Source organism: Lactuca sativa, chromosome 2, assembly GCF_002870075.4.
Source record: "Lactuca sativa cultivar Salinas chromosome 2, Lsat_Salinas_v11, whole genome shotgun sequence".
Classification (NCBI taxonomy): Eukaryota; Viridiplantae; Streptophyta; class Magnoliopsida; order Asterales; family Asteraceae; genus Lactuca; species Lactuca sativa.
Genome location: NC_056624.2, coordinates 183,732,789 through 183,804,877, shown reverse-complemented (window position 1 = coordinate 183,804,877; position 72,089 = coordinate 183,732,789). Strand labels below are relative to the sequence as shown.

General features: G+C 35.3%; 2 protein-coding genes and 1 long non-coding RNA gene across 26 annotated transcripts; all 3 read right to left on the bottom strand.

Annotated features, from left to right (window-relative positions):
* Positions 1-28,747: 28,747 nt before the first annotated feature.
* LOC111921579 (secreted RxLR effector protein 161-like) lies at positions 28,748-29,290 on the bottom strand. The gene has a single exon (XM_023917155.1). The coding sequence runs from the start codon at positions 29,288-29,290 to the stop codon at positions 28,748-28,750; it is 543 nt and encodes a 180-aa protein (XP_023772923.1).
* A 3,358-nt stretch (positions 29,291-32,648) lies between these two features.
* On the bottom strand, positions 32,649-48,051 carry LOC111921598 (uncharacterized). 24 transcript variants are annotated; one of them, XR_006188329.1, is made up of 14 exons: positions 47,646-48,051; positions 47,436-47,549; positions 43,094-43,364; positions 39,523-39,651; positions 38,036-38,135; positions 35,597-37,801; positions 35,406-35,505; positions 35,238-35,322; positions 34,824-35,012; positions 34,565-34,725; positions 34,251-34,458; positions 33,978-34,078; positions 33,637-33,692; positions 32,649-33,006 (listed from the first exon to the last, which is right to left on the bottom strand). It is a non-coding gene; the product is annotated as an uncharacterized LOC111921598 (long non-coding RNA). The 24 variants fall into 24 exon arrangements; XR_006188333.1 differs by lacking the exon at positions 43,094-43,364 and adding an exon at positions 41,177-41,246; XR_006188348.2 differs by lacking the exons at positions 39,523-39,651; positions 43,094-43,364 and having other exon boundaries at positions 35,597-35,677; positions 36,284-36,387; positions 37,766-37,801; positions 47,646-48,044.
* A 1,868-nt stretch (positions 48,052-49,919) lies between these two features.
* On the bottom strand, positions 49,920-50,773 carry LOC111921611 (transcription factor PRE6). Its single transcript, XM_023917194.3, has 2 exons — positions 50,515-50,773; positions 49,920-50,223 (listed from the first exon to the last, which is right to left on the bottom strand). Exons 1-2 carry the CDS (start codon positions 50,626-50,628, stop codon positions 50,071-50,073), a joined length of 267 nt encoding a protein of 88 aa, XP_023772962.1. The 5' UTR covers positions 50,629-50,773; the 3' UTR covers positions 49,920-50,070.
* Positions 50,774-72,089: the final 21,316 nt, after the last annotated feature.

Here is a 72,089-nt window from a genome sequence, read left to right as displayed (position 1 = left end):
TGTGGCCTGTGTTCCATGACGGGGCATTATACGAATAAGTGTCCCACACTTGGAAGTGAACCAAAAGATGTTAATGCGATGAGCGGATATCAAGGTCACCAAGACCTATGGGATTTCAAAATGCATACAACCCAAATTGGAGGAATAACCCAAACAACCAATTCCCACAAAGGAAAAACCCACCACATACTTTGATGAGACCTTAATATCCATAATATCCATCCCAAAAACGTCCCTTACCACAACATAACCAAACATAACATGCAACTCAACAAATATCTCATCCCTATTTAATTTGTCAACAACCTCAACAACAAGGTCGATCAAGTGGTAACCCTCAAATGAATCTTCAAGAACTCGTCACTTTTCTTGCTCAAAGTTAAACCCGATTTCAACAAGAGACAAAGAACAAATTCTCCAACATTCAAGCACAAATTAGAGACTTGGCCACCGATCTTAACAAAATGGAACAATGGGGTAAACTTCCATCTTAAACCGAGAGGAATCCCACTATGAGTGAAATAACCTTGAAAAGTGGGAAAACCTTGGAGAAAGCAACCTCAAAAGAGCTTCAAGAGAAGAAGAAGATGGGGTTATTGTTGTTGAACATTCAAAGGTGGTAGTTCTTCCAAAGGAACCAATTATACCAAACATTGACCAAACCATATCATCCAACAAGCATATCAATCCATTGGTCATACCACCACCTTTCCCCTCCCGGGTAGCCACCTAAAAGAAAAAGGAGGAAGAGAAAGAGTTTCTTGAAACTTTCTGCATGGTCCAAATCAACATTCCACTATTGGATGCTATTAAGAAAATTCCAAGCTATACAAAATTTCTCAAGGATTTGTGCACCAACAAGAGGAAATTCAAGGTGGACAAAAATATCTATGTCAATGCAAACATGTCCGTAGTTATCCAATAGAAGTTACCACCCAGATACAAAATCCAGGGATGTTTGCTATCCCTTGTACCATTGGTGATTTGCATGTTGAAAGTTCCACATTAGAAATTAGAGCCTCAAAGTCACATATTAGTGAAAAAAACAGCATCTCATTTAATCAAAGTATGATGGTTAATGCAATAATACTTAATCCATGACATATCATATGGTATGTTAATTTTATTTACTTATTTTCAGTTTATTTTAACATGTTTTATTTTATTTTTAGTTAATTATCATGCTTTTTTGTTTGTTTTTTTTTATCTATTTCGGAGAGGAGAGGATCAGGGATTGTAGGAATTAAGCAGACTTGAAGACTGAAGTATATTGGAATTGGTGACATTTGAAGATTTTGCAAAATGGGCTAGTTGATGAATGAAGATTTGAAGCAAACATAAATTATGGGCAAATTTATTTATGAATATATGAAGCAATCAGGTTATGTAAAGTTAGAGAGGCGCTTGGGTTAGGAGTTGTTTGGAAGCAGCTAGACAAGAAGACAAGGAACATTATGGTTTGACAAAACAATGTTAAGTTAACATCTACTTTGATTGACTCATGTGGTCTGCCTGAATGTGGCCTCCTGTCCGCGTGAACCCAACATGGGTGTTTTCGCCATTTTACACTTGGCTTCTATTTGGGGAAGTTTAGTGTGGGTTCTTTTGGGACTTTTTTTTGTAGAATAGCATATGGTGTTTTCTCTGGAGGTCTTGGAGAGCTTGGAGAACATCATTCTTCATCTCTTTCCATATTGTTAATGTTTGATATTCTAACTACATTTTCGTTCTTTATCTCTTTCCATATTGTTAACGTTTGATATTTCTAACTACATTTTCTTTTGCTTAAACTTAGCCTTGTTAGGCTAAGTTAATCTTTGGTAGATGTTAGTATAACCCAAGGATGATTAGTTATTTTGAAGATGTTTATGACAACTTGTGGTTGGAATCTATGGAAGTATTTTTCTAGTATACATCCTTTTATGTTCATTTGTCTTTAATCATCAGTTTAGATGACTGGATTTTTAATCAGTTGGTTAGTTTATTGATTAATTAATAGATCTTCAAATTAACAAGCAATAAAATGTTTATGTGTTTGTGTTCATTTCACTTAAATCATGAAAGCATTGAAGGGTTATGAGCATATCAACATTCCTATGTGATCATGCAACCCTGATTGCTTTGGATCTAAGTTTGTCACTAATTCTATTGAACATGCAAATTGAATACCAAAGCAATAACCCTAGAAACTAGCATACAAATCGAAATTCATGTATAAATTAGGGTTAGAAGATTATCTTACTTGTTATGTAGTAATAACAAGAATAATCTTGAAGATCCTTGACTCTTGAAAGCTTAGTGCCCCAAATGTTGCACCTCTAATGGTTCACAAACAACCAATGCAATAAGATGAGAGGAGAGAGGAGGCATTCTATGATTTTCATCTATGCTAAGGTTAGCTTCCAGTGGCCGAAAATTCAAGGAGTAACCCTCCTTAAATACTTGTGGTTGCAAGGGTTTTCAGGTGGAAACCCTAATTTCCTGCTTAGGGACTAAGCAACCCACAAACCCCTCCTTTAGAAGCCCTTGGACAAAAATCTATCGGGCCTCCCTATAGTTTTCGTCCATTCCTATGCAAGGGGTCCAAGAGCCCAATTTCATAACTATTAATGATTTGTAAAACAGCCCTTGCATTATTAATCAGTTTCGTTAATCACAAAATTAATCTCAAATTAATTTTTGATTAATCATTAAATAATAATATGATTTCTAATTAATATGTTATTTTCATAATACATTAATAAATCAATTATTCCAAATAATAAATTCAACATCTCTCTCCAAAATTCATCCTGTTAAGTTGCATGAGTGAAGGCAAACCAAAAGGACCATGCTACTATCAAATCAAGTACATACCAATTATAGTTATGGGCTTAGACACTAAATCCAATAAGTATCTCCTCCATAATGGTAGTGAAAGCATATTGATTTCCTTTTGGATTTGGTGGCTTTTAAATCTTGATGCTAGTTTGTTTTCATAAATTACATGCTTCAACGGTTTGTGTCATTAACTAGGAAAATATATTAACGCCTTGCTCCAGGTATTTTCCATTTATACCTTGAGTATGAAATTTAATTTCAAAATTGGTCCCATAGCTCATTAAGTGAAAAACACGTCGTCGGGTGAGTACGCTGGGCGTACGTGACAAATGTCCAAACCCTAATTTTTAGGGTTTGAGCCATATTTAAACATCATTAACTTCTCAATACCTTTTCCCTCACCAGCCTCCATCAACCAATTCGTCCCTAGCAAACCTAATCCATTGTGTGAGCATTTTGAGTTTGAGAGAGAGTGTGCTTTTGTGATCTTGAGGGAAGAAGAAAGAAGTGGACTCATCTTGGATGCTCAAGACATATTGGATCCAAAAGTATCTCACCTTCAAGCATCATTTAAAGGTATAAAGCTTGGATCTTGATGTGTTATTTTCTAAGATCTTGCTAGTCTAGAGTTTGTGTGCACTTTTGGTCCCATAGTTTGTTCAAGTGGAGTATGAGCTACTCCAGGTCCTTGAAATGTAGTTATCTGTAGTTTTGAGCTCATCAATTCATAAAAATGAGATATTTGGAATCCTCATTAAGCCATGCAAGAGTTTTGGGACTTTTGGACCAAGGGTTTGAATTTTTACCCTCTAGTATGCATGCAAATGGATAAAGTCGGAGACTTTGTCCTTTAAGATGTCCCTTTTTACCTGGATCTGAAGTTCGGTGCTTTGGTTTAATGAAATAAGAACTTAATGGAAAAGTGAGATTTAGCTCTAATATATAGGGCGTATCTGGAGGTATGCTGCACGTACCAGGTTTCCAACCCGTAGATTTGAGAGGCACCCTCTACGTTGGGCGTAGAGGGGAGTGCGTAAGCGATACTCAACTCAAATGAAATCTCTAACTTTTTGACCTTGACTTTGGCCAGGGGTTTGACCAAGTTTGACCTAGGGACATTTTTGGTATTTTGAGTTATAGATTGAGTTTAGGTCACTGTTTGTTGTATATGTGACCCGTAAAGTTAGCATTAGGAGCAGCCTGTGTTTACTGGATATGTGATAGATTGGTAGATCTGTATGATTACCTGCTTTGCTGGCTATTAAATGTTACTGTATATGTTGACATGTTCTCGTAATTATTGGGTTGAGGAGGTTGTGACATCCCATAATTAAGGGCATAGACCACGAGCGACTAAATTACAATAAATCTATTTGTAATTTAACACATTTAGTTATAGTGCATCTAATTTAAACTAAATGAGTCCAATTCAATTATTTTATGACGTCAGAAGGTACCTTACTTCCAAATGTGTAAATTGTCAACCGAATTGAACCGCTCAAACTACAACGCTAATTAATGCGTCTGAAAAACTAAAATTTTGCATTAAACAGTTTTGAGTAAAGCAAACATTAAAATATTATTGTACATGTTCCCTGTTTTAGAAAATATAAAGAACGTCCAAAACGGAGTTCGTACGCAAAAAATACGACAGTTTTAAGAAAACATACAACAAAACATTGTTTTTCTTTAATCGCAAAAACCGAATCGATCCGATGTGACACCTACACATTGCCGACAAGATTTTTGAGAACGTTTTTGGAATTAGACTATAGTCTATTATTTAATTTCATACTCGAAATACTTTTAGTGAAAATATTTACAAAAGTCGCGAAAAACGGACTTTACGGGTATTTAGACGCGAAACTTCGAGCACAATTTCCCAGAGTTCCGTAACTCCAAAATCTAATCCGTTTGATGTTCCAGAATCCTTGAATTAAACTCTATCTAACGATACTTTCAAAAAAAATTCTCCTTTGGATTACCATACATTTGATTTGGAGTGTTTTTGAGCACCTAATGAGGGTATAACCTCATATGGGGCCTACGTATAAGTCAAGACACTAAAGGATCAGATTTAGCCAAACTCTTTGTCCAATCCCACATGCCCTCTCTTCCCCTCAGTCTCTTGCTTTCATTCAACCTAGAAGTACAAGCTATGGGCTAGGAGTAAGACTTCAACAAGTATTAGTGTGTGTATGTTTTACTATAAATAGAGATGTATATTTTTCACAAAACCTCACTCTAAAACCCAACACTCCTATAACTCCCTCCTCTCTAATCTCTCTCGGTTCTCTCTAACCCAAAACATCATCAACATCACCACTAACCCACCACTTACACCACCTTATACCACACTCCATTGATCAAAACTCCTCTTAAACACCTCCATCACACCTCCTCTCTCTCCCCCTCATCGTTTCTTCCAAGAAAAAGGGAATAAAACCCAAAGACAGCCACCCTCCTGCCATCATCAAACCCTCACTGCCATCACCTAACCAATTACTGCCACCACCGGAAATGACCATCCCCAACCATTGGTTGCTGCTGTTTTCGATCCCCACAACCCTCTTCCTCCTCCCTTACGTCATCCCCATTGAAATAAGCAATAAAGGAGCAGCAGAAGGCAACCGGAGTAGCCTCCTGGCACCCATCGTCACCCCACCGTCGCCGCTTTAAACCACCGTCCGCCACCACCAACCGCCACCTCCAGCCACCCATTCCGGTTAAAGGTAACCTCCACCACCTTCATTTGCTTCCTGTTTGCTTCAATCGATTAATGGAAACACAAAATGAATTAGGCCCCGTTTGATGCACATCTTTCCAGGTCGAAACAGATCTTTCTGGCTGAATGGACCGGAAAGACTGTTTGATTTGCACAAAAGAAAGGGTCTTTCCTAGTAAGATATGTCTTTCCCAGAAAGCCCCAAAATCATATCTTTCTGGTTGAATGGGCTGGAAAGACAATTATACACCAAACCCCGCCTCTTTCTTTCTTTATTGGATTATTAAAATTTTTAAATAACTTTTTTAAAATTTATTTTTTATTGAATTAATACTTTTTTTCATTATTCAACACTGTCAATCAGATGTACAATCAAATAACATGGTTTCTTTCCCAGTCAGAAAACTTTCCCAGACAACACTTTACCGGGCAACACTTTCCTAGACAGAAGCTATCAAACGGGACCTTAGTTTTTTTTCTTTGCTCGTCGTGCAATGAAGTCGAACAGGAGGAAAGCCTCCTCCTGTTTATTCGTTTGAACCAAACTCCTATTTCAAAATAAATTAGTTTAACCCAATCTCAAAACTTATTACAAAACTGGTCCCTAATTCATTAAACTTCATTTAATTTATGCAAAACAAACCCCTCTACTAGATATGATTTTAAACTAGTCCTAAAAGCCTAAACTAATAATTAATTTATTTACATTTAACCCTATCTTATGATTTATTTGCAAAATAAACCCAATATTTTAATACAAACTTTAATAATTTTTTTATATATTGATTTAATTTAGATTAAATAAACCTTAAATTTAATAAATTTCTAAAAATTATTAAATAAAGTTTTAATTTAAATAAATTCTTAAATTAAAATTTTGGAAAATATTAAATCAATTTTTTGGATAAAATTTATTTAAATAATTATTTATTTAACTAAATTTTGAATTAACAAAACTTGGAAATTTATTGAATAAGTCCTTATACTTAGTCAAAATACCAAATCACTCCCAAATATTAATTTATATCAAAATTTTCTAGGAAATCGAATTAATCCCGAAGATCACGACTTCACGACAACACATCCCGATTTTCAAAACGACTTGATAACCGCTCGTTAAGGTGAGTGTTATGACCCCTCTTTTACATTTTTATATTTTATGGGAGAATAGTAAATAATATAAATCACTCAAAAATAGTCTTACGCTACCTTTTGATTGCTTACGGTACGGGAAATCTGGTTTGGAAGACCGCTTGGGTTGTTGGATTTCATAATTGCTTAATTGATAAAATGGTCCTACCCTCTGGTGTTTCATGTTTGGTCCTCGTCTTCTGACGTCTGTGCATAGTAGTTGTAAAACATTGTTTAAAAACTTATATAATATAATTAAAACAATATCACTTTTAAACTTTGAGTAAGTTATGTTATTGAAATAACATATGCCTTTTATTATGGAGTTTATACCAGAAATATACTTAGTTAAGTGCCTTATACTATACCTGCTTAACTTCTATACAAATTCATTATGCCTAATAGTTTTAGGCTGAGAGCTTTTTCAACCACCTTAGTTAAGGGCTTTTTAGTGAGACACTATTCGCTAGCTAAATTTAATCACTTGGTATACCCATACTACTATGAACGTTAATCTTTGGAGCGATATATATATATATATATATATATATATATATATATATATATATAGTACTATACGGGGTTGACATCCCCACCTACGGTTGCTAGCTACAGTCTCGACCGATCAGTTGAAGCAGGTGATAAGTGTCTACAATCGTTATTGCAATGTCTAATGAAGCGTTGTAGGAGGTACACTCAGTCGTATAGCTCGGTTATAGGACTCACTATAAACATTAACTAAAAACTCTCATTTTTCACAAACCATGGACTTGGTTATTTTCAAACTATTTTTAAGTGTGGTTATACTTAAAAAGGCAAATACTTTTTGAACTTTTTAAAGTATTTTACCATGGTTAGCAGAAAACTTGTAACTCTCACCAACCTTGTGCTGACTTTGAAACTACATGTAGTCTTAGGGAATTAGTGAATTTCAAGCGTGCTCAGACATTGGAAAACATGGATTGCAGGCACTTTAAATTGTTACTTTTTGTTTTGTTTAGTCTAAATATTATGGCAATTCATGTATTATTATTATTATTATTATTATTATTATTATTATTATTATTATTATTATTATTATTATTATTATTATTATTTGTAAGAACCCTGTATTCAAACATAAAGATGGAATAAAAATGTTGTTTTGTTTATTTTTGTACTTGTGTTATATATTCAGTTTATTTGTGATCCATGAACTTAGTCGCATAGCCCGACATGTTCCGCTGCCTCGGCCGGGGATGTTATAAAGGTCATGCTTTGTGTTAGAGGCCAAGATACCTGGTGTGATCTAGATAGGCTGAAGGCCTGAGAGGCTTTCCAGTTAGGTTGAAGGCCCGAAGAGCGGTCTAGATAGGTTGTAGACCCTACAAGGCGGTCCAATAAGGCGGAAGGCTCCTATTTACATGCTATTATCTATTTGGTTGTGTATCGTACTTTGGGGAACTCACTAAGCTTTGTTTTACAGTTTAAGTTTTATGTTTTAGGTACTTCGTATGATTAGGGTAAGGTGAAGGCTTGATCGTGCACATCCTTCATTTTTATGAGATTTGATTTTAGGATACTCTGACTTGTGATTTTGACTTTTGGAAACTAAGTTTTGTCAAAATTTATGGTTTGTGGTTTGGTTTTGAAAAGTGAAAATTTTACATTGATTTTTGGGATGTTACAATTTGGTATCAGAGACTTGGTTTACGAGAATTTGATGAACATTCATGTGAATCTAAACTCAAACTAAGGATCTGTAAAAGTTTTCAAAAGTAACTAAGGAATGATGAGATATGTATGATCAACCGAAGCAAGAAAGTATACCCCAAATTACCCACATTGTTATTTGTTTATGATATAACTACATGCTAGTGATGGGCTAGGGATCTTCAGGATTTTCATGATAGAATTGTCTGATGTATGATGCCTGATAGCCTAGGAAGCTTCTTGTATGTTAGATGAAATTGACATAATTATTATAGTTGCTTAGTGTGTACATCATAGTTTTACATAACTAAGATTTTATAGCCTAAGAATCAAGTATCTGAATGTCTATGGAATCTGGTATTATATATGTTTAGCAGGCACGAGCTACTATAGGGTTGGTGGAAGTTTCATGACTGAGTATAGGTGTAGCAGGCCAGTTGAGTAATGATTAGCCACACTCGAGAGATGAATATATATCCTAGTTGTGGGTTTGTTTTAGGTTAGTTTGTAATGAACCATTGAGATAAATATGTATAGGTGTGGAAGGTAGTATATGTGTAGCAAGGAAGTCACAAACCCCACGGGTTTAGCCTCTCTACGTTGGTTGTAATAGTATAATTATGGCATTTCTAAGATATTTTTGGTGCATTTTCAGTATGCTGTTCATATGAGGATTTGGTTCTGGAGCTGGTGGCCAGGATAGGCCAGGATGGAAAGATGATGACATCCATGAGTTGATTGCTACTGAGGTGGCTGTTGCTGTCCAGGGTGTCGTCCCTGAGGTTTTTGGGTCTATCAAGATTGTGATGATTGAGCTATTACTTTGGAGCAGTTCTCGGAGATTTTTCACACGAGATATCTTCCCCTAGTAGAGAGGGAGAGATTGGATATAGAATACCTGGACTTAATACCGATACGTAGATGGTGATGAAGATCATTAAGATTTTTACGGAGAGGGCTTTATTTTGTCCTGAGTTTGCTGCCTCGAAGCAGGCCCATATGACGCAATACTTGAGCATGATCAAGACTAATATTCAGAAGTTTGTGTCTACCCAGTGTTGCAGTACCCTCGACGAGCTTCAGGATGCCACGATGAGGAGAGAGATTAAGATAAAAACCCAGACGAAGGAGCAACGATAGGCTCTGGTTCAGTCCCAGCCTACAGCAAAGCGGTTCAAGCCTTCTAATTCACGATTTGGGGAACAGAGGGGCCGTACATGTGGCAAGTGTGACAAGGTTTATGAGGGTGTTTGTCGATATTCTTCGGGATGCCGCAAATGTGGAAAGGAGGGGTAATATGTGAGGGATTATCACCAGTATGCCCCAGTACCGAGCACTAGGATTTGTTATCATTGTGATTTGATGGGCCATATAAAGGACCAATGTCAATTTCTTGCAACTAAGCCAGTGCAGGCTCCAGGACCGACTACTTTGAGGATAACATATGGACGCCAGGGTAGGGCAGAGCCCCTAAGGGCTTGAGGTCGTGCTTTCCTGCTCACAACAGAGGAGGCCAGGGCGGCGCCGGACGTCATTACTGGTATGTTTTCATTTATTATTTTGTTAAAATTATTTTATGGTATGCTTATGTTTATGATTATGATAGGTACCTTCTTGGTGAATTCCATGCTTGCTCCTGTGCTTTTTGACTCGGGTGCGAGTCGGCTCTTTGTGTCTCGGCCCTCCAATAGGAGTTTTGGTATGACCCTTGGAGAAATAGAGTTTTTTTTTCGAGATTCTACCTTAGAGATTTTCGAAGTGTCTTACTCAATTGATCCGATCCCTATCTCTATGAGGGATATGTGCATGATAGTAGGGATGAACTGGTTGATTAGGTTTGATGCGAGGATTGTATGTGAGGGTTATCGGGTGGTAGTTCGAACCCTAAGTGGGGGAGAACTGATTATTTATGGAGAGAGTACCAGGGTTGGATCATCCTTTTGCTTTGTTGTCAGGGATCGATAGGATCTACAACATGGGTGTATAAGTTACCTCGCTTATATGGTTGGCACTCAGGTTGGGATGGAGGCTTTGGTTTCGGATGTGCCCGTAGTCAGAGAGTTCCCATATGTGTTTTCATAGGAATTACCCAGTGTGCCTCCTTAAAGGCAGGTTGAGTTCATGATTGATTTGGTCCCTGGTGCGACCTTGATTGCTAATGCGCCATACCGAATAGCCCCGCCTGAGATGCAAGAGTTGTCCTCTCAGCTTCAAGAGTTGTTGGGAAAGTATTTTATTAGACTGAGCAGTTTGCCTTGGCGAGCACCGATCTTGTTTGTGAAGAAGAAAGATGGGTGTCACTGCATATCGATTATCGGGATTTGAACAAGTTAACTGTAATGAAACGTTACCCAGTTCCATGGATTGATGACCTCTTCGATTAGTTGTAGGATGCATCTTGGTTCTCCAAGATTGATTTAGGGTCAGGGTATCATCAGATGAGGTTTAGAGAGGAGGATGTGGAGAAGAAAGTGTTTCATACTTGTTATGTTCATTACGAGTTCGTGGTGATGCCGTTTGGGATCACCAACACACCTATGAAACTTATGGATTTGATGAATCGAGTGTGCAGGCTAATTCTTGATCGATTAGTTATTGTTTTCATCGATGATATCATGGTTTATTCCAAGACCAGGGAGAGGCATGAGGAGCAGCTTCGAGAGCTTATGGGAGTTTTAAGGAAGGAGAGACTTTATTCGAAGTTATCAAAGTATGGGTTTTGGTTATAGGAGGTCCAGTTCTTGGATCTTCTTGTTAACCATAACGCGATTCTGGTCGACCCAGCCGAGATTGAGGTAGTTATGTAGTGTGAGGTTCCGAAGTCTTATTCAGAGATAAAGAGTTTCTTGGGTTTAGCAGGGTATTAATATAAATTTATTCAGAATTTCTCCAACGTTGTTATAACCCTCACTTGTCTAATGATGAAGGCATGGGTTTTTTTGGGGTCCTGAGCAGAGGCTGCATTCGAGACACTGAGACATAAATTATGTGAGGCCCTGGTGCTGACCCTCGCGGAGGGTGTAGAGGATTTTGTCGTTTATTGTGATGCTTCTATCACTCGATTGGAGTCAGTGCTCATGCAACGAGCAAGAGTTATTATGTATGCTTCCAGGCTACTGAAGCTGCAGAAGGCTTGATATCTGACACATGACCTAGAGTTTGGGGCGGTGGTGTTTGCCCTCAAGATTTGGCGACATTATCTATATGGGGTTCGGTGTACCATCTATAATGACCACAAGAGTTTGAGGTGTCTCATGGATCATCCTAATCTGAATATGAGACAACATAGATGGATTGACGTGGTCAATGATTATGACTACGAGATTCTTTATCACCCGGGGAAAACGAACAGGGTCGCTGATGCTTTGAGCCACAAGTCAGCTAGTTCTTCCGTTGGGAGAGTATGTATGAGGATTTCAATCGATTTGCCGCTGTTGGATATGATCAGAGTAGCTCGGGTCGAGGGAGTCAAGAAGGAAAATTAGAAGTAGGAGCAAATTAGCGGTGAGATTGATAGGTTCTCTACTGACACCCGTGGATTATTGACCCGATACGGTCGGGTTTAGGTACCTTATTATGGCGGATCAGGTAGACTGTGTTGGAGGAGGCACGTAAGTCCAGATTTTTGATACACCCTGGAGCCACCAAGATGTACCAGGATTTGAGACTTAGTTATTGGTGTCCGTGCATGAAGAGGGAGATAGCCTGGTATGTTGAGAGGTACTTAACTTGTCGAATGGTCAATGTCAAGCACTAGAGGCCGCATGGAAAGCTTCAGCCTTTGGAGGTTCCCATGTGGAAATCGGAAGATATCACCATGGACATCATCATCAAGTTACCTCGGCTGGATAAGGGATTTGATGTGATATGGGTTATAGTGGATAATCTAACCAAGATTGCCCACTTTCTAGCTATTTGGGAGAGCTCCTAGGCCGATAAATTGGCCGATGTTTATGTGTGCGATATTGTCGCTCGACATGGTGTTCCGGTTTCCGTTGTATCTGATCAAGATGTTCGGTTTGCTTCTCGATTTTGGAAAAGGTTCAATAAGTAACTAGGCATGAGGTTGCATTTTAGCACTTCTTATTATCTGCATACTGAAAGACATAGCGAGAGGACCATTCAAACGCTTGAGGATATGTTAAGAGCATGTGTTATAGATTTCGGTGGGAGTTTGGACTCCTACTGTAACATAGATATTTTGAAATCGTGTTTTAAGTAAATAATATTATGTGAATTTGAATGTTGAGTTCTAACAGATAGTTTTCACTAGAATTGAAGTAAAACTATGCTTAGAATCATTCAAAAAGTATTGGAAGTCTTATGAGATTCCAATCAAATGTCAAATAGTGAAATTTAACGAAAATATAAAATTTGGAATAAGTAAAATTTTATTATTGAAAGTTTTAGATAATCTCGTTAGAAACATTTAGGCGAAAACCTCATCGAAATCCGAGTTATAACGAAGAAGTTATGACCAATCGAAGATCCGCGAGAAAACCGGCACAACGCCGAATGACGTAAAAAGTGAGTTTTTGATAAACTAATTTTTAGCCTTATTAATCTAAATGAAAGTTGTAGTATTCGGTAAACCGAGAAGTTCGATAAAAAGAACGCAAAAATCTGACTTCGTATGAGGATGTTATGATTTTTCGAAATTTCAGCTTAGCAGTAGACAGCTAAAAACTCGAATTTTAGATCGAGTGTTTTTTAGCCAACACAACCTAAAGGAGAATTGAAGGTCTCGTCATTTGTAGTACAACGGTAAAAAGTCTGAAGAAAACGGATGTCGGATGAAGAAGTTATGAATTTTTAACGGATTTTCCTGTTCCGGTCTGTGAAAAATAATAATATTAAAAATAAATTCAAAATTAGCCGAAGAATTCTAAACGAAAGTTGTAGAATATATTCCTGCCTACGCATGCGTATAAAGAACGTCAAAAACGGAGTTCATATGCGAAAGTTATGAATTTCGGAAGATTTTGGCTCAAAATCCGAGAATTTCGGATAAACTCACATGGGTAGTCCAGAATTGGCCACGTCCCTCTAATGAACAATAGCCACCTCGCTTGATCCGACACGTGCAGCCTTCCGATTGGACCGAGCCTCGGACTAGTGACCATCCGACGTGTCTTTTGGCGTCCGAGGCGATGTTTGAGACGTCTCCTAAGACGCCTCACATACACGTGTGTCCTTCGCTGCTGCTGCCACCAAGATGTTCGCTGCTGACTCACCCTTCCCCCCTCGTGTGTCTCTCTCCCTCGCTGCCATCTGTCTCGCTGACTCCTCCTTCTCGGACCAACCCTCGCATTCTCGGCCTATAAAAGGGAGGCCCGCGAGCCTTCCCGGGTAGTTTTGAGATTTTGACATTTTTTCACCCTAAATTTATATTTTAGCTATTTTGACTTCCCCCGAAGCCCCGATATCAATTTTAGCACCCAAAACACGTCTCAAAGCTCCCGAGAATCCCGAAAAATTTATTTTTTTGGTTTTGAAGCCCTACCTACGCAGAGCCCAGTTTTCAATTAAGCTCCCGATTTTCAACATAGAAAGTCATATTTAAAGCCGAAGTGCTGCCCAAATTATTATTTTGACCCCCAGTTAATTCAAGGTGATTTTAATATATAGGAACAATTGTATGTTATGTTTTATATGTGCTATGTGCTTTTCAGTGTTATTATTCCAAGTTATTTTCCCGTGTTATTTTATTCGCTATTTTTATAGCAAAAGTAATACGTTTGACCATGTGATCAGTGAAAGGACTTAGATTCACATTGGTACTGGTACGTAGCCTCTGGCCATATAGAGCATGTCTCCATAAGAGAATGACTTCTATTCTATGGCATTGGCAAATGGTTAGAAAGGGCTATAAGCCTGAAATCTACCAAGATGTTAATCAGAAATCTTATGTCTTCTGTGCCATTTGGGCCGAAGATTTATTGATGTATATCAAGTATGAAAATTGTTATGTCTCATTGATTGTTTACCTATGAATCAAGTCGTTGATTGATATTGAAAGCTTAACACATGATTCACATATGCCTTTGTTTCTCCTTGTTTCTCTTTGCTTCTGCCATATTGAAGTATATATATGGAATAACGTTATATTGTATCTATTATTGAACTCACTAAGCGTCACCACTTACCCTATCAATGTTTAACAATTACAGGTGATAAGTAACCAGTATAATCATATACTGTTGAAAGATTTAGAATATTTTGTAATAACACTTTTATACTTCAGCCTATGTTTGTATAAATTACAATATCCTAGGTAGTTATGTAATATATAACACTTTGTAATAGTCGGTTTGTATCCAGTAGTTTGTAACCTCTTTATCAATGTAAAATATTGGTTTTATGAATATGCAAGTAGCATGTTTTGGAGTAATAATATTGTGAAGTATGAAAGTTTGGGTCTTTCAGAAATACGAAAGTTGGGGTCTTTCACCTACCTTCCTTTTGCCGAGTTTTCTTAAAACAATAGGTATCACTCTAGTATTGGTACACTACCATTTGAGTTGCTTTATGGGAGGAAGTGTCGCACCCCCGTCTGTTGGGGATAGTTGGTTCACAGGGTTATGGGAAGGACCAAGGTAGCTCTCCAGACGACAAAGTTTATCCAATAGATTCGGGAGAGGTTGTAGACAACTTAGAGTTGGAAGAAGAGTTATGCTAACAGACATAAATCTAAGCTGGAGTTGTAGGTCGGCGATATTGTGACAACCGTCAAATTCGGGTCAAAGTCGAAGTCAAATAAAGGCCAACGATTCGAAAAGAGAAAGTACGATATGTACTTGTTTAGTAGAATTTACTCCATATTCACTAATGTACAAACACCTTATATCAATTCAGAGTATCACTAGAAAATTTCACATATTCAGAAATTGTAAACCCTAGTAGGGTAAGTGATTGAAATGACTCAATAAAACACTATTACATACCCTTCGGGGGTGTGTAGCATTCATAACGAATCATAATGGGGAGTGCAAACCCCGCAATACAAGGATGACCACTATTAACGATCATAAACAAAGTCTCTTTAAATCTCCTAACTTTATAAACACTCGGGGCATCCCAACCCCTTAGCTTAGTCAAAAACCACTCGAAACGGGAAGACTTCTTGGGAATCAGCAAAATGGACCGAAACCACCCATGGACCGGACCTACTTTCGGTCCGAATTCACCTTCAGTCTGAATTTACTTTTGGTTCAGACCACTTTCGGTCCTGAATCTACTTTAAGTCTGAGGCCACATCCGGTTCATCCTACTACGGCACGGTCCGGACTACTCTCGGTTCCGACTGCCTTCGGGTCATCACTACCTACAGTTCAATCCACTTTCGGTCCTTAGTCTCATGGACTGAGACCCTGCACCAAAATTTCCTCAGCCTCACAAGCTCAAAACCAAGGTAGAAAACTCAAAAGGACCCTCTTGGTACGGATCCTCCTGAGTCTGAAATATAACCCTCTAAAATGAACCGGATAACTCCGCATACTACGGAACGGCCTTCTCTTTTGGAAACTCCTCATCCGGATTAACCCGCTTCGAAAGGATCCGCACCAGATGAGCTTTGTGGCCTCGGAAGACCATGGTCACTCCGGAAGTAAATAACCCCGCACCTCTACTCCGGAACCATGAATGACTCCGGACGGAATCCTGACTCCGGATGGACATTCCTAACTCTGGAGAGTTAGGACACATTCTTGATGTCTGTGTCTCATTATTTTTAATCACACTTTGGAGAAATTCCCGCTATAAACCATATCTTTTGTGCAAGATATTCTTTAAGGGTTGGTTGAATTTTCCAAAAAGTTATGACACAACCCATTTTCCATACCCACCCTATGACTACTTTATGGCACTATTCCCATAGTTCCTAGTCAAATCGATATATTTTCTCCAACACTCCATCAGCTTTCCCTACTCTAAATCCACTCATTGGATTCTGAACCTCCATCTATAAAACCCTAATTGCTTCCTTCCAAGACAAGCTTTACCTTTTCTTTCTCTAATCTTCACTCTGGAACTCAATGATTCCTAGAAAGCATTTTTCCCTTACTTCACTCTCGGTAAGTTCTTCATCTTAAATTGTGAATATTCTATTCAAATCTCGGATTTGTGATACAAATATCGTCATAATTGTTTATAGAATCTTCAAATCCTCAAGCTTTCTCCAAGTGTTCTTGACTTGGAAACCATTTCCCTTTCGCATCCATCTCAAGGTATCACTAAAGGTGAGTTCATGTCCCTATATTTTCACAATTTATTCAAGTTTTAAGGGGGAGAATAGAAGTTACTGATGGGTTTTAGCCATAAGAACTTTCCTATGTGCGCATGCAAAACCCTAATGCTTGGATCTAGGCTTTCTAATTAAACATGCTTTGAATCCAAACTTCTAATGGCTGATTAGGTTAAATAACAACATTGAAACAGATCTAGAACCATACCTTTGAATTCCTTGTTGATCTTTTAGTCTTGGAGCTTCTAGAGTCACAAATGTCACTCCTCTAATGGATTACAAACACCAATAGCAAGGAAGATGATTTAGGAGAGAGGAGAGGGGAGGAAATCGGCCAGGGTTCTCTTACTTTAGGTGAGGTGCCGATTTCCCTTAGCCATGGGGTCTATTTATACTTGTAGACTCCTTAAGGGTTACAACCTAAACCCTAATTGGATAATCTTCTCTTAAGGCTATCCAAATCCTTTCCTTAGATAAGTCATGGACGATTTTGAAGCTATCCTAGCTTCTAGAATCCGTCCACTATATATCTATAATGATTTATAGTCTAAAGCTTAACTATCAAACAATTGACAGTTTATACCCCTTTATTTAATTAACCTCTTTAAGTCACCAAATTAATTCTAATTAATTCTATGACTTATATTAATCAAATAACAATATATTATTCTTTATATTATTCTCATAATATATTAATAATATTTACTCTGTTTTAATAAATCATCCTATCAAGTTGCTATGGTGAAGGCAACCCAAAAGGACCATGCACAACCGGGTCAAATACTTGCCTAATATAGTTGCAGCCTTAGACACTATTCCAACAGTCTCCCACTTGGATAAGTCTAGTAACTATATGCACAAGTACAATTCGGTTTGCAATCGTAGCTCTCAAAGACGCTGTCAAACTCTGATCTAATCAATCTTGTCCTTTAGATAAGGGATCGTACAGTCCTCTGTTAGATATCATGCTGACAATCCTATGGAATGGTTAGTCAAGCATTTAGGTTTCTCGATTTCTGATTTATTCGACATAGAACTTAATCGAACACATCAATTCAGTTCTGACCGGGCCCGACACATAAGTCAAATCAAATCATCAAGGGGCCGAGATATCGCTTTTACCTTCTTAGATAAAAGTTACAGATAAACTTCGACTTATACGCATTTACTTATTCATTAACCAACTATACACAACAATGCGTTTTATAACACCGAGTTACTGATGCGTTTTCGCATTATCAATGTACAATCAATTAACAAATAACAAACCATATATCTAGGTCTTAAGACTATATGATATTATCGTCTTGCGATCACCCTTTTATATCATATTCCATAAGGTGATTCCAGCAAGCGCGGGTTTGTTCCAATGCTCAAAACCAGTTCATAAGCACTCATGAATGTTGCAGCAATCTTTTTCTATGTCTAATACCATTTAGACAATCTACACACCAATTCATGACAATCTTCATTCATATATACTTCCAACATATGAACGATTGTGGACAATTTGAACAATTCGATTATTCCTAATAAACTCAATTATTCTGGAAGTCAAAACATGCAAAGTGAAACAATAGTTAACCAATTAACATAAGACAGTAACATTACTCATAAATAAAACTCCTTTATTTAATCATCAAATGTTAATTACATTGATCTATTACACGTTTCTAATACTATCAAATCTATGCTAATATCATCCTTCAGCCTAATACTCCTAGCATGCTGCAAGTGCTTAACCCTACTCAGTCCCTTCGTAAGCGGATCTGCTGGGTTATCTTCTGATGATATCCTCTTCACTACGAGTTGACCTTCTTCTACACGATGTCTAATGAAGTGATATTTTCTGTCGATGTGTCTTGATCTACCATGATCCCTCGGCTCCTTGTTCAAGGCAACCGCTCCTTCATTATCACAGAAAATCTCCATGGGCTCCTTTATGGCAGGTACAACTCCAAGATCACCGATGAAGTTCTTTAGCCATATTGCCTCCTTCGACGCTTCGCTCTCTGCAATGTACTCTGATTCGCACGTTGAATCAGCTACGGTTTCCTGCTTGGAAATCTTCCATGTCACTGCTCCTCCATTTAGGGTAAAGACCCAGCCCGACTGCGAACGGTAGTTGTCCCTGTCGGTCTGAAAACTGGCGTCACTATACCCTTGCACCTTCAAGTCATCACTCCCTCCAAGGACTAAGAACCATTCCTTCGTCCTCCGAAGGTACTTAAGGATATTCTTCACCGCAATCCAATGTGCTCTACCAGGATTCCCTTGATATCTGCTAACCATGCTCAAAGCGAAGGCTACATCAGGGCGAGTACAAGTCATAGCGTACATGATTGAGCCAAATGCGGAAGCGTATGGTACTCGGCTCATTTCTGCTATCTCAGCTTCGGTACTCGGACTTTGAGTCTTACTCAACTTGACATTACTTTGTATTGGTAATTCTCCCTTGTTCGAGTTTTCCATACTAAAACGTTTTAGCACCTTCTCTAAGTAAGTATTCTGACTAAGTCCAATTAGTCTCTTACTTCTTTCTCTTACTATCCTTATTCCCAAAATATAAGAAGCCTCTCCGAGGTCCTTCATAGCGAAGCACTTCCCGAGCCAGGACTTGACCTCCTGCAAAGTCAGGATGTCGTTTCCTATGAGTAATAAGTCATCGACATATAGAACGAGAAAGCTTACTATACTCCCACTGGCTTTGACATATACACAAGATTCGTCTTCGCTTCATACAAATCCAAACTCTTTGACTTTCTCATCGAAGCAAAGATTCCATCTGCGAGACGCTTGCTTAAGTCCATAAATGGACTTGTCAAGCTTACACACTCTATTCGGATGCTTCGGATCCACAAACCCCTCTGGCTGAGCCATGTAAACATCCTCAGCCAACTTTCCGTTAAGGAAAGCGGTCTTGACATCCATTTGCCAAATCTTATAATCATGAAATGCGACAATAGCTAGCATCACTCTAATAGATTTAATCTTCGCAACTGGCGAGAAGGTCTCATCATAGTCAACTCCGGGAGTTTGAGTAAAGCCCTTCGCAACCAATCGCGCTTTATATGTGTGCACGTTTCCATCCACGTCGGTCTTCTTCTTGAAGATCCACTTGCACCCAACGGTCTTACGTCCGGGCACATAATCAACCAAATTCCAAACTTGGTTATCATACATGGATTGGATCTCGCTATCCATTGCCTCTTTCCACTTTGCAGACTCTGGGCCTGCCATGGCTTCCTTATAGCTATTAGGTTCATCAAGATTTACTAGTGTACCATCACTAATATACGTGTCCCCTTCGGTAGTAATATGAAAACCATAAAATTGGGGATGAACTCTAACTCTATCGGAACGTCTAAGAGGTAAGGACTCGTCAATCCGTTCAACCGGAGTTTCCTCCTCGGGTTGAGTGCCAGCAGTAGAGGTTCCTTCATCTATCGACTCTTGAATCTCTTCAAGTTCGATTTGCCTCCCACTGTCTCCTTGGCTTATGAGTTCTCGCTCTCGGAAAACTCCTCTCCTCGCAACGAAGACAACATTGTCCTTCGGTCTATAGAAGAGATATCCAAAGGATGTCTGCGGGTAGCCGATGAAAATACATCGCTCACTTCGAGGTTCGAGCTTGTCGTGAGTATCTCGTCTTACGAAAGCCTCGCAACCCCAAACCTTGATATGTGCCAACGAGGGAGCTTTCCCTGTCCACATCTCGTGAGGTGTTTTGGCAACCTTCTTAGTAGGGACTCGGTTAAGGATATGGGCGGCAGTCTCTAAGGCATACCCCCAAAAAGAGATAGGTAGTGAAGCACGACTCATCATAGAGCGAACCATATCCAATAAGGTTCGATTACGCCTTTCTGCCACACCATTCAACTGCGGTGTCCTAGGAGGCGTCAATTGTGAAACTATTCCACACTCCTTGAGATAATCGTGGAATTCAAGACTTAGGTACTCTCCTCCTCGATCGGATCGAAGCATCTTGATTTTCCTGCCCAATTGATTCTTCACTTCATTCTTGAACTCTTTGAACTTTTCAAAGGTTTCTGACTTTTGCTTGATTAAATAGATATACCCATATCTACTATAATCATCGGTAAAAGTCACGTAGAAGCGGTTCCCATCCTTCGTGGTTAATCTAAACGGTCCACATACATCGGTATGTATTAGGTCCAATAGACCCTCACCCCTTTCACACATACTTGTGAAGGGTGATTTAGTCATCTTTCCAAGTAAACAAGACTCGCATGTGTCATCTTCCCTAAGGTCGAATGACTCCAACACTCCATCCTTTTGGAGTTGGGCTATGCATTTCTTGTTGACATGTCCAAGACGACAATGCCACAAGGATGCTTTATCCATACTAGTGGAAGAATCTATATTCAAAACATCATTTCCTAAGTTATCAACAATCATAACAGTGTCATATATTCCATTACATGGTATAGCTTCAAAGTAAAAGACACCATTTAGATAAGCTAAAATAGAACCATTCTCATTATTAAAAGAAAATCTAAATCCTTGTCTATATAAACCATGAAATGAAATGATGTTTCTAGCCATTTCTGGCGAATAGCAACAATTGTTCAAATCTAAAACCAAATTATTCCTAAGCACTAAAGAATACACTCCAATCTTGGTCACAGGCGACGATCTTCTGTTCCCCATGATTAGATTGATCCTTCCTTGCTCCACATCCCTACTTCTTCTTAGTCCCTGCACATTAGAACAAATGTGATAACCACAACCGGTATCAAGAACCAAAGAAATAGCATGATTAGAATTGTTAGATTTAATTGTGTATATACCTGCGAAAGATGGCTTGATCTTTCCTTCTTTGATTGCTTGCAGGTAATCTGGGCAGCTTCTCTTCCAATGTCCTATCTTGTGGCAGTGGTGGCACTCTGCCTCCTTCGGGTTAGGACAAGGCTTAGCGGGATCAACTTTGGTCCCACTAGAAGAGGCACCATCTCGGGCTTTGACCTTGCGATAGTTCTTCGATGAAGCCTTCCTCTTCTTTCCCTTTCCTTGACCAATAGCCAAGATAGGAACAACAGTCGGATTGGGAGTAGGTGCAACAGACTTGTCCTTGAAGTTGCTCTCAACGACCCTCAAGAGACCTTGGAGTTTGGTTAGGGTGACCTCTTCTTTGTTCATGTACTAGGTCATCGTATATTGGTTGTACATCGGAGGCAAAGAGTGAAGCACCATGTCGATCGCCAAGTCTTCACCGAAGTCAACATTTAACTTGCGAAGGCGGTCGACATACCTTTGCATCTTTTGCAGGTGCACGATAAGAGATTCTCCATGACCCATCTTAGCGGAAATCATGTAAGTGAAAATCTCATAACGCTCTTGTCTCGCGTTTTGGTGGTATCTCTCCAATAAGTCTTGGTGCATCTCGTACGGGTACATGTCCTCGTAGGACTTTTGGAATTCGGAGTTCATGGTGGCAATCATGATGCAATGTACCTTCGTTGCATCTCGCTCATGAGTCTCAAAAGCGGTGATTTCGGCCGGAGTAGCGATTTCGGGGTTGATTTTCTCGAGCTTCTCATCGAGGACATACTCCTTATCATCATAGCGAGCAATGGTGCGAATGTATCTTATCCATTCGCTAAAGTTCGTTCCATCGAAGGTGACCTTTTGGCAAAGGCTCATCAACGTGAAATAACTAGCAGCAGCGTTGTTTGCGTTCGACATCTACAAAAGAAAAAGGACAAAGATAGATTAGAATAAGAATCCCTAATTATCACCCAATAAGAAAAATTAGGGCTAGGATCCAACAATAACATTTACATACTAGAAAAGGGATGTCGTAATCTAACATGCAAATAAATTGAAGGTAAGTGAATGACGATTCACTAATTCTCCATCACAAAAACTTAAACTATTAGTCCTAAGTGTATTGAGAATTCCTAGGTTCGGATGAGATTCATTGAAACTATTCAATGGCATGTTTAAATCTCGATATGCCCCTCTTGTTTGTGACTCGGATACCGAGGATCACAAAGCGGGTGTGAATTACCATGCAAATTCACATGGTGCCTTCATTGTAACGATCACCTATTCGATGTGCCGGTAAACCACACACGCTCCATCGAACTATGATAAACAATGAATCACCCTTTGCCACCTTTGCTTAGAACCAATTAGTGTGCCGGTAAACCACACACGCTCCACTAACTTCTTAGCAAGGGTGCAAAGTGTAATTTCATGGGATTGCATCAATTCACTTTTCCTAAAGTAACTAAGATTGGGAAATTTTAAAAAATGTGTAGTTACTTTGTATTACTTATTATACTTTTAATGAGAGGATGAGGTTGCCCTATCCTACCCATTCGGCTAACGACCCTCCACCAATCAAGCAAACGGTGGGTGTGAGTGTACACCCATTAAGCGCCATTTTATAGGCCGCAACCTTATACCCACCTTATAGATCGGCTTCGTGAATGAGGCCTACTAACGGTAAGACTAGCATTTAGTTATATATATATATATATATATATATATATATATATATATATATATATATATATATATATATATATATATTATTCTAGTAATATCATATTAGTATAGGGTTGTATTTTAAACCTTTTAAAATCTAGGGTTTGAAATTTAAGTTGTCTAAATTAAAACTTTTAATCACAAATATAAATTTCAAAAACTTGAGGACAAGTTTTAAACATTTAAAACATGGAGGATCAAATAACAAATAATTCCAATTAACAATTAATATCCTAATTATCTATATTTGATTTTATTCAAGATTTCTTTGAAAGATAATTACCAAAATATTTAAAATAATTAATTAATTATCATATAAGGAAATTAAATATTTTATTAGTTGATAAATACCTTTAACTAGATCAAGATAATAGTCATATATATCAAAAAAACGGATTTAGGTTGATCTATTATGATTAAGGTAAGTTTCCATAAGATAATTATGAAAAAATCCCGAATCTGGCCATTCCTGACGCTTGGACTCGCCGAGTGCACAAAGGGACCCGCCGAGTCCATGATTTAGAAACCAAAAAATCGAATTTTGCAGGTTTGTTTCAGTTAATCAAGCAACAATTTAATGAAAACCAAGCTAGGCTCTGATACCACTGATGGGTTTTAGCCATAAGAACTTTCCTATGTGCGCATGCAAAACCCTAATGCTTGGATCTAGGCTTTCTAATTAAACATGCTTTGAATCCAAGACTTCTAATGGCTAATTAGGTTAAATAACAACATTGAAACAGATCTAGAACCATACATTTGAATTCCTTGTTGATCTTTTAGTCTTGGAGCTTCTAGAGTCACAAATATCACTCCTCTAATGGCTTACAGACACCAATAGCAAGGAAGATGATTTAGGAGAGAGGAGAGGGGAGGAAATCGGCCAGGGTTCTCTTACTTTAGGTGAGGTGCCGATTTCCCTTAGCCATGGGGTCTATTTATACTTGTAGACTCCTTAAGGGTTACAACCTAAACCCTAATTGAATAATCTTCTCTTAAGGCTATCCAAATCCTTTCCTTAGATAAGTCATGGACGATTTTTGAAGCTATCCTAGCTTCTAGAATCCGTCCACTATATATCTATAAGGATTTATAGTCTAAAGCTTAACTATCAAACAATTGACAGTTTATACCCCTTTATTTAATTAACCTCTTTAAGTCACCAAATTAATTCTAATTAATTCTATGACTTATATTAATCAAATAACAATATATTATTCTTTATATTATTCTCATAATATATTAATAATATTTACTCTCTCTTAATAAATCATCCTATCAAGTTGCTATGGTGAAGGCAACCCAAAAGGACCATGCACAACCGGGTCAAATACTTGCCTAATATAGTTGTAGCCTTAGACACTATTCTAACAGTTACAACACTAAAATACATTATAACTCAACCAACAACCTTCAACAAAAAAAGTTGGGCCTCATTCATAGACTGTTTTGAACATCTTAAACTTTTTATTTTTCAAAACTGTACAAGGTTAAAATAGTTTAGGTTAATACTTTTCTAATGACTACTTGCAAATCCTCAGACGATTTTTCTACAATTTATGGTGATTTTTACAAAACCGCCTATCATTTCGAAAACGAACTCGGACCAGTTTGTGAATATGGGCATTTTTGCACTAGATAGAGGCCACTAAAAACCGTAATAAAAATTATGATTAAACTAGACACATGCCCTGAACTCTCAGAGTTTACGAAATCAGATTTCGACTTCGTATGATTTTTTCGTGATTTTCAAAAAACCTTTCAGAAAAGTTAAAACTAGTTAAAAACAACTTTCAATTTATTTACACTTTGTAACATGTTGAGCAAAGTGTATAGCAATAAAACTTCTAAGTGTTGAATGTATTTCTTGTTAGTTTAATATCACAAACAGAAATAGTCATTGATGATAAGATTTCCCTTTACTACAAATATATGTAATAAACTATAGCAGGCATAGTTTATGTTTCATTTACACTAGAAACTCACTACAAAAAGTTCCGTTTACATTACAAAAAGGATTTTCATTAACACTACACGTAAACTCGTTATCATAAATTGTGAGACACTACCTCATTGTACTCTTAGAGTAATGGTTAAATTCATGTAGTTATAGCCAGAGTGACTTGTCGGGAGAGCGTGATAGTTGTGTATAGATCTATATTGGGATTGACAACCTACACCCTAGCTGCTTGCAACAGCCCGGCCGGCAGGTCGGGGGTGACAAATGTCATAAAATTCCGGTGCCTGAAGAACGACGTAACATGTCTACTATGTCATAGTATGGTTATAACGACTCACATAGGGAGATAACGTATAGTTTACGGGGATTCTTCATCTGAAATGTGTTTTATGTCGATTTAAAACCACCTTTATTACTATAAGTATGAAAATTTACTTGTACATTTTGGTCTTTGGGGATTAAGACTACAAATCATTTCATTAGGAAAATATTGGATTTTCTTGAAACATACTCATTCATTTACAAAGAAAGGTTTTCAATCCTACCTGCAAAAAGCTTATGCACTCACCAACTTAATTGTTGACACTCTTTCAAAATTACTTGTGTTCTCTGGATATCAATGAAATCAGGTAACTACAAGCTTTTGAGGAAGGAACGCTTCGGCGTTTGACAAACTATTTTGATATCATGTTTTAACCTATTTCGAAACATGTAACACTTAAAACTATGTAACTTCTTCAATTATATCTATGATTGATTGTATGTATTGTGATCACTATTATATTCGTTTTTCAGGATACTACCCTGGAAAGGTGTGACATATATGGTTTTACTGAAGGTATCACCCTGGAAAGGTGTAATACACTTTAGGAAGAGGGTCAAGTTGGGGCCCCAATATACTGGTCCTTTCAAGTATTAGCTAGGGTAGGCATGGTAGCTATTGGTTAGATTTTCCTGAGGAGTTCTATAAAATTCACAACACCTTCCATGTTTCCTAACTTCGGAAGTGTGTGGTTGATGATTCATCAGTTGTTCCCTTGTATGATATTCATGTTGATAATTACCTGAATTATGTTAAGAGACCAATGAAGATTTTGGATAGGAAGACGAAGGCCTTACGCAACAAGGTGGTTCCATTGGTCAAAGTTCAGTGGCAGCATTGGAAGGGTTTCGAATGGACTTAGGAACCGGAGGTAGAGATGCGAGATCACTACCCTGAGTTATTCGCAATATCGGACTTCGAGGACGAATTCTGATTCAATTGGAGAAGAATTGTAACATCTTGATCCATGTATTTTCAATGTATACCCTTAGTATGAGATTTAACTGCAAAATCGGTCCCTTGGCTCATTAAGTGAAAAATGCACCTTCACGTAAGTACATTGGGCGTATTCACCAGTATGCTGGGCGTACGTGATGGATGTCTAAACCCTAATTTTGTGTGTTTAAGCTCTATTTATACATCATTAACTTCTCAAGACCTTTTCCATCACCGGTCTCTATCTCCCAATTTGTCTCAAGCAAACCCTAATCCATTATGTGAGCATTTTGAGCTTGCGAGAGTGTATTTTTGTGATCTTGAAGGAAGAAGAAAGAAGTGAAATTATCTTGGAGGATCAAGACATCTTGGATCCAAAAGTATCTCACCCTCAAGTATCATTTGAAGGTATAAAGATTGGATCTTGATGTGTTATTTTCTTAGATATGGCTAGTCTAGAGTTTGTGTGCACTTCTAGTCCCATAGTTTGGTCTAGTGGAGTATGAGCTACTCCAGGTCCTTAAAATGTACTTATCTATAGTTTTGAGCTCATAGATTCATAAAAATGAGAGCTTTGGGATCCTCATTAATCCATGCAAGAGTTTTGGGACTTTGGATGACTTTTGGACCAAGGGTTTGAGTTTTTACCCTCTAGTATGTACGCAAATGGATAAAGTCATTAAGATGTCCCTTTTTACCTGGATCTGAAGTTCTGTGGTTTGGATTAATGAAATAAGAACTTAATGGAAAAATAGAGATTTAGCTATGGTACACTAGGCGTACCTAGAGGTACGTTGCACGTAGCAAGTTTCAAACCTATGGATTTAAGAGGCACCCTCTACGCTGGGCATAGAGGGGAGTACGCAAGATGTACTCAACCCAAATGAAATCTTTGACTTTTTGACCTGGATTTTGTCCAAGTTTAACCTAGGGGTATTCTTGGTATTTAAGAATTTTTGGTATTTTGAGTTGTAGTTTGAGTTTAGGTAATTGTTTGTTGTATAGGTGATGTGTATAGTTGGCATTTGGAGCAACATTCTTTTCTGCTACCTTCTCAGACCGTGAGGTGAGTTTTCCTCACTGTACGTCGAAGACACCAATTAAATTGATATCAATTTAGTGATAACATCTAATGATAAATTAGTCCAATGTCAACCATTTCCCTCTCATTGATTTAAATCAACCCCTTTTCTTATTTAATAGTAGTTTCCAAGTTCTAGTATAACTTAGATTTTTAAACAACCAAAAATTTGAAATCCCCATTTTATTTTTTATTGTCGTTTTTTAAGTATTTTCGCAAAGAGATTTTTATAGAGTTACAAATTAAACTAAACATCGTGGAATTATCATTTTACATTATATGCTATTTTATTGTATAAGATTTAGGGTATTTATTTGTTGGCATTGACAATTACCATCCTACTATTGAATCCACTAACAAATAATTAACATATTATAAGTAGATGTTTCACATCATAATTCTTTAAGCAAATTCTAAATTTTAAACAAAAATCGTACTTTGGAGAAAGTTGTGAAACGTATCCTTGGATGGCTGATAAATCGAGAGGCTCTAAATAAAGAATCAAGCATGGTGATTTGTGTTATATTTGATGGCTTGGAATGATTATGTGAAGAATACGACAATGATTTGAAGAAGAAAGAGGAAATAGGTGTCGGCAGACACAACAAAATACATCTAGAGTTGTTCCCTGGCTATTTTCATTGAGTTGGGCGGGACTATTTTTCTAAGAAGTTGTCCCGTGAGACTTGGTTAATTTTTTTTTGTGTGTTCTAGATATAGCAAACACTATGTAAAATTTACTTATGTTGTGTCCCATAATAGATTTGCCCACCAAACACAACCTAAAAACGCTTGACCTGTTTATGTTCAAAAGATCAATTTAAGAGAGAGAAAGAATGATTGAAAGGAATCTTCTTCTTATTCACTTACTGAACAATTACAGAACTATTACATATATGTACAAAGAATAATATTACACATCAAAACATCTAACTAACTTGTAATAAACTTGAAAATAGAAAATAACGAAACTACCCTTGGTAGTTAGAAATGATTAAGTGTCATATTAGCTAAGTTGATACTAGCTAACAGCCCCCCCCCCCCCCCCCCCCCCCCCCGCGACAAGCTTGGATCCTGTTTAAGAAAACCAAGCATGGATGTAGCATCAATGTGTTTGTTGCGAGGAAGAGACTTTGTGATAATGTTGACCTTTTGATCATTTGTAGAAACATGGGACAAGCTGATAAGACCATATTGTGCTTTCTCACAAACAAAATGACAGTCTATTTCAATATGCTTAGTCTTCTCATGATAATAGTATTAGAAGCGATGTATATAGCATCCATATTATCACACTTTAGAGAAATGGGAGTGACATTTGGAACCTATAATTCTTCATAAAGTGTGCTAATCCATGCAAGTTTTGATGTGACTCTGCGCATTGAACGATATTCTGCTTCATCTAATGACAGGGAAATGGTGACTTGTTTTTTAGACTTCCATGATATAGGTGATCCTCCAAACATGAAAAAATATCCACTTATAGACCTTTGAGTAGCATGATAAGCTGCCCAATCAGAGTCACAATAAGCTTCTATTTGATAAGAATGCGTGTTGTTAAAGTAGAGAGCTTGATCAATAGTTCCTTTCAAGTATTGAAGAACATGTAATGCAACTTGATAATGTTCTTGACATAGAATTTTGTTGAATTGACTAAGGTATTGAATGGTGAATGCAAGGTCAGGGCGTGTTTGAAGCAGAAAATTAAGTTTGCCCACCAATTGTCTATAGACAGTTGCATCAGGAAGTGGATCACTCATAACAGGTAGCAATTTGAGATTAAGTGGTACATAAGTTGATTTGGGTGTAGAGTCAAGCATGTCATAAGATACTAACAACTCATTGATAAATTTTCTTTGCTGTACCATCATTCCTGTGTCAATCTTGTCGAACTTTATCCCCAAAAAAATAATGAATAAGACTCAAATCCTTAATCTTGAATTGCTGATCAAGAAAAGTTTTCAAGTTTTGAATTTCCTCAATGCTATTCCCAATAACTAATATGTCATCAACATAAATTGCAACAATGACAATAGATGAAGTAGTTTTCTTTAGAAAAAGAGAGTGATCATTGTGTGAATGAGAAAAGCCTTGAATTCGAAGAGCAGATGATAATTTGGAATACCATTGTCAGCTGGCCTGTTTTAATCCATAAAGTGACTTCTTTAATTGACATACAAGAGAAGGAGATGAAGCTTCATAACCAGGTGGAAGTTTCATGTAAACTTCTTGATGTAGCTCCCCATGCAAAAATGCATTATTAACATCAAATTGATGTATGTCCCATTTATTCTTGACGGCTAAAGCAGTAAGAGTTCGAACTGTTATAAGTTTGACCATAGGGGAAAAATTTTCATGGTAGTCTATACCTTCTTTCTGTGTAAAACCTCTAGTAACTAGTATGGCCTTGTGTCTTTCAATAGAACCATCAGCACAATACTTCACTTTATAAACCCATCTGAGAGCAATTGGCCTTTTCCCTTTTGGTAGTTTAACAATGTCCCATGTGCCATTAGCTTGCAAAGCATATAACTCAATTTTCATTGCATCTTCCTAATGAGGAATCCCTTTAGCTTGATTATAAAAAGTTGGTTCAGGATCAATAGTACAAGTATGAAAAGCATAGGAGGTTTTAAGAGAAATGGGACAAAAGGGTATTTTTGGAATTTATGGATTAACACAATAATTTGTAATTGTATGAGACAAAAAGCAGAATCAACATTAGAAGTAACATTGTTGCAAATGTAATCATGCAAATAAGATGGTGGTCCATGAATTCTAGTAGTTCTCCTTGGGACTGGATCATTACTACCATAATCAAAAGAGAATGTTGAAGAAGGTGATGTAGCAGGAAAAATGTCTTGTTCATTCATAAGCATGTAAGATGGTGGATTGTGTTTGAACGAGGAATTTTTGAGACTATGAAGTGGGAAAATGTTCTCAAAAAATTTTACATCTTGTGAAACTATGACTATTTTGGCAATGAGATTGAGTAATTTATAGGCTTTTTGACCAAACGGGTAGCCTATAAAAACACATGGATGAGCTTTACTCATAAATTTGTCACACCCAACTGGAATTGATGAAGCAAAACACAAGCATCTAAAAGTTTTAAGAAAATCCCATGAAGGTGTAGTATTAAACATGAGTTCAAATGGAGTCTTGTTATGAAGGACACTAGATGGTGTGCGATTAATCAAGTATACTACAGTTTTCACACATTCTCCCCAAAAGGCAGTCCCAACTCCTGATTGAAAATATAGTGCTCTTGCCACTTCCATATGTGTCTATGCTTTATCTCAACCAATCCTTTTTGTTGAGGTGTGTAAGCAGTAGACTTTTGATGCAGTATGCCCTATTCTTGAAAGTATAAGTATCCAGAATTACTGGAACCAAGCTCCATTGCATTACAGTTCGAACACATTTAACCACAACCTGAAATTGTGTTTTAATTTGAATGAAAGTTTGAAGCAAAGTAAAAGCATAACTCTTTTGATTAAGTAAATGAACCCATGTATGACGTGTGAACTCATCAACAATGGTTAAAAAGTACTTATAACCATCATGGGTGTAATGTTTATAAGGTCCCCATACATCCACATGTATTAAGTCAAATGGAGCTTTAGAAGTAGAAGCACCATGTTGGAAGGCAATCTAGATTGCTTAGCTTGAGCACAAAGTAAACAATGTTCAATAGAAGCATCATTGGCATGTGAAGAAAGATACAATAAGGATTTGAGTTTCAACAAATGTACATGCCCAAATATGTTATGTCACAACATATTATTGGAACAAGAACTGAATACATGAGAAAATGTTTTAGGAAACAAACTAGAAACAGAAAAACAATAAGAAAGATTTTGTTTAAGATGATGAAAGTCAAAAACATATAGATCATTGATTCTTTTCCCTAGAATTCCAAGAGCTATGCTACTCTTCAATGAGGGGTCCTGCATGAGATAATTCTCATCAGTAAACAAAACAAAGGTTTGTAGTTGGGAAGTGAGTTTGCAATAGAAACAAGATTGTACTGAAATGATGGAACGAATAATACATTCTACAAAGCAATAAAATCATGAATTTTTACATCACCATAATGGGAGATGGAGATATGATGACCATTAGGCAGCCCAACTGAATGAGGCTGTTGAAATTTAGACATGGATGAGAAAAGATCACTGTTAGAGCACATATGATATGTAACTCCAGTATCAATGATAAAAGATAAATGTGGCTGAAGATATGTAGAAGATTTATACACATTAGATGCAAAATGTGCATAAGAAAAGAGTTTACCATCAACATTCATGGCACCTTCTGTCACAGATGAGTTGACAAAACAAGAAACAAATGGTTGAACAAATGAATAAAAAGAAGATTCATTTCAATCATTTTTTCTCTCTCAAATCGATCTTTTGAACATGAACATGGTATCAAAGCTATTACATATATGTACAAAGAATAATATTACACATCAAAATGTCTAACTAACTTGTAACAAACAAGAAAATATAAAATGAAGAAACTACCCTTGGTAGTTAGAAATGATTAATTGTCATATTAGCTAAGTTGAAATACTCGCTAACATCACCATGAACACATAGCCACAAATTTTGAATAACGTCCGTTATAGTTTTGACAATATATACAAATAAATAAGATACAATGCAATATATTGTCAACATATAAATTATACTACTGATACTAGATTATAACCCGCGTTAAATGCGGGGAACACATAATAATTTAAAAAAGAAAATTTATGGGAAACAGATGAAAAAAAACATAAACTTTTAAATAAAAACAAATTACTTGTTAAAGAGATCCATAATGATGATTTCCATGACTTTAAATACGAAATTGAACATTACAAGGGTTTAAATTAGGTAAAAAGTAAAGTCTGCATATAATTATGGTGGGAATAAATGCAGTATAGAAAAATACATTTTGAATACTTATACTATGATTTTATTCTGTTACTATGCAAACGATGTATATTTATACAAATAAAATTTAAATTTCATTTAGACAAATAAAAGTAGGTGTAATAGCATATATAATAAAAATATTAATTTTCGTGTGTGTGTGTGTCTATATATATATATATATATATATATATATATATATATATATATATATATATATATATATGCTTTATTTAGAATAATAATATACATATAATAAATGTATAAAATCAAATGATGAAGGAAAGAAAAAGAAACAAAATACTCATTAAATCAAAACAGTTCAATAACTTGAAATTGTCTTAAATAACATGAACATCATCGCGTTCAGACCAAATAACAACCCAATAAAATTTTAAAAACAACCAAAAGAACATAAACATACAATTAAAAGTGCGATACACAAAATATTAAAAAGAAAATGTTTGTAAAAGATGAAATGTAAAATGTTGATGGGTGGCTTCATATTAGTCCGACCATATTAGGATTGTTCTTATAGGTCTACTTCCAAAGCAAGAGGTTTAACATGTATGTTCCAAAACTCTTTGGATGCATCAATTTCAGAAACCTTATCAAACACGACCTGCTCCGCATTGTTAGTTGCCATTGAATACTATTATCTGCAATGAAAGTAGATAATTAGTTAAGAGAGAAAATTGATTTGGAATGAAAAATCGTAGACCCTATATTTATAAGGAAATATAAATTTGGTTAATGCTGATATGACATAAAGATTTTGGAATGTAATATCGTTTCCTAATTTCAAAATATGTCTTATGTATGGTATGATATCGAAAATAAGATCAATATAATATGTCAACTATAATTACAAAAATAGATAAAATCATAGATAATTTAAGATAATAATTAGCATATAAAAAACTTTAAATTCGAAAAGTTTGTAGGATAAGTAAAAAATATAATAAATGTATAAGATTTCAATAAATATGAAATATAATTACAAAAAAAAGACTACAACACAAATATGCATATAATACTTTCCAACTAAAATTTTATACAAGTTAAATATCCATCAAGCATTTGATTAGTTAATAAAGTATTATTTCATTTTTCTGGAAGGGCATATTACAGAAAAGCCATTACACTATCAACATTTTATTTGAAAAGCCATTATGAAATTTTTTTACATAAACTATGTTGCATAATGGCGTTTTAGCTAAAAGGTTGATAAAAGTAATGACTTTTATGTAATTTTACCTTTTTAAAAGCCTAGAAAAGAAGATAAAAACCTTGCTCAACCCGTTGATGGAAAACATCCATGTAGAGTAATCCTAAGAACCCACACCTACAAATAATAATTATGATTATTACCAATTTATGCAAAAATGTTCCACTTTTTTTTTTATAATTTATACAAAATGAAACGATTTTGCATACTTTGTATAAATTCTGTAAAAACACTTTGTTGCATAGGAAAAAGATGAAAGTATATTGCATAAATGTGAATTTAAATCTACAATTAAAAAAAAAGGAAAAAAAAAACAAGGTTTTAGAATAGGGTATTTAATTCATTTATATAATTTTCCATTTGGGGATAAAAAAAATTTAGGGATTTTGATAGCTTACTCACTAGGGATTATAATTGTTGCTAGTACTGTAGGTTCCCAAGAAGCTACCATGTGGATTTTAGGGTTTGCAGTGAAAACACCTGAATTTTGAACCTCTACTTTGCTGAAAAATAAATTAAAAAAGAAAAAAACATTAGACAAAAAAACTATAAGAGTATACAGATTTAGGTCAAAGAGTCAAATCTCCCGTCTGTGGGATAAACTGGTACCTGAAAATAAGTTCCACAAATTAATTCATCTATAAACATTTTAAGTAAAATATAAGTACTATATACCTTATATCCAATGAGTTGTTGAAGAAAATCGAATTAAATTAACTCAACATGATTCTAAGATTCATTTGAGCAATTCCAAGCAAAATAAGACATTTTCATTTTGAGAGAGTTTAAAAAGGGTAACTCTAAACGACTGCCACGCCATATAGGATCCACACCAAATGGATATGCATCGCGATATTTGATTAAACCAATTGTATATGCATCACTGTTGATGGAAAGTGGAAACCGAAAATGATTGTTTAGTGACAGCTGGCGATACTTTTTTTTTTTTTTTTTTTTTTTTGGTAAAGAAAATGAAATATTAAATATACCTGCATGTGGGGTCACGACATCTATATGCGGATGCACCAAATATATGATAAGGAACAGAAAATAATTCGTTGTAAATTAGACCATAGTAGATTGAAAAAAATGACATCAAAAGAAGTACATAACGACCACCAAATAACATCTCCATGAAGCTCCCAAGTTTCTGCCAGAAATAAAAAAAAATATAATTTTAATAAGAGTATTGCGAATTTATTTATAAAAATAAAATCAAGATTTTCTTTTTTAGAGATTGTGTTGCACCTGAGTACTAAGCTTTCCTTCGTGTGCTATGAGAACTAATGCACCTATCAATAAGCATATTCCATGTCCACAATCCCCAAACATGATAGCAAAAAGAAATGGAAAAGTAATTACAGTCTAAAGGGAGTGTTGATAGCTCTACTGCTGGTAGCTCCCTTAACTCATTGTTAGCCCTATGATATGACTCATCTGAAGAGAAATAAAGTAATTAATAAATCATGACAGATGATAATGATATTTAAAATAAATAAAAAAAATAAAATAGTAATAATAACTTAACGGGAATAGTATCAAAATGTAAATTATGCTGAAGATTGCAAATATGATCCCTAGGAAAAATATAATGTTAATCATATGCATAATTAAAATGAAAAGAAATACATAAGTTGATAAGATATATGAGTTATTAAATACCACATGTATGAGCACCATGTGGTTTCTTGAAAGCTAAGAGCTATTTCACTTGAAAACTTTGAATCCCTCCAAGAAAGTATAGTGTCTGGATAATAGAACAAAATAAAATTAATTTTTTTAAAAAAAAGAAAGAAAGATATAGAATGTGTTTCTAAAACTTAAAAATACCTTCTTATTTGTGATATATATCATCAGAGCAAATTCGATGCATTAGCAGGGTTTCGCTGTCTTCTTCATCAACAACAAACAAGCCCAATTCTTCAGATATCTGTTGTAAAAAATGAGGGTAAGAATGTCTTTAGAAGTTGAAAAGTATAAAAAGTTGGAATTTTTTCAGAATATAAAGATTAAAGACAAACCTCTAAATAGTCAACAGTGACATCACCAGATCCTTGATCATCCCATTTTCCATCATCGTTGATTCAATACACCTTCACACGCTGTTATTTATAAAGTTTAATAGATGGGGTAAAGCACATTTCGAAGATACTTTATATTATTAATTATAAAAAGGGAAAAAATCTACATAAATAAAAAGAAGACAGCATCTAGAAAAAAGTTGAATAGTATCATTAACAGGCTCCGAATCTAGATCAATTAACTCACAAAGACATCAAGAGTGACTAATTAATGACATAACGGAGAGCTATAAAAACTAAAATGCAAATTGAAACTAACTCTTTAAAGTTTTACTGATTTCTGATGTCAAGCTAGGTAAGGTACAATCTTTTTAAAAGATAACTTCTTTTATAGAAGCTATTATAAAAAAAAGTGAGGATTTTGTAAAATATGAAGTGGGATATTCTATTTTAAAGTAAGTTAATAATTGAAAAAAGGATAAATATGTTTTAGCAAGTTGTTTTTCCAAAATCCGGATGAATATGTTTAATAAAAGATCAGACGGGAGGTTCTCCATGGTTATTTGGTGTTGGATTTCAGATCTGTACAACAACAGCAGTAAAATCACCCCCAGGAGCATTAATAATAACAGTGTAGGAATTTACTAAAAGAAAGACCAACCAACTAATGGTTCTCTGTTTCCACACCTTTATATGATTGTCCAGTTGATATCTTCATTCATGAAATCAAAAGTGCATCAAGGTTTCGGACATTATGCATGTTGAGATACCATAGTTCGACTACAGATTACCTGTATTATGGTGACTACTTGGTATGATGTACTGCATACTACTAAGTCATTTTGCATGAAGATAAGCACAAGGTTGCTATAAAGAACATGTATTGAAAAGTCAAACGTTTTATATTTCAAATTCAAATTTGACATTGATGAGCTTATTGCTAGCTAAAAATGCTTCCTGATGTTGAAGTGTCTTAATCATCACAAATTGTTGTTAATTTTGCAATAAAAACTAATTGTTTGACTTTTGAAAAATTTTCTGCAAGTTTTGTTAGAAATAATAAGAAAATTAGATGATTAAAAAAGAAAAAGACAAAACATTAAAGTCCATAATAGTCACCATTGGCGTTTTGGACTTTCCTAAAAACAAACATGGAAATTTGATCATTCACATCTACGTAAGCAACAAAAACCTCTTTGGGACCTGTATAACGTAAATGTTGACAACTTATTAACTTTAATACCTTATTAGAACATTGTACTTTAAAAGATATTGATTTAGAATAATAATTTTCAAAAACAATAAAAATACAAAAATCTTGATTAATTAATTTGGAGAACAGTTTTTTTTTAATTATAGGTAATTGGTAAAGTTGATGGTGGCAATTGACATGATAAGTAACTTTTGCTCTAGTAGCTAATGAATAAGATAGAAACAAAATTGGAATCTGTTAAATAAATGCTCATCTTAAGTATAAAAAAAATGAAGTATGCTGTAGAGTGAGCCAAACGTCCAAAGTTTTATCTATTCAATCGTAATTTTTTTATGAACTTGTCTTTATCTATTTTCTTTCTATTTTTTGAACATAATTTATCATAATGTGAAAAAAGAAGCAACATCTTATTCATGTCACAATAGGTTGATGGTGGTTAGCTTAGTTACATAAATATCCTTTTTTTGAAGTCTGCCATATAATTTTTCCAAGTTATTGATCTCAATTGTATCAATATTAGTAACAGCTAAAACATTAAGAGAAAAAGAGACACAGTCAACAAATTATGCAATTTTTAAATAAGATATTTTATGTTATAATTTTTTTTTTTGAAAATTTAATCAGTTTTATAATGTATGTAGACTAAAGTTACTTATCACAAAAATTATCATCAACAGTTGCTTTGGTCCTTTGCATTTGTATTTCATATTTTGGTTACATGAAACATACCTCTTATAGGTCACATTTTGACCTCTAATTTCTATTTTTTTTTTTTTATAAAAATGGCTTTTTCGGTTTTTCATAATTAGTTGCTTGTATATACTTTCAAAATGCTACTGAATTATGACATTGTACTTTCAAAGTACAATATTTTAATAAGTTAACTTAAAATAAAAGCAAAACAAGATGCTAAAGTTAAAAATGCTTTAAAGAAAGTTTGTGGTTTATCAATGTACCTTGCTATTTTTTGCATTTTATAGCATCAAAACCATCTGCAACAGATAAATAAACAAAAATGAATTCATTTATTTGCAATTTTAGCTGTAACGTTAAAATACATCCATAAATGAAAAATATGAAAATGACAAATATTAACATGAAATTCCAGTGGGACACAAAACTCTTTGAAAGCACTATATACCATTAAAATACACATATAGATTGAAAATTTTAAATTGAAACCAAATTACTATATTAACCCTTATTACATTTGAAAATATGTATACCTGGATTCAATGGAGTATAGTTTGAAGCAAACTCATTCATACTAATTGTGTAGATGTATTTTTCCATATGTTTAAAGGATTCTTGAGAGGTTTAGACACTCTGTAATTACAACAATAACATAATATAAGACAATCATCGATAATATCCATGAACCTTGAACCTAAATGAGCAACACATCATAGTTCAATTCTAGATGTTTCCTCTAATTTTCATACAACTCTTCATACCCATCTCAGATATCTTAAAACATAAATACATAGACTTGTAGCAAGCGAACATACAAAGATATTAGTAAGTTATACAAAAATTTAATCATAATTATTACGGGAAATTTGGAACACTACAAGAAAAATACCCTTTTACGACGCGCAAACCACGACACTCATTGATTGATGTTACGCAATAGAGATTGACATTAAAAAAGTGTCATCTCTTCAAAAATTTTAAGGATTTAGTCACGCATTATTGTGTGCCCTTAAATTAGTGTCTAAAAAGGAAAACGGAAGGCACCTATAATAAAATGCGTGTCGTCTAAGGATGTCGCTTTATAAAATTTAATGGAACGTGCGTTCGATCGTTTAATAACCAGGGGGGAAAATGAAATCCTTAAAAATTAAAAACCATGCCTTCATTTTTTTCTCATTTCCGTCTTGCCCTAGTTATCTACGCTCCTTCCTTCCCCCTCCCGACATTGACTGCCGCTACTTCTTCTTCCCTCGCACTTCTTTGGGACTTACGGATTTTCGGCTCTTCACGCAGACAAAGACGGCGATAGAATTAAGGGAAGGAAGATTGGAGAGATTCCAGCAGATACACATTCACATCCCTATTATGCGATTTCATTAGCAAAAAATCAAGTCCACAATCGAATTAGGCCGTCCAAGGTTTTCTAACCCTATATTTTTGTGAAATTTCAAGCACATCTCTCTAAACAGGGATGAGGATGGAAAAAGACAAGTTGATCTAACCACTTGAACATTCAGGTTATGTTTTGACTCTCTCTCTCTCTCTCTCTCTCTCTCTCTCTCTCTCTCTCTCTTCCCTGATATTAGGGTTTTTTCATTTATAGGGCAGGTAATTTGAAGAATGGCATCCCTAAAATCAATTTTATAATCACTTGGTGGCTGACTTGTATGAACTCTACCAAATTTTGAGGTTTTATTAGCATCTCTTTCATCGATACATCTTTTTACCAGTTCATCTTTTCATAAATTTCGTTATGGTGTAGGATTGGTAAACAAATGTATTTAGAGTTTATACATTCTGTGGTTTTATCAAATTTATATGTTTCTCCTCATAAGAGTTCATCTGGACTGCCTCTGTGCTTTTGATTGGCTCAAGTGTAGAGCTTGGTGTCCCAGTTACTGTTCATCAGGATTAATAATCACTAAACTTGTCAATTTTTCTTGATTATAACTTATACAATTTCTCTATATATTCATGATTCAAAAACTCATATGAATTGATGGCTGCATTTATGACTTACCAGGATGGAGGTTGGCTTTATATTCAACTTCTCATGATACCCAATTTTTATACAGAAGGGTAAAATGGTCGTTAATTTACTCTGAAATAAGCATCTTCTTCAGCTATACCCGTTTAAATCTGCTTCAAGCTTCAAAAACAAGTTATTGTTACTTTGTGATTCCCAAATAAGAGATACAATTGACTTGGAAGTTGATTTTTGCATTCTAATCTTTAAAACTGATATTGATTGAAAAAGAGAGTGTAAGTAATGTATTGATTATTGCTTTATTTATTTTGCCTCTGTTGTGAAGATCAAAAGATGTGGAGAAATGGCACGAAAGCTGCGGTTCTTCAAAGATCAAATGTCAAAGGCGGGTACCACATGGTCATTAAATATATTTTTCAATCAATATTAGTCTTCATCTTCTTTATATTCTGCCATATCAAGTGATGGAAAATTTAGTCCTATGTCATTGTCTGGAGGTGAATATCGAGGGTATTTTGGTCTTTTAAATAAAAAGCAGACTGTGTGCCACCTGGACCTCGTGCTGGTGAATCCAGTCTGGTGAATTTAGTCGTATGTCATTGTCAGGAGGTGAATTCAGTCCCATGTCATTGTCAGGAGGTAAATTTAGTCCTATGTCATTGTCAGGAGGTGAATAAGTTATATTTTATTTAAACTTTATCTGGTTTTAGGTAAAGAAAGGTGGAATGCCACCTGGACCTCGTGCTGGTTTCTCTATGTGTGTACATAAAATCGGACTAGGTTATTTGGTGAAGTTTTTGACATGGAGGCTGAAGGTTAATTTTCTCTTTAATTATTTTGATTTTGTAAAATTATTTGGAATCTATTAAATTCCTCAGAGGAAGATATGATTGCCTTTAGAACATAAACTATTATTTTTCATCATTAAGAAGTGTGTAAAACATGTGTAATTAATATGATTTCTAATTTTATTATAATGACTTCAATTGTATATGCAGGTGATGTGTTAATGAGCTTGTTCTTGAATGAAAAGATATAAAATTGAAGTCAAAAAGATATAAAATTGAAAACAGAGGAATTGTATTCAAAGTCCTACTGAAGGTGGGATAGGGGGAGGAGGTTGGGCTAATACCCTTTTTTCTTTTCAACCTTTTAAATTCAAGTTTTTCAGCTAATATATAATTCTTTTTCAGCTCCTGGAGATGGACCAATTATGTTAGTTTTAGCTCCAACTCGTGAACTTGATTCTATTTTTCAGAATAATGAACAGGTAATTTCTATTATTTTTTTAGTTAAGAATCTCTGATTATTCTTTAGTATTTGACATCCATGATCTTCTTGAATGTCCATTGAATTGCAGGACAACCAGAATTTTCTTACAACAGAGACAACAATTGTATGGCCTGTATCTGAAATAAGATATACCAATTACCATTTGTCTCCTTGTGGTGCTACAAAATTTTGATGTTCTCATATATTATAGATCGGATCTTATCTTAGCATTAGTTTTGTTATATTCTTGTTTGGTAAATTGTTAGAGCATTGAATTGAAATGTTTGCTCCAATTAATTGGCATTAGTTTCTATAGCCAATTAATTGGATGTAGAAAACTTGGGCACTGACCTCAAACCAAGGCTACAGATTCTTCCACAAATGTTAAACAAGAAATCAGGGAAAAACTCCAAACCTAGTTCAAGCTTCATTGCACCTACGGGTGGTGTTGCAGGTACAAGTGTTGCTAGGCTGCCACTTTTTTCCTGAATGGTGCATGCAACAAAAATAGTTGAATTTTAAGAAAAAACTCTTCACACAATGACACAAAAAATGGTTTTGACTCGTAAGGAAATGATATGCTTAATGTTATACTTGGGGGTTTTCTGAGGGTGTTTTTTTGTCATTTGTTTCCTTGTTTTTGAATTTTTTTAGCAAGAGGTGGTTTTAGAAAGGTATTGGCTTGGGGTTTAGCTTGCCTTTAAAAAGAAAAGCAGGTATGTGCTTATTTTGTCTATCTGTTCTACACATAACATCTCTAAAGGAATATGGCAAGCTTGAATATTTTATCAGATTGCTTATGCTTATGGGATATTTCAATAGTATCATGATTAAGAAACTTTTAACTCTACATAGGTTTTTACGCACTCTCCAGTTGTTAGGGCCCATGTAGTTACATCAACACAAGTAATCCATTTGTCTTTTTCTCAGATTTTTCTTCATTTGAGCTTATTTCATATCCATTTCAGGAAATTGCTAGACAATTATGTATAGAGCACGAACTGATGTTTTCCAAAATGGCACAACCCTCCCTGGTTCATCTATGAATAAAATTTTAATAGTAAGTTTTTTTTTGTTATTTTAACAGTAAGTTTTTTTTTTTGTTATTTCAGGAAATTGCTAGACAATTATTTCATCAGACATCTCTAGAACTCAACTTCTTGTCTGATGTCCCAGTTTATTGGTTGGAATCCAAATGTCTACTCAAATTTTAACAGTAAGTTTTTTTTGTTTTTTTTTTTTTTTTGTAAGTTACTTTTACTAATAACAATAGATAATTACTTTGCTCTTCATGGGATTTTAAGTTATTATACATACAGGAAGGCTGGTGGTGAGTTCATAACCAAAACGTTATAAGTTCCCTGTTCCATCTCCAAAAGTTAAATTCAGGTACTTTTTTTTGCTGATTTCAAGAGAGTGATTAGGTATTATCATATAGTCAACAACTGTTAGAATTGTTGTTTTTCTGTTGTCTACCTTATGTGTAAAGGCTGGGATTAATGATTTGTAATTTGCATATACAAAATTTGTCGTTTTCTTTTTGCTGATTTCACAGTAGGTTTTTTTTTTTTTTTTTTTTTTTTTTTTTTTTTTTTTTTTTTTTTTTGGGGGGGGGGGGGGGGGGGGGGGGAAGGAATTGGGAATGCCTTATGCCTAATACACACACATACACGTCCATATATATGCATAATTGTCAAAATTTTTCATTTTTTTGCTTTTGTTCTTGTTTAATAATATACACATACGTTTTGATTTTTGTTTCTTTGGTTTAAATTTTTTTTGTGCGTGTATATGTACTAAAAAAACATAATGTATGCACAAAAACGTAAATATCAGATTTGCCCTCAACAGAAAAATGAACTGATTACTTGTCTTTTACTGAATTACCCCTTCTAGATTACTTGTCTTTTACTGAATTACCCCTTCTAGAATATATATATATATATATATATATATATATATATATATATATATATATATATATATATATATATATATATATTGAAATAAATAGGAATGTAAAGTTAATTATGTATATCTACAGATATATTTCATCAGCAACATGCGTGAGCGAAGTAATTTCTCAGATTTTACTAAAATTTTACAACATGAGCTTGTATGGTTGCTTAATTGGGCTCTTTTGATCTGTTGCTTCAGGTTGGCACATCCTGATCAACCCTCCATAACCTTCACAACTTCCAACTTTAATCCACTACTTAGCGGTAAAGGTGGTGGTGGTCCTATTCCTTTTGATCTTTCATTGCCTATTGCTAAACAGGTTTCACAATATATAGAAGGGTGTTGGATTCAAAAGTTTAAAGAAAGCACATACACATTTCCTGATCCTAGTAAGGTATTGTAAGATGCTATTGATGTCCAGCTTCAATGAATCTTATGAGTCAAGATATGGGGTTATTGTGATGGATCCTCAGAATGATCATGGTAGTATAGGATATTCGGTTTTTCCCAACAACACTTATCAACATGCTGCTCCAACCTTTGTCAATTTAATGAATGATGTAATTCTTAGGCTTGGTACATATAATGGGAATATGACCATACAAACACGTAATCATCCAATGCCAATGACAGAAAGTCAACACCTGCAACATCAAGTATACATATACTTCCAATTATTCTTCTATTTATACTCATATCTTATAAATTTTTCTAGGATAACATACAATCAGAATATTGACACCTTTATATGTAGTGTGTATTTAAATAGCGATTTGTATGATCTTGTAGGACCTGGATGCATTCTCTTTAACTATTGTTGTGTATTTAAATAGTGATTTCATTCGTGCTTCATTTGGTGTTCCTATTGTGAAGGTATGCCACTCTCTAGTTGTCTTTTTCACATAATTGACCCAATTATTTTAACGCCCCTCAGTTAATCCAACAATAAACATTTTATGCAATACGCAAGAATTTCTTGATCAAGGATTTATAACTTATTGGTCATTTTGGCTAAACTAATTTGGGTTTCCTGTAAACAGTTAGTTAATGGGAATATTTTTCTTGTATTTTAACGTAATGCATGTCTTATGCAGGAGCATGAAGTAAAAGTGAAACATCAACAACTGATTAGTGGGGTAAGAAAACTTGTTTGTTTTCTTTACGCTTTTCTTTTGTTAACACAACAATGTATAACCAATAAGTGATTCACAGTTTGACCATTAACTGGTTATCATTACTAATACTCGGGTATCTATATGTCACATTGGGTGTCAACACATATATAGGACATCATAAGCTTCTTAATCCCTTCCTTATTTGCAATCATTCTCTTTTACATCTTTGGTAAGTCTCCAAACTCACATTTTAAATGCATTTTCAAAGGTATATTGTAAGTATTTACATCAGTAGTATCTGTATGTAGAAACCTTTTTTTGTAGGCCTAGAACAGTTTATTGTAAGTATTTTACATCTTTAATGAACTATGTTTAACATTGTTCTATCTTTGTAGGCTCAGAACAGTTTATTGGAAATGGTGTTATATAATCTATAGTTCTTATTATGTTGGAATATGGTTTTGCAACTGCATCTTCAACATATTGCCTAACCTTTTTGTCAAGGTTGGAATGCATAGTAACTTACCAATGTAGATCTGCATTTTCATTAGTGAATTTGGGTTTTATGAAATTTTAAACATATTAGACCAGAATTTCTTCAAATTATCTCTAGGATTTTGCTTTGCTGATGGACTAGCTTCACTGTTGGATCCATTTGTTATTTGGCTGTTGAGGTGTATTTTTGATTTGAATTGAATCTATGAAAGTTGAATGTTTGATCAATGAAAATTGGGATAGATTGAAATCAACTTAGACATATTTTCTTTCTTTTTGACAGGGTGTCATTTTTTCCTTCTAACACTTGGGCTTGAATATTTCCCTCCCCCATGAATTCAATGTATTTGGCATAAAGATCTTCCACATAAAGTTTGTTTCTAACAAAACTGAGAAGAGTTTGAAGCATTACTTTGATTTTTAGGATTACTTGGAAACTCATTGTTGTCTAACAGTTTAGACAACATTGATCTAACGAATTTGAAGCATGCCTACAGTGGTGGAGGGAAAACTAATAAATAAAGGTGAAGTTTTTTTCTAACAGGAATTTTTTTGTTTTAGGTGACAATGGATCATAGGCCTCCATTCCTCACACTTGGGATACCAGCTGCCTTTTAAAGGGTTGTACCTTTAACTTCTTACACTAACAAAAATCCAATCAAGATTTTGCTTGTTTAGTTGATTCTTTTTCTTAGGCATTCTTGACTCGTCTTGGATTAAAGCATTGTTATCTTATCAGCAAGTAATTACTTTCCAGCCACGCCCGGTGGGCAGCTGCCCATGACACCAAGTTCAACATTTTACGTAGTACACCAGGTGGCAAACTAATGGCATGAAGGATCAGGTTATATAGTTAGGGATATAGTATCAGGTTATATAGTTTGGGAAAACCCCTTAATAACAATGTATGGCATTAAATTTTTGTTACAACTATTGATTTGTTTTATCTTTACATGGAACGATTATTTGTATGACATTAAATTTTATACAATGGATTGTATTTTTTTGTATATGATATTTAATTTTATATTATGAGACATTAATACAAATTTAATTTGAAAATTAGTAAATCTATAAATAATATTTCTTTTAAACATTTAAAATTATGATACGCAAAACTGTGTGTCATCTTCATTTATGACATGGCCTTTCTTGACAGGGGCTTTCTTGATACGTATTGCGTGTCATTAACACGCGCGTCATAAGGTTGCGACACGCGAATGCGTGTCGTCTTTTTTTATGACAAGGGCTTCCTTGATACGCATTGCGTGTCGTAAACGTGCGTCGTAATTGCGCGTCGTAAATGAGTATCGTAAATTCGCGCCGTCTCTCTTTATGACATGGCCTTCCTTGACGCGCATTTGCGCGTCGTCTGAGCCTTTTACGACGCGCAATGAGCGTCGTAAAAGGCTGTTTTTCTAGTAGTGGAAGTAAAAGAAAAAACACCTTTTTTTAGTTATTAAGTTTCTTCTAGATAAATGATGTTTGCAAGATATTTAAGAAAATGATGGCACATTTGGAAAATGAAAATGGAAAGAAAAAAACATATGATGCCAAATTTGTAAAAAGTTAGGGCTTAAGGAGAAAAGCCTCATTTCCGTTGACTATATATGTTAAGTCTATTTTTCTTGTTCAAGTCAGAGAGAAATTCAAATGTACAGCTTATAGGAGTAAGTCATCTCCCCATCAGCGGGCCTTACCTTCTATTTTCGAACCAAAACCTTAGCAGTAAATAGCAATGCACTTTCATTTATTAATGTAACATAGAATCTTACTTTCATTTGTAACTATTACAAGTGTGAGTGGGTTTTACATCATATTACCATGGAGCACAATCAGCTTGTCGGGTTTGCTCAAAAGCTTGAGAAATCTATAGTATGAAATTGTAAGAAACCAAAAGATTAATGAGAAATACAAAGCTAAAAATACCATTTTCTATGGGTTTATTGATATTTATCTGAAGCACACACATATTTAGATGCAACACATCTAATTGATGTAACTAAGGATTAAAGGAGATGATATGACCATATCTTATCCAATATTGTTTCGCTGGTGGGGTAAACATGGATTAGAACCTGTCCGCCTTTACACAACCAACGGCTCATAGGACCGAACTTGAAAATATGTATAATTGCAGATTGAAAATTAAGAAAAAAAGCGAGAAATTGATCCTTGTCTTCGTTGCAGATAGAAAAACCTAATTCTACCAAAAAATTTCTATACCACACTCATAATCTAAACCCATAAGAAAAAAAGACTTGATTATCATATTTTACACTTGCAACCTATATCGAATAATGGAAATAAAATTAAAATAGAAAAAATTTCATCACAATGATAATGGGATTGTGGGAAACGGATGAAAAAATGACAAAAAATGGAACGAATGAAAGTTGGGGCTACAAAATATGAAAATGCGTGTAAGAACCCTAGAAAATTAGATGAGAGCATACAATATTAGGGAGATGAAAGCAGACGGAATACGAAGATCAACCAAACCAAAGGAGGGGTGGCTTATCAACGGTGTATCTGATTGAAATAAGTTTTTGGTGAAGAAGAGATGTAGTGCTTTGAAATAACAAATGCAATGATGGCTAGGTTTATAGAAAAGAGGAGATATACTGGTTTTATGGGATCAAATCAAGAAGGGAAAAATTAAAACTGAAATCAGTTTTTGGTGAAGGACATATCGCCAGTTATTTCTGCAGCCTAACTACAGGCCAAGATCCTCTCCGATTGAAAATCATAACATTTGTGAGTTGTTTGTGTTTGTGATTTTCAAATCAGAACAAAATAGGCGTGTAAATCTTCTTCTATTTCAATTTTGATCCCATGAGGTTGGCGTTTAAGGGTTTGGAGATTTGGGAGGAAAAGGTAATAATTTATGGAAAAATCAAGAAATCAGCATGCGAGATTGGGGGATTTTCCGATTTAAAATTCTAAATTGCAGAAAAATTAGGAAGATAATATAGAATAATCCATACCTTGACTATAATTCAATTTTCGATTCAGGGATTGAACCTTAAGGGTTTCTAAAGCAAAAAATCAAAATGAAAGACCATAATTCGATTTACGACTGAAAAGCATAAACTGGTAGAATACCTGAGATTATGAGATGATGAACATGTGAAATGGGAAGGGAAAATCCAACTAAAACAATCAACCATCTTCTTCATTTTCTTCGTTAAGCAACTCTTTCCCCCACCCCCCTAAAACCTGCAATCAAGCCACGTGCAGAATATGTGAACATTTGAATGGGTCATCAATAAAAAGAAAGAAAAACGTTGAAGGTGAGAGGCAGAATCTTAAAACCTGAACAATTTTAGTAGATTGCGAGAGTTGATGAGAGTGTGAGAGACATAAAATAAAGGATATGGTGAGGGGCTGTAGATGGCTGATGGTGGATGGTGGCGGTGTTGACGGTGGATATTCATAGAGAGGACATATGGGTGCGACTATATACAAAAGACTGTTACTTTCGATTTTTCCTGATCCAACCTCAATATTTCAACCACGCTTCTATATATCAAATCTAGCCATAATCTTTCATTCTTTGTTATTCATAGAGATAATATAAGGATGTGGCTAAGCTAAACAGACGATTAGGGTTCTTGTATAGAGAGGGGAAGAGAAGTCTTCGGGAGCAAGATCAGGAATTCAAATCGCAACTTTTCAAGGAAAAAAAAATATTTTATTTTCTTGCATGATGCAGGTAACGATCATTTGACTATGTTGATGTCATCAAATAAGATGTCATCAAATAATCTAAAGGTAGAAAATTAAGGATTGAAATGCAATTAATGGTCTTGATTTCTCCAGTTTATAATTAAAGGTTCTCTTTTAATAATATTTAGAGATTATAGATTATTATAAATTAATATTAATATATCCAACATACTATGGACATTATATTTTATACAATTGATAATTAGATCTCGTAATAACAAATGTATTGTAGACGATGAGTTTAAAGTGTGTTTCAATTACAGGATCTTTTATATGATCTAATAGGGTGTGTGATGTATATAACCCAGCACAAACCAAAAAAACCAAAACTGAACCAAAAAGACATGATTCGAGCCAATAAAGAAGAAGAAGCAAACAACAAGACCACGAAATCAATCCAAAAAAATTCAGACTGAAAATTAGTAACCATGATCGGAACCAGTTCCAAATAAAGCCAGACCGTCCTCGAACTGGTCCATGACCATTTTAGTGCACCTATAGACTAGGCTCTCATGTGTTCGTTTGGTCTCATAATCATTCCCTGATTCCACATTCCTTTATGGAGCCCATATTGATACTTGGTCAATGCCTCAATGGACCTTGGACCACATCAAATTCCTATGAGCCTACATTCCTTATAGGCCTTTTAGCCAAATATCATTTTTTTTGTTTATGGGCTCATCTGGTAAACATTATGTCTTCATCAACTAGTTTCAACTTCCACCACTAAATTCTAATTAATAATTATAGTGAATATTTTTCAAAAAGTGTTGTTTTTCTTGAACTCAGGTTATCTTAAGATGAAAGTTTGTAAAAGTTGAACTTAAGCTTCATTCTATTTTGAGTTGTTTAAATCCCATATATTTACTAGTAAGCCACTGTGACAAATAATAAAGTTGAACATAAAACTCTTATGTAGATCTTCTACCACTAAGGTAAATGATACATGGACTTCATGGCTTAGTATGTCATAATCTAAATTTTGTTTTTTTTCATGTGCAACACTTATTGATATCGTTTTTTCACATTCGATGTACAGTGTCATGAAATAATATCTATGTATCGTCAACGTATGGGGCGTGCATACTTTTGAACTGTCGACGCATTTTTGGTTACATATTTGTAGTAAAAGTTATTTTTATCAATTATAATATTAAATTATGTACAATTTATAACTGAAATAACATAAAACTTCGGAATTGTGTGGTGGAAAGAGGAGGAATTGACATACATAACTCTCATGGGTACAGTGTCCTTGAGAGAATTGAATGACCACCTCATCTCTAATATCTACAATGTTGATATTGGATTGTGACATCTGATTGTGCAGCAAAATCCTTGGTCCCATTCCTTTATGCATATTGCTTCCTTTGGCCCCATTTTATTAATTTCACACACAAACAATATAAATTATATAGTATAAAATTATTTGATTATTAATCATATGTTTGAGAACCTTTCTTTTAAAATAGAAAAAATATCTAAACCATAAAAAAGGAAACTCTGTTACTCGTTAATTAATGCAAATTTTGATCACCTTAATTACATGACAGCGTAAAATACGAGAAATTGATTCGAAGCGCTTTCAATTTGCATGGAGTGTTTATGCTCCAAAGGTTCTCAAATTAAACCCCGTGTCAAGATTTTAAGCCATGCATGATGAATTTTAGAAAATTAAAACTAATTGTGTCGATCGTTTATGGCCATGCATGATAATTTGCAAAGTTACTTGCGTTTAGTTTTTTAACTCTTCGAGTTGTTACTCTCATAGAAATGCTTTCGGATTATAAATTCTTCAAATACACAAAAACGAAAAGAATCTGCACATAAAATCAACATGAATATAAAGAGAAACACGGATGCACATAGAAACAAATATATATAATATCATCACAAACTATAATTTGATGGATCAAATACAAATATGGATTGGAAACAGTCAAACAGGGAATATCCATAAGACTAATATTTAAGAAATAATTGAAGTACTTATCTATATACTTATACTTAATTAGTTAATTAAACTTCTAATGATGGAAGCTTGAGGGCTATTGTCATCAATGGTGGACAATAACTGTGATAGACGATCACTAAGGTCATCAACCTCCTTATGCAAGCTTCTCACGTAGTTGCACGTCTCTTGTAACACCTTTGAAGCCGATGCCTACACGAGAACCAAATATACTAATCAACACGAATATAAAGAACCAGATGAAAAGCCCCCACAGATAAAGCTTTTGTCATCATTTCTATATTTTATATATTGTTGTACAAAAAGAAAGGCCTTTGGCCACACAATATCATTGGTTTATGGAAAGGTGTCCCACAGCCAGTAGTTAATTAAGGGTTCAGATCCCGCTTAATTAGGATGAAAAGTATCGAATTATGAGTAAATTAAGTAGAGAGTGTGTGAGTTAGCTGTTCAAAGAAAATGTTGTACTGTGTGATCCGTTACCTTGTTGGAACGACGATTTCGAAGCTCAGGAAGAAGTTGCTGAAGTTTGGAGATGAGTTCTATGATCTGATCGTCTGTGATCCTTGGAGTTCCTGCGGATCGTCTGCTCGACATTATGATGGGGGAATAGAACCTAAATGAAGTAGTTGAGTAGAACAAGAGTGGGTTAGAAAAGAATGCATATATTTGGAGAGATTGCTAAGGGGTTTATATATATGTATATATGGTGGGAATTAAGGATGAATTGAGGTGGTAGATGTGTAGACACTAATAAAGAGAAAACAGCCCTGCCCGATAATGTCTCGGCAGTGAGTGAACAGGGATGGAACCATGTAGGGATCACGTCTAACCCCACCAGGACTTTTGGTAAACATTATCTAATCAACTAATATCATCTTATATAATAAGGTATCTTTGTTATATGGTAAATTTCTAAAGTGTTTTAATTTTTTGAAAAGACAAAACTTTTACTAAAAGTCGTTGTTTAGTTTTGTGAAAGTTATAAATAAACAAAAAGAAAAAAAGGTGAGGAGGTCTCTCGTAACGACTCATAGGCATATGTGTGTCACGTGGAATTTTGTTAGCACATAAGCTGTCGGCGATTGCTGTGGGAAACATGTTTTCAGATTTTGAAAAGGGTTGCTTCCTTTACATAAAACCCTAATCAACATAAATACAAATTTTAGTCTTATCATATAATTGTTTGATGTTTTTGTTTGAGTACCTAGCCATTAGTTCACGGTTATAATTTTGTTACATGTACCAGACATCACAATATATTTAATTTTCTAGAGTTTGATAAATTGGTGTGTATATATATATATATATATATATATATATATATATATATATATATATATATATATATATATATATATATATATATATATATATATATATATATATATATATATATATATAGGGTTAGGTTATTTTGTTTTCACTATCTATTGTGTGCATGTATGACTGATTATGGACCAATCATTTTAGTTATTTTAAGAAAGTAATTAATGAATATTACATGTTAAAGATATAATAGGTATTAATTACATCTTCAGCATTTAATAAGCATTAATTACTTTCTTAAAATAACTAAAATGATTGTTACAGAATCAGTCATACAGGCATACAATAGATAGTGAAAACATTTGAACCTAACTATATATATATATATATATATATATATATATATATATATATATATATATACATTATTTTATAACGATTACATTAGAGCCCCACTTAAACTTATTTACTAAACCTCATAAAAATACATTATTTTATAACGATTGCGATTAAATGATTCTTGATTAACATTTGAAGATGTAGATTCAAGATCGACCCAATTGTTTTGATAAGGAATCAAGAATATTGATTATCTTTGACCTTCGTGACAATGGAATAAAATAATGTTTATTGGGGTGAAGTAATAATAAACGATAATAAAGCAAAAAAATGTTATCGATGATGGTATATTTATCAAGTGAAAGTCAAACCGAGTATATTATTACTAGTCATTTTTGTTTAACTTTCTTCCTGAAAACTAAAAAATCATTTGTACTCATAACTCAAGTTCAATAATTATCAAATATATTAAATAAAATTAAGATATATTTTTTTTATTGAGTGGTCTTTAACCCTTCTTTTGTCTTGTTGTTAAAACGACATATTTTAGAGGTTTAGTATTTAAGCTTAGGTTGAGCTGTAATGTATATTCTCTATCCTTTATATATATATATATATATATATATATATATATATATATATATATATATATATATATATATATATATATATATATATATATATATATATATATATATATATATATGGTAAAGTGAATATACCTAATAACCTTATATAAGCTTAGGTACCTAACCACATTATACTACATTGTTTTGCATTATATTTCCATTGCAATCGTCTAAGGTTCTTAAACTTCAACCCTTAACTTGATTTACTTCCAAGATTTTCAGACATTCACCATTATATTCCTCCTACACCATTTGATTTGTAACGGTAGTATATAAAACCCACCAAGGGTCTCCGATAGAAAGATGTCATTTGAAGGAAGATAATGGTGAAAGCCCAAAGATTTTGGAAGCAATCAAGTTATGAGGTTGAAATTTAAGAACTTTGGATGATTACAATGCAAATATGATACAAATTTACATAGTATGATGTGGTTAGGTACCTAAGCTTGTATAAGGTTGTTAGGTATATTCACTTTACCCATATATATATATATATATATATATATATATATATATATATACACTAGGCGAATGCCCGCGCGTTGCGCAGTGGGATAATTATGTAGTTTAATATGGTTATATATGGTTTAATGTATTGTGAATAAGCCATACATAAAACTTGTATGCGATTAAATAGCATGTATATTTTTTGATTTACAGAATTTTTATCATAATAAATAATGAATTTTTTTTACTATTAGTTTAAAATTTTAAATGTAATTTTTATGTACACATTAGTATCTTATGTAATTAGTTGATGATTGATTAGATATGGATTCTCATTTTTGGTCGTCTATTTATGTTAAACCTCATAAAAATATATATTTAACGACTTTTGTTAGTTTTACTATTGAATAGAAAATGGTGCCGTATTTTAAGTAAATATAAAAAATTTCATTCTCAATCTATTTTGAGATAGTGACATATTTTAAGTTAATATAAAAAATCATATTCTAGAACTAATGAAAAGAAAAAACGGACCAAAATTTTTAACTGTAATAAAGTTGTTTCCAATTAAAAAGTGATCAATCGAAGATAATATCATTTAATAAACATCATAAAATATTACGTTATATTCAAATTAGAGACATTATTTTTGTAAGAGTCATTCAAAATATATGAGACTATAGTGTCTAATACAACAATGTAATAACCAAATGGCCCTAACATATTTTAAATGAAATATAATTATAATATATTATCTATGCAACTAATATGGTATTCTTCTAATATGTGGGATTCGTCTACTATATAACCCTAACTATGTGGGATTCGTCTACTATATGGTATTCTTCTAATATATTATATTATAGTATAAACATTATATTTGAAAAACCACTTTGAGTTATATTGTAGTTTATAACATTAAATTTGTGATAGGCTAATTTGACACACATTTGTGTATTTATATCTATATTATATATTTAAAACAAATCTTATATAAACATCCAACCTAAATATTCATCTTCAAGTTTTCCTTCTTCGCCATCTAAACAAACTTTTGTTATAAAGCCAAAAATGGAATAAAATACACTTAATTGTATAATTATGATATATTGTATTTTGATTGGGGTTTGTACAAAACATGCATGAGCATATATTATTAATTTATCTCTTGTTTTGGGTAATTCGAATAAGATAGCTTCAAATCCAACGTATCAAACGGATTACCCATTTACTAAAGTCTAAAACCCAAAAACTCAAACATGTTCTAATACCATACAAATGCATGAGGTTTTAGCAAATTATTATCTCATATGAATTACCATTGATTATGTGTGATTATCTATTAAGAAGGTGAGGTTTGGGGGTTTCAAATGCATGAGGTTTTAGCAAATTATTGTGGGGGTTTCAAATGCATGACAATCAAGGAAAAATGCAAGCTTTATAAGTATGTAATATATATATATATATATATATATATATATATATATATATATTCATATCGAGCTCTATAAAAGTTTAATAAAATATATATTTTAAACTTAACTTTTTTGCCGAGGTCATTGGTTGTTGAACTCCATATTAAGTCTAGGGGTGTTCAAAAATATCCGCATCCGAAATATCCGATCCAAAAATTCGAAAATCCGATCCGAAATTATCCGAAATTTCGGATATCCGGATTTTCGGATATCCGGATTTTCGGATATCCGAATTTTGGATATTCGATTTTTCGGATTCGGATACGGATAGTGAATTTATAAAGTTTCGGATATTTCGGATATCCGATATCCGAAAAAAATAATTTTTCTTTATTTTTTAATATTTTAAAATGAGAAATTAGAAACATTGACATGCTTAATGGATTAATGTTCTCCACCATTTTCAACTTTTTCGTGACCATTCTTTCCAAACTTTTATTGCAAACCTTTCCATTTACAATCGTTATATATTTGTTTGTTATAATCATGGTTTGTTGGCTTATAATAAAAAACTATTAAGTAAATGCTACATATATTTATTTGTTGCTATCGATATTCATCTATGTCGCAAGATTTAACATAGTTGTTATTATTAATTTAAGAGTTGCGGTGATTTTACGGATCGGATGTTCAGATGTGGATATTTATTTAAAATTAATGAAATTTGGATATCCGGTTTAATATCCGAATCCGTATCCGAAATTCGGATATCCGAAATTTCGGATACGGATTCGGATATCAAAAATCAACTATCCGAATTTTCGGATATCCAAATTTTCGGATATCCGGTTTTGAACACCCCTTTAACTGAACACCAATATGTCATGTTATTATTATAACACCCCAAAATTTTCAAAAATCTTTCAAACTTTAAAATGCTATGGTTTAAACAAAGTCATCACGAGTATTAATCTGCATTTAATAGAAACACGGTCCCACAAAATCATTTACAATGAAAACATCGGATGTTACTATTAAGCATCAATACAACCATAACAAACAAATAAGAATTTCATCAATATAATGAATAAGGAACTTAACAAGTTCCACTCCATTATCTATCTATTAACTTCTAACTTTCTATAACCTAAGATACGTGGCATTAAAAAGAGATACGTAAGACAATAATTCCTCATAAGTTACGTGAGTTTGTGACCCAAAGCATTTCAAGCCTTTATATGAAAAATAATTTCATTCATAACATAACACCGTTTTAGACCATACAACATTTTCAAGCATTTTCAAGATAAACTTTTTTCATACACATCGAAAATATTATTTCATGTGTTACCATATCATTTCATTTAATCCTTTTCCATTTCCAAGAACAATGTGGAAAGAACATGTGACAACCCGAAAAACTTCTCGCGTGCACTCTTCAATTCTTTCCAATATTAGACTTATTTTACTATATGGTAATACCCTTTAGATTCTAATGAAGCGTTCTAAATGCGATATAATTAAGGTAGGAGTGTTAAAAAGGGTTAACTCGAAGTGTAGGAATCAAAACCGGGCCAAACACTCCAACACAGGGAGTGTGCGGCCACACACTTGAGTGTGCGGCCACACACTCTTGTTTGCGGCCTCACACCTTCCCAACCGAACACTCCACCTATATATGCCACACTTAGATCATTCTTGAACACTTCTTTCACTTCTTCAAGCATAGAACACGAAAATCCTCTCAAGTATCATCCATTCTCCTTGAAGATCTTCATAAAAGGTACCAAGAACACCAAGAACATCAAGATCTTCATCTGGCCGCACACATGGCAGCGCACACAACCTGGCAGCACACAGGGCCGCACACATGTGCTGGCAGCACACTAGGCCGCACACCTGGCCGCACACACACATAAAGTGTGTATTTTGACCATACACCCTCTTGTATAGCCTTATAAACCCTCATACAATCATATATGATTATAACACTTCATTATAAGTGTTTACTAGTCCCTCAGGTGGTCCCTAAATCATCAATTAGTTGTTCATAACACTAATTAAATCCATATATGTGCCAATATATGCTAAATAGGATTCGCGCGTGTACTCAAGTCACCACTTGGCACCTAGCGTCTAATCCAACATTTGTCATCAGAACCACTCACTACAGGTGAGTTCATACCCCTTTAATTAACCTTTAAAATACTTTTAAATGTTTTAAATACTTTTATGGGGGGGGGGATACAAGTTGAATGCTTATAGTTATTACATCAATCGCATGTGATTATAACTACAAAACCAATGATTTCTTCACTGTTTCAAAATGTTATCAAACTATTTTACTTATCAAATACTTTTATTTAAACTTTATTATACTTCTTATAAATTTCTTGTCCATATATGCATAGATATATAAGAAATGTTTAAAAGGCTTAGGAAGGCCATCCGCCCTATTTCCTTTTCCTCGATTTGGATGTGGTCTGGTGGGATGTCGGGTAGCCGTCCGAAGGCCGTTTCAATATTAATTATATATCATATGTGCATATATAGACATAAAAGTACTCCCATATTCATACTTATCAGTTACATCATTAGTAAGTTACCATCGGGGTAACACAGGATTACACTTATACTATTTCTAGATCAATGAGTCAGTTCATTCATGAGTCAATACTTATTACTATGAGAACATATACATTACATTACTATGAGAACATTTACAACTATGCTAGGACGAGAACATATACAACTATACTACAAAGAGAACATATACAACTATGCTAGGACGAGAACATATACAACGATACTAGAACAAGTAACATTACATTACATATACATGAATACGTTAAAAATTGTGATCCACTGTATGGGAGCATGCCTTAATTGTCATGACCCGAGTTGTAGCCAGAGTCTCTTGAAGGGAGAGCGTGAGTTTGCGTATAGATCTATACTGGATTGACTATCCTACACCTTGCTGCTAGCTACAGCCGGACCGGCAGGTCTGCGGGTGCCAAACGTCATACCTTATTTTTCGACTATACGTTGTCGTTATTACCAGTCTATAGTATGGTGCAATTTATCACATGATACCTTAATATAAATCCGGTTTAAGGTAAATAGTACAACAGTAGTTATTATAATACAATACTACAAGTACTACAGTAATTTATCCTTTATATACATTTAGTGACTATTTCACTTAATTAATAATGTATAAACTATATTTTGATAATGATAGTTACACTTGGAAAATTACCCACTTTTATGATAAACAGACATACAAAACAGTTACGCCTTGGGAGAAGGCTACTTTTAATAGAAAATATAGGTTTTTCTGAGAAATTCAAACTTTTACAAACACTTACAAACACTTACATACATTTTACAAACTTACAATGGAGACATGTTCAAACGTTTTGATAACAAACCCCGACACTAAAATACTTATGAACTCACCAGCTTAATGCTGATACTCGCTTTCAAAATAACTTGTATTCTCAGGTCATCAGTAGACAGGTACCGAGACCAGCTTTTGAGAAGATGGAGCGCATTCAGGACTCATCGCTTTATTTTGACTTACATTATTTTTGGTGTCTATAACTGTAAAGAACACACTTGTATTAAAATTATATATTTAATGCAATGGATGATATTGTTTGCTTATTTACTTTTACTGTGTTGTGATACTTTACATGACGTCCTCCGCCCCAGAACGTTTCCGCCGTTCTCAGTTTTGGGGTGTGACAGATTGGTATCAGAGCATTGTTTATAGTGAATTGAGTATATCAACCCATAAAAGATATACTAAGCTATAAACCCATTTGGGATTAAAACACCCTGACCGAGAGTCTATACATTAAAAACCAAAATATTTAATTAAGTATACTAGGTTGCATTCATACTAAAATCAGTGTCACAACGACAAGAACAAAAGTATTACGATTGTTAAATATCACAAGTGAGCTCGGGGATGTATGGTCAGTGTTGGGAATGGCATAGCCTGATCAACTATGCTGGTCCGAGGAGTGATTAGCATATGCCCTAGAATGGTTGTGATATGTTAACAAGTCTAAAAACTTACCAACACTACTACAATAGGAACACTAGAACAGAGCATAGGCTTAAAATACTATAGGTGTATTTTGTGCTACTAGCTACATATATACTATATTCTTATACCTCTCTTCTCGCGTAGATATCATGGCTGGATTTCGTCACGGCGACCCGAACTTTCCCGATGAAGGCAATGCAGGGTGGATCGAAGAAGAGCCCGAAGATGAGCATCCAATCCCTTTGGATGATCACCTCGCAGAAGGCTTTTCTGATGGATCCGACTCCGAGCCGGAAGTCAACAATCTACCTCCCATAGGTCAAGCCCCAAAAAACAATCCCCGACCAGCATTTCCAGGTCCCACTCCCTTGTGGGTGAACAACTTGAATCGCTGGAGCGACGAGCATGGTCAACCTTTACCTTACTTTGGGGACCGAAGCTTTTACAACGTTAGCGAAGGTGGTTCTGCGGAGAGAGCTCTGCCTGTCATGGTCTGTAGAATTGCTCGAAACGTCGAACAAGGTCGAGCAGCCATCGACCGAGTCATGGAAATTGATGCCAACTCAGGCATTAATACTGTCCGTATTCGACATCTAGAAGAAGCGCTCGAAGGGACGAGGAGAACCAATGACACACTGCGACAGCAATTAACCACCGAAATTGCAGAACTTCGAGTCCGCCAGAGAGCTCACGAACGACACCTCCGAGAGATGGTTCGTCAACTAGCAGATATGAGGATTCGCCCTAGGAGTTCCCGTCGTCATTAAGAGATGTCTAGAAGATCTTTGTCTTTTGATTAAGGAATAGCCTTTAGTATCTGGACTTTTGGTAACGTTTGTCTGTAAAATATTCCTAACTCTCAGTACGCTAACTAGGAATCTAGTAACTGTCAAACTTTTTCGTATGGTATGATGTAAGACCTATTGTTAGGTCGATTTTTCCCCTGAACCCGTTACATCAATAATACCAGTAATATTGACAGCTAGCTAATCTGTGAGAAAATCTTTATACTTACGTTTTCCTACTATTCTTCCCTATTGTGAATTCAATTCTTGCACACATTCAACTATTGGGCTATAGTTAGTTAGTCCATGTGTCACTCTCAACTTGCTTACAATTGATTCTTACCATTATATATGTCTTTATAAACTTATAGCTGAAAGATGCCTCCTCGCAAATCTCCCCGGAATAAACCTGCACCTCCACCACCTCCTCCTCTGGTTATCGATACTGCAGCCCTGAATGCTGTAGTAGCTGCGGCAGTGGCAACTGCCATGGCTCAATATCACTCAACTAACAACAGCCAAGGTGGAACCCCTGTTGAATCTACTCATGCTGAGATCCATGTGCGTACGAAAGAATGCTCCTACAAGGATTTCACCAACTGTAAGCCGAAGTCCTTTTATGGAACCGGCGGAGTCATTGCCCTCTCACAATGGTTCGAGAAGACTGAATCAGTCTTCGAAACCTGTTCATACCCTGCTGCGAGCAAAGTTAAATATGCCGCATGCACCTTTGAAGGAAAAGCCCTAACGTGGTGGAACGGCCACGTTAAAGCTCTAACTCTCGTCGGAGCCAACGACATGGGCTGGGAAACAATGAAAGACCTCATGATTGAGGAGTACTGCCCAAGGGGCGAAATCCAGAAATTGGAGCAAGAGCTATGGGGCCTAACCATGAAGGGCTCCAACATAGTCGCTTATACTGCCAGGTTCAGTGAACTGGTGGCTCTCTGCCCCAATATGGTTCCCACGGAAGGGAAAAAGATCGAAAGGTACATCTGGGGGATGGTGCCTCCGTATCAAGGAAATGTTCTATCATCAAACCCCACTATTTTCGACAGTGCCAAGAGACTGGCACAGCGACTCATCGACCATGGAATTCAATCCCCAACAGTGACAACAACTCAAGCCGTCTCAGAACCCTCCAAACCCGCTGACTCTAAGCGGAAGTTCTGGGATGACAAGAAGAAGCAGCGAGCTGCCAAAAAGCAACAAATTGTGGCTGTACATGCTGCAATAACCCCTGCTGCTGCTGCTACTACTGCTCCGGTGGGACAGTATGCTGGAAGTTTGCCCAAGTGCAACAAATGAAACTACCACCACAATGGCCCCTGCCATGAAATGCAGTGCTCTAACTGCCATAGGAAAGGACACACTGTCCGTTTCTGTAAATCTCCGGCAAGACCGATCACTCAAGTCCCTGGCTCAGGCGCGAGCCCAACCTGCTATGGATGTGGTAAAGCAAGCCACTACAAGAGGGACTGCCCCAAAGCAAAGAATGCAGGTGGATCGGGGAGAGTACTGGCAATAAGCCATGGGGAAGCAGTTGCTGACCCGACGGTGGTGACTGGTACGTTCCTTCTCGATAACTCCTATGCATGCATTCTGTTCGATAGTGGAGCGGAGCGAAGCTTCGTGAACCATAAATTTGCTCACATACTTAAACATCAACCACACGCACTTAAAGAACAATTCACGGTAGAAATGGCTAATGGGAAAACTGAAAGCACCAGGAGCATATACTTAGGTTGTACCTTAACTCTAGATAACCATTCATTTCCAATCGACCTCATGTCGGTTTCAATTAAAAGCTTCGACGTTATCATCAGCATGGATTGGTTGAGTCTTCATCGCGCCGACATCATGTGCTTCGAGAAAGCAATCCGTCTAAACCTCCCGTCTAACGAAACTCTCATAGTATACGGTGACAAACCCAGTACAAGTCTTCGTATTATCTCCAGTATCCAAGCACAGAAATACCTACGTAAGGAATATCGCGCATTCCTTGCTCACGTTGTCGATACAAGCCTCGAAACGAAAGAACTAAAGAACATCCCAGTAGTTAGCGACTTCCCCAACATTTTCCCAAAAGAGCTACCAGGTTTACCTCCGCAACGACAGGTCGAGTTCAGAATCGACTTAATTCCACGAGCTACCCCAGTAGCTAAGTCACCATACCGATTAGCACCAGCAGAGATGCAGGAATTATCTGGTCAGCTTAACGAACTGCTCAGCAAGGGCTTCATAAGACCAAGCTTCTCGCCTTGGGGAGCACCAGTCTTATTTGTTAAGAAGAAAGACGGATCATTCCGTATGTGTATCGACTATAGGGAACTCAACAAACTGACGGTCAAAAATCGTTACCCTCTGCCTCGCATAGACGATCTATTTGACCAACTTCAAGGGGCGAATTATTTTTCCAAAATTGATCTGAGATCCGGATATCACCAGTTACGAGTGCTAGAGGAAGATGTTCCGAAGACAGCCTTCCGGACTCGTTACGGACACTACGAGTTCGTGGTGATGCCATTCAGACTGACCAATGCACCCGCAGTTTTCATGGATCTAATGAATCGAGTATGCGGACCTTACTTGGATCAGTTCGTTATTGTCTTTATTGACGAAATCCTGATCCATTCCCGGAGTAAGGAAGAGCATGGCAATCACCTACGACAAGTTTTAAGAACTTTACGAACGGAGAAGCTCTATGCGAAGTTCTTGAAATGTGAATTTTGGATCCGAAGAGTCGAATTCTTAGGACATGTGGTAAGCGAAGAGGGAATCCACGTGGATCCATCCAAAATTAAGGCTATTGAGAACTGGTCAGCACCAAAGACGCCTACAGAAATTCGTCAATTTCTAGGTCTTGCTGGCTACTACCGCAAATTCATACAGAACTTCTCCAGTATTGCAAAACCTCTCACAACATTGACCCAGAAGGGCGTGGCCTTTGACTGGGGAGAGAAACAAGAAAGAGCATTTCAAACGCTCAAGCGAGCCTTATGCACCGCACCAATACTATCCCTACCCGAAGGAATAGAAGACTCTGTAGTCTATTGCGATGTGTCAAATCAAGGGCTCGGTTGTGTCCTAATGCAACGGGGTAAGGTCATCGCCTACGCCTCGAGACAGCTGAAGACACATGAAGTCAACTACACCACACATGATCTTGAGCTGGGGGCAGTTGTGTTTGCCCTGAAGATCTGGAGACATTACTTGTATGGCACAAAAAGCACTATTTTTACCGACCACAAGAGTTTACAACACATATTCGATCAGAAGGAGCTCAACATGAGACAATGACGGTGGGTCGAGCTACTCAATGACTACGAATGCGACATTCGTTATCATCCGGGTAAAGCCAACGTAGTAGCAGACGCCCTAAGTCGGAAGGAATATTCTGGTCGAAGAGTCAAGTCGTTGACGATGACTATCCATTCGCACTTGTCTAAAAAAATTCAGGCGGCTCAACTCGAAGCTATGAAACCTGAACATGTGGCGAGTGAACCCCTCAGAGGAATGGATAAGAACTTAGAAGCCAAGGGTGGCGGAGCCCTATATTTCATGGACCGGATCTGGACCCCGAAGCACGGTGGTTTCCGAGACTTGGTCATGACTGAGGCGCACAACACTCGATATTCCGTCCACCGAGGTTCAGATAAGATGTATCTGGATCTTAAAAAGCTATACTGGTGGCCTAATATGAAAGCAGAGATTGCTACCTTTGTAAGTAAATGCCTTACTTGTGCAAAGGTCAAGGTCGAGTACCAGAAACCCTCTGGTTTACTGCAACAACCAGAGATCCCAGAATGGAAGTGGGAGCAGATCACTATGGATTTCATAACCAAGTTGCCCAAGACAATGGGTGGACTTGATACCATATGGGTCATTGTCGAAAGATTGACCAAGTCTGCACACTTCCTGCCTATCAAAGAAACTGACAAGATGGAGAAACTTATGAGAACATACATTAGGGAAATCGTGCGACTACATGGTGTTCCTATATCCATTATCTCCGATAGAGATAGTAGGTTCACCTCAAGATTCTGGCAATCACTACAACATTCCATGGGAACAAGGCTAGACATGAGCACAACCTACCACCCACAGACCGACGGACAAAGTGAGAGGACCATCCAAACACTGGAAGATATGTTGAGAGCCTGTGTGATCGACTTTGGAAAGGCATGGGATACTCATTTACCCCTTGTCGAGTTTTCCTACAACAACAGTTATCACATGAGCATCAAGGCTGCTCCATTTGAAGCCCTCTACGGCCGAAAGTGCAGATCCCCTCTGTGCTGGGCTGAGGTGGGTGATACCTAATTAGCTAAGGGTCAAGCTTCTGACAATACTCTCACAGGTCTGGAAATCATTCGAGAAACGACGGAGAAGATCGTTCAGATCCGTGAACGTTTGAAAGCCTCCAGAGACCGACAGAAAAGCTACGCCGATAAACGTAGGAAACCGTTGGAATTCCAAGTGGGCGACCACGTTTTATTGAAGGTCTCACCCTGGAAGGGCTTGATATGCTTCGGAAAGCGTGGAAAGTAAATCCAAGGTACATTGGGCCTTTCGAGATTCTCGCAAGGATCGGCCCAGTGGCTTACAAACTTAATCTACCGAACGAACTTCGTAACGTACATTCTACCTTCCATGTTTCCAATTTGAAAAAGTGTCTATCCGACGAGACTCTTGTAATCCCACTCGACGAGATCGAGATCAAAGAGAGCCTCAACTTCGTGGAAGAACCCGTAGAAGTCATGGACCGTGAGGTCAAACAGACGAAGCAAAGCCGTATCCCGATTGTGAAGGTTTGCTGGAGCTCCAAGCGCGGGCCGGAATTCACTTGGGAATGCGAGGATCAGATGAAACTGAAATAACCTCATCATTTTACTTAGTTATTTGTAATAAGCTAGTAACATAAACTCAAATTTCGGGACGAAATTCCCTTAACAGGGGGATGATGTGACAACCCGAAAAACTTCTCGCGTGCACTCTTCAATTCTTTCCAATATTAGACTTATTTTACTATATGGTAATACCCTTTAGATTCTAATGAAGCGTTCTAAATGCGATATAATTAAGGTAGGAGTGTTAAAAAGGGTTAACTTGAAGTGTAGGAATCAAAACCGGGCCAAACACTCCAACACAGGGAGTGTGTGGCCACACACTCTTGTTTGCGGCCTCACACCTTCCCAACCGCACACTCCACCTATATATGCCACACTTAGATCATTCTTGAACACTCCCTTCACTTCTTCAAGCATAGAACACGAAAATCCTCTCAAGTATCTTCCATTCTCCTTGAAGATTTTCATAAAAGGTACCAAGAACACCAAGAACACCAAGATCTTCATCTGGCCGCACACATGGCAGCACACACAACCTGGCAGCACACATGGCCGCACACATGTGCTGGCAGCACACTAGGCTGCACACCTGGCCGCACACACACATAAAGTGTGTATTTTGACCATACACCCTCTTGTATAGCCTTATAAACCCTCATACAATCATATATGATTATAACACTTCATTATAAGTGTTTACTAGTCCCTAAGGTGGTCCCAAAATCATCAATTAGTTGTTCATAACACTAATTAAATCCATATATGTGCCAATATATGCTAAATAGGATTCGCGCGTGTACTCAAGTCACCACTTGGCACCTAGCGTCTAATCCAACATTTGTCATCAGAACCACTCACTACAGGTGAGTTCATACCCCTTTAATTAACATTTGAAATACTTTTAAATGTTTTAAATACTTTTATGGGGGGGGGGGATACAAGTTGAATGCTTATAGTTATTACATCAATCGCATGTGATTATAACTACAAAACCAATGATTTCTTCACTGTTTCAAAATGTTATCAAACTATTTTACTTATCAAATACTTTTATTTAAACTTTATTATACTTCTTATAAATTTCTTGTCCATATATGCATAGATATATAAGAAATGTTTAAAAGGCTTAGGAAGGCCATCCGCCCTATTTCCTTTTCCTCGATTTGGATGTGGTCTGGTGGGATGTCGGGTAGCCGTCCGAAGGCCGTTTCAATATTAATTATATATCATATGTGCATATATAGACATAAAAGTACTCCCATATTCATACTTATCAGTTACATCATTAGTAAGTTACCATCGGGGTAACACAGGATTACACTTATACTATTTCTAGATCAATGAGTCAGTTCATTCATGAGTCAATACTTATTACTATGAGAACATATACATTACATTACTATGAGAACATTTACAACTATGCTAGGACGAGAACATATACAACTATACTACAAAGAGAACATATACAACTATGCTAGGACGAGAACATATACAACGATACTAGAACAAGTAACATTACATTACATATACATGAATACGTTAAAAATTGTGATCCACTGTATGGGAGCATGCCTTAATTGTCATGACCCGAGTTGTAGCCAGAGTCTCTTGAAGGGAGAGCGTGAGTTTGCGTATAGATCTATACTGGATTGACTATCCTACACCTTGCTGCTAACTACAGCCGGGCCGGTAGGTCTGCGGGTGCCAAATGCCATACCTTATTTTTCGACGATACGTTCTCGTTATTACCAGTCTATAGTATGGTGCAATTTATCACATGATACCTTAATATAAATCCGGTTTAAGGTAAATAGTACAACAGTAGTTATTATAATACAATACTACAAGTACTACAGTAATTTATCCTTTATATACATTTAGTGACTATTTCACTTAATTAATAATGTATAAACTATATTTTGATAATGATAGTTACACTTGGAAAATTACCCACTTGTACGATAAACAGACATACAAAATAGTTACGCCTTGGGAGAAGGCTACTTTTAATAGAAAATATAGGTTTTTCTGAGAAATTCAAACTTTTACAAACACTTACATACATTTTACAAACTTACAATGGAGACATGTTCAAACGTTTTGATAACAAACCCCGACACTAAAATACTTATGAACTCACCAGCTTAATGCTGATACTCGCTTTCAAAATAACTTGTATTCTCAGGTCATCAGTAGACAGGTACCGAGACCAGCTTTTGAGAAGATGGAGCGCATTCAGGACTCATCGCTTTATTTTGACTTACATTATTTTTGGTGTCTATAACTGTAAAGAACACACTTGTATTAAAATTATATATTTAATGCAATGGATGATGTTGTTTGCTTATTTACTTTTACTGTGTTGTGATACTTTACATGACGTCCTCCGCCCCAGAACGTTTCCGCCGTTCTCGGTTTTGGGGTGTGACATAACAAATCAATCCTCCAAGACATCATGCTTTCAAAGGCCAAGGTGAAATGAACAAAATCAATTCACCAATGTATTATTCCCTTGGATTTCTATCTAAGTCCAATGCCAATGTGAAAAGAAAAAATTGATCCATTAAGGTAACATGTTGATCATGTCATCTACTTCGCGAAGGGAAGGTAACACCCTAATAGATTTCTCTAGTGCCTCTTATGAGGTATCATGGCCCGTACAGTTTTTATTATTTCTTTACTTTCTTTCCTTTTTATTACTCTCCATTTTATTTTCATTACTTTCCATTTATTGTCATTACTTTCAATGCTTTACACATTTCATATGTTAGTATTAAAATACTTATTTCCAAAATAAAAGCATTTATATTTCAAAACCTTTCAAAGATGTTATCAAAACATTTGTTCTTCCAAAACGTTCTTTGCTTTCAAAAACATTCTTGCCTTCAAGACATTCTTTCAAAATATTCTTTCCAAAAACATTTAACGCTTTCTTTTCAAAAGATTTCATATATCAAAGCATTTTCATTATACTAAAAATTATTTTGCCATGTACCCTAAAATGGGAAAATGCCAACACGTACTCACCTCAATCACAAGAAGGTTAACTACTGCATTTCAAACTTCTTTCCTCCAAATAAACATTCTCTAAACGTTTCATAAATCATACTATTTCATGTCAATATAATGACCAAATTACCCTCATGAATTCCATTTTCAGAACTTATTGTCTCAAATCATCTCTTATTTGAAAATATGAATATAGGTGAAGACCCTGCATGATTTTGAATCTGTATGTAAAAGTTATGAAAGTTTTGAGAATGTCCTAATATGAAAATCAACCAGAAGATTTTTACCCAGACCTAGGACGATTTTCTGTCAGGTACAAACCTGTTTTTTCTCAAAATGTCACGCTACTTTGTATAGTTCTTCAAGAACCTTTTCCGATTCATAGTGTACCATTTGTATAGGTTCTCACACATGATTATGAGATGTTTTATCATGTTAAAACACTTCATTTAATCCGTTAAGTGCTTATTGAAACCTCAAGGATATGATGATCCTTAAGCTTTAAATAAAGGTTTAACAAATCTAGTTTCCAATTACACATTCTAGGACTCACGCAGTTTGTTCGCAACTTATTAAATACTAATATTAATGTTGTTAAGTACATGAAACCACAATTAATCTCATTGCAAATACCTAAATCCAACTACGGAATCCTCAATTTCATTCCATGTTCCCAAATTACCCTTTAGGCCAAAACAATCACTAGAGCTAGAACGTTACTAGAATCCCTTCATGTTTATGTTCCCATTTCATTTCTATAGTTTCAATTCATTTTCATGAATGTCCTTCATTTATTAGATATCAATCATTATGTAGTTATTACATTTTCTAAAATGCCCTTATGGACAAATATTCCCAAAATTCAACCAAGCATCATTCAAGTCCTCATGTTTTTGCATTAAAATCATATTATTAGTATCAAATTATGTTTGTGAGTATCATATACTCATCAAATGCTCACATACCAAAGATTCCATAGGTTTCATCAGAATTTCTCCCAAAACCATCTAAAACCAATGTTTATGCTTGATTATACCATCATGGATGAATTTGAGCATTCCAATTGGATTTATTGTCATCAAACATTATCTAGTTCATTAAATCCATTCCAATGTAACATATAAACAAGAAATTCCCAATTTGGATTTCTAGGGTTAATGAGGCTTTCACCCAAATCCTTAAATCCATAAATGGGGTGATTAGATTGAGATTATGTTCATCAAAACAAATCAAGGTGGGTTAGAAAATGAAAACCTGATCCTTAAATGAGATGAAAATCATATATAACTTCCAATCCATAGATGAAACTCGAATTCTACACTTAGGGTGGAAGAAAATATACCTTGAACCACTTAATTTCTTCATAACTTGCACCAAATGAACCAAGAAAGCTTGAGATCAAATCCTAGGGTTTTTCTTATGTTTGAATCACCACTTCATAGTATCCTTTATTTTTTCTACTTTCTTCTTTGGCTGAAATGAAGAGAGTGCACATTTATTTTTAGATTTTTCAAATTTGGTCCATCTAGTTTGCTAATTTTGTCCGAAACTCACTAAACCTCAATATTTGTGGCTTTAACTCAAGTTTTGACATAAAAAGTCCTTCCTCATATATTTTATAACCTTGGTAGTCCCTTCCATTGATTCAACCCTTTTGGGCCACACACTTTGTCAATTTAGCACTTTTGGCCCATTAACTTTTAAGATAATATTGTTTTCACTTCTAGCTTTCCAAACTTCAGACCACTAATGATATGATTAACCACTGATGATTTATTTTTATAAATCATTTTTTATTTATTACTTTATTAATTTAAGAACATAGTCTTAAAGTCTAAAGTCTAGAAGCTGACTTTTGATCCATATGAGAAAGAGAAAGGGATTGGATTCCATCAAAAAACTTTAAAGTTGACAGGGATGGCAAAAGCCACATACCCAATGGGGAACCCGAAACTCGCACCCGTTTTGAGTGGGGAATCCCCAGGTTGACCGGGGATGGGGACGGGGGTGTGGAATACCCGAGTAAAAAAAGTAGGGATGGGGATACCCATAATCCCCGACCCTGGACCCGCCCCCGACATATATTAATATATAAAAATAATACAAAACATATATTTGTAGTATAGTTTATAATACATAAAATTTGATCTAAGTAACCTAACTCATTAGTAATTACTTGGTTGAAATTATACTTTGTGCCTTTTCTTTTATCTAATTTAAACTCGTGTATATATATATTTTTCTCTTTGGTTGATCTATTTTACTTTAAATATCAATCTGATAATTTTTTCTACTTGATTTTTCATGTATGTATTTAAATTTGGTAGAAAATTTATTTATATTTTTTATGCAATTTATGGGTACTTGTATATTTTATAAAATCTTTAAACTTATGCTGGTAAAATTGAAATATAGAGTTTTTTCTTACGTAAAATGTGACAACCCGGAATTTTCATTCGGTCAAACCCTAAAAGTCAATTACTTCATATTATAAGTCAAGTTCACTTTTACTTGTTTTTGGGAAAAATAAAGTTCGTTTGATTATTTTAATATTATTTTTAAACGAACGGGTGAAAGAAAGCGCCGTCTTGGGTTTTGAATTTTAAAAACCGCAAACACCTCGCGTCTTAGAAGTTCCCGGATAAACTATTTTGTTTGGGTCAAAAAATCATCCGAAAATCGTAAACTCATGCATAAGCATGAGTTTACTCCCCAAGACTAGTCATTCTTGTGTTTACTCCCCAAACACCAAAAGAGTAAACTCCAAAATATCCTCTCAAGTATCATCCAAGTTTTTATTCAAAATCTTCAATCTAGTAAGTGTTTCTAGCCCTTAAAAGTTAGTATATCACTTAATCTAGTGATTGTACATCCTTTAATCCATCCATTTTTGTGTTTTTATTAGTTTTCCAAAAACACCAAGAACACCAAGAACACACACTATTGTTCTTGGACTATAAGTTCATTTCAAGCTTCCACAATGTAAGTACTTCTATCCTAGAGTCATTTAAAGCTTTCTATACATGTTTATACCAAAGAAAAGTCCCAAGAACACCAAGATAAAGGTGTTCACGGTTTTGGGAGGTCCCAAAATCGTAAACACCAAGAATAGGGCCAAAATGGTGTGTTAAGGTGCCTAGATGCTTCACAGTGCCTTAGGGACTTGTATAGATTCATCCTTGAAGAGTTTATCACACAAAAAGCACCAAAACTTTCCATTTTTATGTGTTTACGGTTCGGGGATGTCCAAAAACCGTAAACACCCCAAAAAGTGTGTAAATGTCCCATGGTTGTTCCTTATGCCTAGAATCTAACCTAGACTAGTCCCATGATTGAGCTAAGGACTTGAAAACCCCCAAATACCAAACTTGTCAGTTTAAGGTAGTAAACTCATGAGTTTGAGGTAGTAAACTCATGGAGAAATGGTCCTTAGACCGTAAACTCCATTTAGGAGTGTTTTGATGCCACACAACACTTCCTAAGGCTAAATCATGAAGTAGGAATGCTTGGAATAGCTTAGAAGACTTCAAATCAACAAATGGTCAAAAGGTTAGGAGTTTATGACTGTAAACTCAAGAGTTTATGACTGTAAACTCAAGGGGTGTTGGTCTTTAAGGAGTAAACTCATTTCAGAAGTGTTCCTTGAACCCCGATCACACTAGCCTTTCCTTACAACACATAGATGCACTCCTTAGCACTTATAACACTTATACAAAGTGTTTGTCATGTCCTAGAGTGTCTTTACTTGTTTATTAGTTGTTTAAAGACTAATTGTTTATATACATATGTCGTCATATGTAATTAGGATCTTTGTGCGTGTCTACGTCTTCACTTGACACCAAGCACTTATCCGACACTTCCTTCCAATCCACTCGTAACAGGTGAGTTCATACCCCTTAATCAATGTTTTAAATGTTTTTAAATACTTTATGGGGGGGATACAAGTAGAATCATGCTGGTTATTATATCAATCATATGTGATTAATAAGCAACATTCAAATGATTGGCTACTCATTAGCCGTTTTACCAAACAGTTTTCCTTCAAATGTTTTTCATAAACACTTTATATGTTTAAAACTCCTTATTAAACTGTACATTTTACTCTGTATGTTTCATTTAAACTCATTTACAAATGTGTTTCAAACAAATGCTTCTTTATACTTAAACTGTTTTATCAAACCCATGCCTTTAAACCGTTTTATAGATTGACATCAGGTCGATCTTTTCTTAGATAATAATTATGTTCAAAGGTTTTACAAAACTTATTTTATGCATCTATATTATCAATTGCTTGCCTATATATGTATAGATATATAAGAAATGTTTAAAAGACTAAGGAAGGCTATCCACCCTATTTCCTTTTCGCGCTTGAGATGTGGTCTGGTGGGACATCGGATATCCGTCCGAAGGTTGTTTAAATATTAGTTATATATCATATGTACATATATAGTCATAAAGGTCCTTCCAGTCCATCTAATGCCCTTGGGTAGCAAGGGTATACATCCATGTTCATACGTACTAGTTAAATTACTAGTAAGCTACCATATGGGTAGTTTAGGAAGATACTAGAACTATTAATAGAAAACAATATCATACAATGAGTCAGTTCATTCATGAGTCAATACTTGCTAGATAGAGAGAGAACACACATCACAGCTAGTACACACAGTACATTACTATACTATTACATAGATACATTTACATGTTTACATTTACATAGATACATTTACATAGATACATCTACAAGAGAACATTTACAACTATACTAGAAAGAGAACATATACAACGATACTAGAATGATTAACAATACATTACATATACATGAATATGTTAACATAATTGTGATCCACTGTATCGGAGCATGCCTTCAATGTCATGGCCCGAGTTGTAGCCAGAGTCTCTTGGAGAGAGAGTGTGAGTTTGCGTATAGATCTATACTGGATTGACTATCCTACACCTTGCTGCTAGCTACAGCCGGACCTGCAGGTTTGCGGGTGCCCTTTTTACGACCTACATTTATCGTGTTACTTAGTCGATAGTATGGTACAATTAATCACATGATACCTTAATATAAATCCGGTTTAAGGTAGTTAGTACAACAGTAGTTCCTATAATACAACACTACAACACTACATTAATTTACCCTTTACATATATTTAGTGATCATTTCACTTAAACATTAATGTACAAACTGTATTTTATTAATGATAGTTACACTTGGTAAAATTACACACTTTTACAAGAAACGAACATTTAGAACA

Excerpts from the sequence above, each read along its gene's own strand:
- LOC111921579 (XM_023917155.1), bottom strand. The coding sequence starts at position 29,290 with ATGGTACAGCAAAGAAAATTTATCAATGAGTTGTTAGTATCTTATGAC.
- LOC111921611 (XM_023917194.3), bottom strand. The coding sequence starts at position 50,628 with ATGTCGAGCAGACGATCCGCAGGAACTCCAAGGATCACAGACGATCAG. Across the intron at positions 50,224-50,514 it reads GAAATCGTCGTTCCAACAAG|GCATCGGCTTCAAAGGTGTT; the intron begins GTAACGGATCAC and ends GTTCTCGTGTAG.